This window comes from Alexandromys fortis, unplaced genomic scaffold (genome assembly GCF_014885135.2).
Source record: "Alexandromys fortis isolate MF-2015 unplaced genomic scaffold, M_Fortis_MF-2015_v1.1 scaffold_37, whole genome shotgun sequence".
Classification (NCBI taxonomy): Eukaryota; Metazoa; Chordata; class Mammalia; order Rodentia; family Cricetidae; genus Alexandromys; species Alexandromys fortis.
The window spans coordinates 6,069,003-6,136,901 of record NW_026067914.1 but is presented as its reverse complement, the minus strand read 5'-3'; the positions used below and the strand labels follow the sequence as shown (position 1 = coordinate 6,136,901).

The following is a 67,899-nucleotide window of genomic DNA, read 5'->3' as shown; positions in this document are numbered from 1 at the left end:
GGGGGGGGGGGGGGGGGGGGGGGGGGGGGAAGCCTGCGAGAGAGGAAAGGGGGAAGAACAAAAAGGGGAGGTGGACAGGAAAGGAGGGAGAAGGAAGGGGAAGGAATCTCCGCTTAAGTATCATATATCACACTAAAAAGAATTGGAGGGAATACTGAACTTAATGTAAACATCAAAGGGCACATGGGAGGGTTGGGAGGAGGAGGGCAAAGGGGGACTGACTTAATAAGGCAGGAAAAATGGTTGCAGCTACAAGGGACTGAGGGAATTCTTATGATGGACATGCTTGACATGTTGACTGCACCAATGTCAAAATTCTGGTTGTTATCATACAGTGATTCTGCAAGACTGTGGCCATTAGAGGAAAATGGGAAAAGGGTACATGGCGGTTTTCCCCTGTATTCTTGCAACTACAAAGGATCTACAACTAACTCGATATTAAAATTTTGACTGAAAAAAAAAGACTAGGAAAATAATGGATTCCAATTTTAGTACACATTTGAATCTAAACGGGAAAGCAACTCCCAGTGTTCCTAAAGAGAAAAGAAAGCAGAAGGCCAGAACCAAATGGAAGTCACGGCTGGGTGGCCCTAAGTAGACCCACAATCATCTCTTCCTCAGCAAGGGCTGGTATCCAGGTAAGAGTTGGCAAGCCAAGACCAGCATTCATTTTAAAAAGACAGTGTGTAAGAAAGCCTGGGACCAAGAAAAAAAAAAGTGTTTACTGACCAGGATACTCAGTAAAGAAGGTGACTAAACAAAGGTATTGGTAGAAGTAGAGTACCCATAAAATCACAAGCCTGGCTCTGTGAGGGGTGGGAGTATGGAGTCTAACTTTTGTACTACCCGTCCAGTGCATAAATATAAACTGAAATACAACAGACTCACTTGGAACCAATCCCTTAAGGCCTCTACCAGTAGCAAACCCCAGACCATACCCACTGGGATTCTAACTCTTTCTGAGGCTGCAACCAGAATGTAACTCATTGAAGGCTTCGCTATCTCCATCAGACAGCTTAGATGAGAACAAATCCACGAGGCTTTCAAACGAAACAAACTCCACCATTTCAAATGTATGAACATCTTGTGGAGATGGGATGATGAGCATGCTAGACAGGTACTACGCAGCGGAGGATGGGGTTACCCAGTCTGGAGGGAGCTCCATGGTGATGCGGACCTGAGCTATGCGAGAGGGTGTTAATTGAAGAAAGCTGTTCCACAGCTTTGTAGTAGCCGTTTCCCATGGATCTTCACTTTGAAACTATTTAGCCCTGCTCCAGAGCAGATTAGGAAACCTCATAGACAACTTTTAAGAAGAAGAAGAAAAGACCAGAAAAAACCACATCTGAGCAAAGAATACATGATCACTGAGCCCTGGAAGTGAGAAGTAGATGTTCCGGTTTCCGCATTCAGTTTCCGTTACTATGATAAAACAATGACAGAAATCAACTTGGAGAAGAAATGGTTTCCCACATCACCGGCTGTCATCAGGGGAAGCCAGGACAGTAATCAAGATCCTGAAGGCATGCTTCAGTAACAGACACAGAGACCATGGTAAAACAATACTTAATGGATTGCTCTGACTTCCTATCCAGAGGTGACATCACCAGCAGTGAACCGGACCTGCCTGCCCTCCAGTAATCAACAATCAAGAAAATGCCCTCACAGAAATTCCCATAGGCCAGTCTGATGGGAGCAATTCTGTCATTGAGGTTCTGCCTTCCCTTGGACCCTTAGTTTGTGTCAAGTTGAAGAAAACTAACCAGCACACCATGAAAGTGTGTGTGCCATTCCTCCAAAAGGCTTCCCAAATGCTCTCGGGGTGAGGTCATGCCTGAGTGAAAGAGAGCATAAACGTTCCAAAGGTCAGATTCCAGGCATGTGGTCAAGCAAAGTCAGATGCAAGTCCATCCACCAACTTCTGACCAGGACCACTCTAAGTAGACATTGACCATTTTGGTACACTAGCTAACAAACTTAACAGCAGGCAGCTATGAGCTTACCAAATGGAAAAACTTATTTGGCTTTTGGTACCATTTTATGTCACCTGGAATTGCTAAATCATATGTGAGAACACATACACACACAATGCCATTGAAGTATTTCTAACAAAATGATCCAGATGACTTGGCTCTAAGAGTTAAAATTTTTGTTATCTTGACTACCCCTGTGGCTTCCTGTATTTAGTATGACTCTGAAATCTGATTCTGAAAATGCCTGGTGGTAGTATTTATTCGCTGCTCCTTGAACGCTTGGAAGGTGAAGAGATCCTAGCATTCTATCCCTAAGGCAAAAAAAGTAAGGCTCCTAAGCAATTTCCCTTGAAAAGAGAACTTCCTGGCCGGGGGCTGCCTGTTAGGATCCCCAGAGAGAACACCTGCTGTGTTGCTGGCCAGTCGCTAATTAGACCCCTCTTCCTGGTAACATTGATTGGCTACATTCACCTGGGAAGCTTAAGGAAGAGAGGTGCCTGGCTCCACTCTCAGACCAATTAAATCTCAGCACCTCAGACATAAGATACCAGGCAACGGACACACACTTCATTAATATTTGGTTAGCACACAAAGAAATGGGGTGTGTTGTGACATTTTCATTCAGATCATAAGACCTCTCAGGCGATCCTAATGCGGATCCAGGGCTCAGAACAAATATTCCAGGCCAGGCTTCTCAGACGTCCCAGAGACCAGGTTTGTGATACATCTCAAGCAAGCAAATCTGTGGTGTATTGGTTAGTTGGCATGTTGCTTGGCCAAACCATGCAGATAGAGCATTCTAAGCCATGCAGATTGGGAATTCTCAGGGAAGGACAGTGAGGGAAGACAATACAAATGCTTTCTGCAAGAATGGTGATGTCCGAGTGACTTTGTCTGGCAAGCCTCAGAGCAACCATAACCCTCAGGTTTCTGAAACATCTTCCTTTATGAAGAAGCTTCAGGACATAGCAGGTCACGACAGTGTGCCATTCTCTGCTCTGAACCTGGTTTATCATCATCTCCAAAAGAAGAGGAGGGGGGAAAGAGGGGGGAGAGGAGGGGCAGGAGGATCTACCGACAGCCCAGGTTCTGATGACCAGCACAGGTAGTCAGCCAGGCTTATACTGTGAGGGCAGGTGGCCCCTCCTTTCAACTTGAGCGGAACCTCAGCAAACCTCAGCCTAGCTCCTAAGCCTTTTCCCATGCAGTAGCTGAAGAGCTGTCCCTGTGGAGTCTACTAGAAGTAAAGGGTGGAGGAATCAATCTTTTACTTTCTCGCTTTTGTCTACCACTGTTAGAGACTGAACTAGAGTCTTCAAAGACGCTAGTCAAGTATTCCACCATGCAACCCACAGCTTCACCAATGCATAAACATGGGTGAAAACTTTGAAAAGCAAATGTTGTTACACTTTGAGAGGCGGTGTATAGTAGTGGAAATGTACACTGACATTAACCAGTACAAGAAAACTAGTCATGTCTAAGCTTCCTCACGTGTTTGCTGAAAAAGAAAAAAGAAAGAAAGAAAGAAAGAAAGAAAGAAAGAAAGAAAGAAAGAAAGAAAGGAAAAGAAAAAAGAAAGGAAAAGAAAGGTGGGAGGGAGAAGGACTTCACACAAGCCACATCAAGGGCCATACATTTTAGAAATGTTAAAAGAAAAGAGGAGGGAGATGACATTCATTAAATATGGTTATGTACTAAACACCCCCTGAGGCTTAGCTGTGGATTAATGCCCTTAATCCCTAGCACACATCACAGCAACAGTCAGGGGACTTCTTCCATGGAAGCCTGAGAGCGTTTTCAGATTTCAGAGCCATAAGCAGACTCCATCTGAGCCGCTCAGTTCTGCTGTGCCGCCTGTATACAAATGTGTTTCAGTAAAACTTTATTCAAACAACAGATGGCCACATTGTATTCAACCCTTCTCTGAGCCTATTTTCTCATTGCCTCTGTTTTACAGATGGAAAAAGAAAAGGAAACAAAAGAAACACAAGACCAACAAAATCTCCTGACAGTTCAGGGTCCTCCAGGAAGACTGAGGACCAAGTGCAAATCCTCAACTGTTACAACCTAACAGCCACAGTCAGTATTGGCAACATTCTTCCTCAGTCCAAATCAGAGTTTCCTAATTCAAGGCAAAACAGAAAGTCAATCAGCAGGTGACCTTTAGGGCTGCCCCAGGGAGGAAAGAGGGACTCAAACTCCCCTGCAGATTTTCCAGCTTTGTTCCAAGCTGTTCTCTCTCTGCCTTCTTAGAATCACTATCCCTCCTACCTTTATTCTTTGCTCCTCAAAATTGATTATATTTAATCACTGTCTACATTCTTTCAATTCCTTTGGAAGCCAGGATTGCCCGGACCACAGGGCACAATTGGCGTATGACCAGTCCCCTGTGAACCTGTTAATATAGGGTTTACAGGCTAAGATATAGAGCAGAAAGGGGACATAACGGGGGGGGGGGGTACTCACCAGTCCTTGGCAGGCACTGAGGGCTGCTGTCCCGATGGTGGTGCCCTGCTGCAGAACTGTGCCCCTGAGATGGCAGGGTGAGCCCGAGGAAGTCACCGTCATAACCTGAGAAAGGTTCCCGTATCGCCTCTCCACAACGTAGCCATTGGACATAAACTCCCTGTTGACTGTCAAATTGAAAAACAGGTCCTTTTCTTCGTGTGAAATTCTATAGTACACCTGGTCCTCAGAGCCACCCGCGGCTCTCTTTCTCCTGCCGCTGGTGACGGGATGGTGCAGTCCATAAGACAGAAAATGCCCGCTGGCGTCTACTTGGACTGGTCCCACCATGTGGTATTCTGGCAGGGCCTTGATAAAATGTTCTGTAGGAGACGAAAACAGAATAAAATTCAGAGATCCAAACTGAGTACGACAAGCAAGGCAAACCCACTCCCATTTGGGACTGAGATTGCTGCCGCTTGCTGATTGCAAAACTACCACTGACTTAAAGCTCAGAGAATGTTTTCCCCCACATTAACACTGTCCCCGTGCAGCCCTCTGAGCAATGAACATGTGCACAGCATCTGTCTTCAATGGTGTGCAGCAGTCTGTCTGAGCTGGCCTACAGTAGACCTCTGGGTACCAGCTATTCTATCACAGTCCACTGAAGATGAGATTTAATTCATGAGGAATACTGCAAGGAAAGAAGCGGGATCAGTATGCCAAAGAGGACATTGCCAGGGTGGGATCCACTAATATGAACTACAGATCTCCAGTTTATGGCATGGTGCTTCAGTCCTCAAGAATGTCTTCCTATATCAGGCTATAAGGGGAAAAAAGTCTAACCACACGGCGAACTCAACATACATGGTCCGTGTTTACCTCAACAAAACCTCACACCTATGACAGCATCAGAGTGACCCACAATGTAGCAGGGTACTTAAGTGGGCTTGGGATTTGAAATACACTCATTAAAAATGATGAGGACACATTTTTGAAACTAAGGCATTGGCTCAAACGATGAAAACTGCTGCTCTGGAAATGCATTTTGCTGAGTCATTGGAGGTTTGGTTTACTTACTCTAAAACCCAGAAGGACAATTCGTTACTAATTAGATCCATTGTTAGTTAAGAACATAAAGTACCAAGATGTACAGGGATTCTAATGGGGACAGGTGGTCCTGCAATGCACCAGAATACTCATTTTGACTCACCCAAATTTGACCTTCTGCAAAAGAAGGAGGGGAAGAAAGAGAGGAGATGGAGAGGGCAAGAAAATAGGAACCAGGGAATCATTGAAAGAAGGGGAGGGGGGAAAGGGAAAAGAAGGGGAGGGGAGGAAAGGGGGAGAGAAGGGGGGGTATCTACCAGATACTTTCTAGTATGCACTACATTGCTCACAGAATTCTCACAATTAGAGTCTTTGCATTCTGTCAGAATCTCACCTATGCTTCAAGATAAAAGGGTAAAATTCAAAGTACTAGGCATGGTGGCACTGCAGAGGCTACAACAAAAGATCAAGAATTTGAGTCCAATCTGAATTAAACAGTGAGACCTCCCCCTCAAAAGACAGCAGAAAACCAGAGTTCCATTCTCCTAACATCCCCAGACAACTGAAGTTCTAGCTCTTTCTACTGAGGGCTCATGTTTGTACTTCCCAGGATGGCTTTACTTCACAATGCCTTTTCTTTACAATATTACATATTCCTGATACTTTCAGTGGCAGAATCTCAGCATCACAGGCTGTATGCCATCACCACAGGCTGAATGCCATCATGGGCTGTATGTTCTCATAGGTTGTGTGTCATTACAGGTTGTATGTCATCATGATTGTATGTCACCATAGGCTTTATGTTGTCACAGGATGTATGTCATCATTGGCTGTATGCCATCATGGCCTGTATGTCATCCTGGGTTGTATGTCATTACAGGCTGTATATAATCATTGGCTGTATGCCATCATGGGCTGTATGTCATCCTAAATTGTATGTTCTCATAGGTTGTGTGTCATTACAGGCTGTATGTCATCATGACTATATGTCATCGTAGGATTTATGTCGTCACAAGATGTATGTCGTCATGGGCTGTATGTCATCACAGGCTGTAAGTTGTCATGGGTTGTATGTAGTCACAGGCTGTATGTCATATATATATATGTATATGTCATAAATCAGTAAAAATTCATGATGATGGTCTTTGAAGGAACTGGACTTAAGGGAAGACAAGAAGGTGCTTTTCCTCGTAAGCAACTTCCTTCAATCCTAATTTTTTTTGACCCATTCTTCTCAGGCTTCAGTGAAATATGGGGCAGAGGACAGTGTCCACTCTCAGGCACTAACAAAGAATCTTATTAAACATAAAATATCCATGCCTGTTATAACTGCAACATTTAGGCACAAACCACAAAGGGATAAATCTTATAAAGAGTGTTTAATGAGAAGAATTTAATAATAATCTAATAAGCAATGTTTAATGAAAAATAAGAAGAAAAATGCAAACAGGACTACTGGTATTACTGGAAAACATACACACCTACACACACACACATACATACAATTAAGTTTTCCAAAACACATGCAAACAAAAAACTACATATGGAACTCATTTGAAAGGGTTTCCATGGGGAATTATGACAAAAAAACATCAATAACTAAAAAAAACAAAAGTTATCAATGAACTGAAGACAATGGTGTTCTGTGAACTGGGGAGTATAAGCAACTAGCCCCTCACACATTTCCTTCCCATTCACTCCTCCAGAAATGTCTGGACCAACCCCAGGATGGGCACTTCCTGCCCCTCCACACTCAGACCCGAGTTAAGAGCAGAGCAGTCAGCTACAGCGGTGGAGCCATAGTTTCCTTCTGCAGCCTTCCCGCCCTGCCCTTAATTAAGGTTACTTCAACAGAGGCTGGAGCACCGGAGGAACAACACGGGCAATAAAGGTCTTATTCTGCGGGGTGAGTGCTCAGACATGGTTACTCTAAAGACTCGGACTAATTTTCTCAAGAGAAGTTCTCTTGAGGAGGGACGCTACGGAGATAGCTCAGTAAAGTGTGTGAAAATCCGAGTTCAGACTCCAGCAGCTGAGTAAAGCCGCAGGGGTGGGGATGTCCACTACCAATCCGAGCACTGGGGAGGAAGAGACCTGCAATCCTGTGGGTTTCTCTGTAAACCTTAAGTGACTTTGCTAGAGTTAGATAAACTCTTTTCCGCATATGTCAGCCGCCTCAGGTGTACGCGATATAAACAGAAAATAAACCAACTCATTTTTCTTGGCTTCTATTCTGATCTCAGACAGAAAGAGAGGTTTCAGTCACACCTGGGAAAACTGAACTCAGAGCTCACTTCTGTGTTCTGTCCTGACTGCCTCCGGAGGTTCCACTACAGACAACCCAATGTCCACTTGGCATCCTTAAGCCTGGGAGAAGGACAAGGGGCTGAGACAGGAAAACTATACAAAAGGCTACCTCGGCATTTGTGGAAACAAATGAGAAGCCTGGATGGAAACTATATTTGAAAACCTAAACCACAGGTTTTAATTACTTGAAACCTGTAGAAAAGAAACTTCATGAGAAGTTCTAGGAGCAACTGTGGGTACACAGCATTTTGAAAGGACAAAACACCAGGCCATCATTGGCCTTTGTCTTAAGAAGAAGAGCGGAGGATGAGAGACTGGTGATCTGTTCCCATGCTCCAGTAAGATCTCTATGTTATGGTTGCAGGACTAACCCATGAGTCAGGTCATTGACTCTGCTCAGCAGCCATGCTCACCTTTTCTGTATAACTCTAATTTTGGCGTGACTTCTGCCAAAGAGGGAGCATCTATATTTGTTATTAATTATTTCTAGTAGTAGTAGTTAAATTTTGTAGACTTTTTATTTAAGAGTTGTTAAGTTGTTACTAACATAGAGGTTTATTTCCATAATAATCTGCCACAGGTTGTTCTCACTGTGCAACCATTTTATTATAGAAGTCAATAAAATTGGCTTTTTTTCTAAAAAAAAAAAAGTTTGGCTTTGCTTCCTAACCATTTAATAATTATCTACTGACCAGATAATTTATTATAAATACCACAAAATGACATAATTGTGAAATCTCTTCTTACAATAAAAAAATGCTAGAATAATTTTCTTCTAATAGATTTGTTTCCAATTAGGAGAAATGGAAGATTAGACTTCCCTCATGATCTTCTATGAGCCTGTGTAGCCAGAGCCCATCTCTGAAATGAGATAAAGTGCTTGTCCTATAGCTATCACAGAGTCACCAAGTGCAAAACGGAACACAGAAGTTTACCAGTGCCTTGTAGACAGCATAGGTGGCTTTGGAACTACAGTGGCCTGAGTTCTGGTCTCACTCTATAATGTCCCAAGAGCAGCGATTAACTTTGCATTCTGCTCTTTTCTTGGATTAGAGGTGTTGGGTGTGTTACTCTTGCAATGCCGGGAAGCAGAAGTGAGATGAAGAAGGCATTGGGCCACACAGCCACAAAAGTGACCACCGGGCTCTGCAGAACAGTGCACTAAGATGTGGTGTGGTGTAAGCTGAGTGTGTTAGGGGGTATCTCCGACAACAGTGTTTGCAGCTGCTGATGGGCTTTTAGCAAGTAACCACATCACTTGTCAGGAAGCATCTGTACAGGGAAAGCTAAATCCAGAGACCAATGCTGGCTATAGAGGAGAGGAAGCATGTTGTATGCAAAGCCAGGAATCTTATTCTTTTCGCTGTTTGGTTGTAAATCAAGATAGACCTGGATGGAGGTGGGTGGTCCTTGGACTTCCCACAGGGCAGGGAACCCTGATTGCTCTTTGGGCTAACGAGGGAGGGGGACTTGATTGGGGGAGGGGGAGGGAAATGGGAGGCAGTGGCGGGGAAGAGTCAGAAATCTTTAATAAATAAATAAAAATTAAAAAAAAGAAAGTCTAGAGAGGTGTAACACATCCTTTCACCAACTACCTGATGTAGGAAGGGGTTCTACAGAATTAGCCTGATCTGTCCTGGGAAGGATTAGATTCATCACCATACTTTTTCTGCGGACCAAAACCTTCACATATTTACATCTTTGTGGTGCTGGAGATGGGACTTAGGGTCTGGCGCTAAGCAAGTGCCCTGGGACCCAACTATAGCCCAGCCCAGAACTGAAACTGGGATTCTGTGCAAACCTGAGAACTAGAAAGAACAAGCAAGGTTAACTAGTGTGTAGACCCCTTTCCAGCTGCTCCATGACTCTCTTCAATGCCCTAGCTAAAGAGTATTTCATCAGTGTTCACTACCTACATGCAAACACAATCACTTTGTAAAAGTAAGGATGGGTGGGATGATCTCTGGGTTTGCAGCTTTGAATATTTGGAATTTGGGTGCAACTCAAAAATCCTGACAGAGTAGAAATAGAAGGTCATCTGGGGTCAAATCCAGGTCTAGTCCCAGGAAGCTTTAGAATGTCTTGTCCTTACTCCTCTCTTGCTCTCACCCCTCCTCTCTCTCCTCTCTACTTTTCTCCTTTCCTCTCCTCTTCCCCTCCTCTCCTCTCCCTTCCCCTCCCCTCCTCTCCTCTCCTTTTTTGCCCTCCTATATTACTATCCTCCCCTCCTCTTTCCCTCTGCTCTCACCTCCTCTCCTCTCCCCTTTCTTCCCTCCTCTATTGCTCTCCTCCCTTCCCCTCCCTTCCTTTTCTCTTCTTTCTTGCTCTCCTCTCTCCTCCCCTTCCCCTCCCTCCCCTCCCCTCCTCTTTCTCCTCTTCTCTCTTGCTCTCCTCCCTCTCCCCCTCAGTTCTAATAAAAATCCACTAGGAAATTTCTTCTTAGCCCAAAGAATTAATTACTTATCAATGCATTAATGAAGACTGATGAAAAGATCAACGCTCTTAAAAACTGAAAGCATTCTTAAAATCTAAATATATTTGCATCATTAATACACATAGTGAACTTTAGAGCTACTTCTGAACATCAAATATTCTCAGCATACCCCAAAGGTCACCAAGGGAAAAGAGTCATATCCCACTTTCCAGAGAACAAGACAGGCCCAGCAGTGTCTGCTGTACACCAAGATGAATTTTCCCTTACAAACATGCGAAGCAAGCAGAGTTGGACGCTAACCCAGGAGAATGTCTTTGAAGGAAATCATCTCCGCATGCCCTGGGAAGTGCTGGCGGGCTGTGTTTGGGCTCCCCCAGAACAGGGACCTTTCACAAAGGCCCTGGTTTTCAAAGAACAACAAAAGCTGCTATTTTAAACTTGGGGGCTTGAGATGGTATCTGGACGGTTTACACAAGCAAGTGTGGGCTGATTGACATCTAACCCCAGTGTTTGCCCACTCCGGCTTCCAAGTAAAGCAAAGGGAGGGAGTGATTTGCATCTGGCCGCTCTCTAAGCCCGCCACAGAGGAATTCTCCAGCAGCATTTGACTTTGCAACGTGGGCAGAAAACACTGGCTAGCAATACCTTAAACACGGACAAGTGCGTGCGTGTGTGCGTGCGTGCGTGCGTGCGTGTGCCTGTTATCCCTGCTATTGCCGTCATCATGGTTACGTGACTTTAAGTCAGGATACCTGCTTCAAAACCGTGTTCCACTCTTACGAAGCTCATAAAGTCTTCAAGTTCCAGTTTCCCCATTTGCAAACCAGGCATGGTAGCACCCGAACTCCAGAAGAGCATCGTGAGTAATAGGAGGGGCTTACAGGCAATCTCTGTGCTCGGACACTGCCCGCCCCCCAATTCCCTGCCGTTCCGCAGAACCCACCGTAGAAGCCCTCTCTCGATAGCAAACTCTTCTAAGTTCAATAAAAAACAGAAGCAACAACACCACTTTTCCCCGGGCATTAGGCTTAAAATAACAACAACAATAATAACAATAATCTGCAAATTATCTTCAGAGTGATCACAAAATTTAGAAAGAGAAAAGCTTTCAAAGCAGGAGAGAGAACCACGAGGCCCCAGGACATAATTTTGTCCCCAATAGAGGTGTCATTTGAAAAAACAACACCCTAAATCTTTCCAGGAAACCCAAAACACAGCCAACTGTGCTCGCTCAGCAGGGGACCGGAATAAAATTTCTACCTTCCAGATCCGGAGTTTTAAATCGAGGAAACACTGCCATGACTGCCTGTGACCAGCTGGATCTTTTTAATAAAAATAAATGTCCATGTCAGAATCTGCAGGGGGGGGGGGCTGAAAATGGGAGATAGGGGATAGGTTGGGCGTAGGGGGGGACTGGTCGGGGAGCTCGCTTGCTCTCGGGTCTCTGGTGTCTGTCATCTCTCAGTGGGTAGGGAAATATCCAAATATCCATAAGTCCTAGGTCAGAAGAAAGCCGGAGAGTGAACCTACAGCCCAGTTTTCCTTAGATGGGACAGAAGACAGAGTTCAGCTCTGCCTGGCGGGGGAAGGGGTAGAGGACAGACCAAGTTCCACTGTCCTGCCAGCACCGCTTGAAAAACAAATAAAGAAAAGCCACTAACCTTGCCTCGGGTCTGGGAAGCGAACGGGGCCTGGCAGAGCTTGTCTCCCATGGCCAAAAGCCCCAAAGTTAAGAAGCTGAGCCACCATCGAGAGCTTTGCCAGCCAGCTCCTCTGAGCACATGGCATGGTTCAGTTGTTGGGGAGAAGGAAAGTCAAAAAAGTTTTAGCTCTCAGCTGCAGATAGCAAGTCCTCGCCTGTGGCCGCGCCGGAGGACGCAGCGGGGCATGGTCCAGGCGTGGGAAGGGAGCGGCCAGCAGGCTGCCCGCGAGCTCTAGGGGCTTTTTTTGAAGCAGAAGAGGGTCAGAGAGCTTTTATTCTCTGCCTTTCCTGAAGGGCAGTGAATGAGCTGGGAGCTTCTGCTCTCCGCAGGCCAGAGCGTGGACTGGGTCAGAGCCAAGGGGCGCAGCCCACCGCAGGTCCCCACCCCTCTGCTTTCCCCACCCGCCAGGCCTTCAGCCAGCTCACACATCTTCCTTAGGGACGCCCTCCTCCCCCAAGCTCCTCCCTCCAGGCTCAGAGCCTGGGCTCGCGGGCCAAATAGGGGAGACCCCAGACAGCTGGCCAGGAAGGCCCTGGAATAAGAGCCAGCCAGAGGCTCCTAGGAAACCCCCCCCCCCCGAGAGAGGGGAGAGAGGAGAGAGAGAGAGAGAGAGAGAGAGAGAGAGAGAGAGAGAGAGAGAGAGAGAGAGAATGAAATGTATGCATAAATAATGAGTTATGGGCCAGAGGGGACCCCACTTCACAGACCCTGAATTTACCCCATTCTGTCAAGACTCCCACCCACTACCAACCCTCTGGGATTTTTCTTCCAGTACAGGCTAAGTTTTCCACTTAACAATTAATAGGCAATTTTTCTCTTTGCCAAGTCACACAGGAAATGATCCAGGCGAATCTGCTACCTTGACCCTGGACAACTCTGTTCATCTGCAGGATGGGGTGACTGGAACAAACTCCTGGGAGGTGGTCTGAGGCTGCAGGCCAGTGCCTGCTTTTCCATTTCCAGAACCCATCCCTCTTCCTTCACCTGCACCAGCAGACAACCATGCACAGAGAGAGGAGTCAGCCCTAGCAGACCTTGAGGGATTATGCAGTTTACCAACAAAGGCTCCCCAGTGTGTGTGTGTGTGTGTGTGTGTGTGTGTGTGTGTGTGTGTGTGTGGTGTAGTGTGGAGTATATGGTCTGTGGGTATGTGTGGTGGTATGGTGTGTGGTATGTGGTGTGTGTGGTGTGGTGTGGAGTGTATGGTCTGTGGGTACATGTGGTGTGTGGTATGTGTGTGCGATATGTGAGGGGTCTGTGGTGTGTGTGGTGTGCATGTGTGTATGCTGTGTGTGGTGTATGTGTGTGGTGTGTGTGTGGTATGTATATGATATGCATGCATGAATGCTGTGTGGTGTGTGTGTGGTGTGGTGTATGTCTTTGTGTGTGGTGTGGTGTGTGTGTGTGTGTGTGTAGGGGTGGTGTCCATTCAGATACCCAGACTTTCTCATCAGTGAGAGAATGCCCCAAAGCAGGAGCTGCCAGGCATCTTGAGAATTTACTAGGATAACCCAGCCAAAATTCTTTACCTCTGGGTTAAAACAGACCTCCTTACTCCATTCAGAAGGAATTTGGCCTCCTATATGGAGGCTCTTTGGCTGACAGCCAATCACATGCTTTCAGCAAGATGTCTGGGATGTCAGCTCACCCTGGCCTTGCACTGGGACAGGACAGCCAAGAGGTCCCTAGGGCCCAGAATGCAAGGCCTGAGCTGGGAGGTCCAAAGGACCTCATTCTGGGAAGCAGAGCTATGGAGACTTCCTGAGAAAGTCAGCTTTCTCCTTTTCGCTCATGCAAATTTTCAAATGCCTTGTCTTAAAACAACACAGATTTCTTGTCTTCATTTCTGGAGCTCTGAAACAGAATTCACTGGGCTAAAACCAAGGTGTAACATTCCTGTCTGGAAGTCTTAGAGGGAGTCTATTTTCTGACCTCCTTCAGCTTCCAGCTCCTGAAATTCTCTAGCGCCTAGCTCTCCTCCCTCCCTCTTCATCCTCAGTGGCGGTCTGAGTCTTGCTCATGCAGTGTTTCTCTGACTCTCTTCTGTTTTTCCACTCATTACCCTTTCTGAGTATACATTGGGTGTCACCGTCATCGTCATCTCCTTGAGCTGACTGGTGTGCTAATTCCACCTGCAACCTCAAGTTCCCCTTGCCATGTAGTAAAGCATGCTATGGCATGATAAGGGGGCAGGGGGACGGTGTCGCCGGGTCTCTGCTCACGTATGCAGGAGGCAACAAGGTCACATCCTGAGTCAAAATAGATGGAATGTAGTAGGCACCCAGGCCTGCCAGATAAGCATTTACAAGGGCACTAAAAAAATACTTTGAGCTGAACTTTTATGCATATTCTTTTAATTCTTTACTCCCCACCCCTGGCCTTGTACTCCTCCTTCTCTTCCTCCTTCTTTTAAGAGCAAGCAGATGTTTTTTGAAGACCCAGATCTCCTCTGGCTCCCATGCCCTGGAAGGAGATCTGTTTCTTAAACAAGAAGTCAAAGAACTCTGTGGTGCTTCCCCCCTCCCCCCGTTCCCTTCCCCGTCAAGGATGAGCCGCTGAACTCTCTGGCTTTGCAGATTAATTTCCTCAGCTCTGATACTATCCTCCTGACCCTCTTCCTCACCTACTTTCATGCTAAGTTTGAGTGTTCACAGTGTCCCCCAAAGGTCCATGGGTTAAAATAAACCTTCTCCCCAATTTCTAGGGTAGTAGTCTTGGAAGGTACTGTGAACATTCATGAGATGGAGCCTTGTGTAAGATCTTCAGTCATTGGGGGTAGGGTATCAAAGAAAATCATTTGACCCTCCTAGTCTCCGAGTCTCTGTGTCCTAACTTGGAACATGACGCCTTTGTTCAGACATCTGCTTTTTACTCTGTCACCTGGCGACCTCACCACAGGTCTAGAGCCACGAACTGTGCTCCATAGCGTGAAGGCTTGGACTGAAATCTCAAATAAACCTTTCTCTTGATAATTTTAATTGCCCCAGGGAGTTCACTGAAGCAAGACAACAAATGCAGACCCTAAGTAGGAATATCATTCATTTAGAAGCCATCCAAGACTAAAAACTTCAAACACAAAATCCCACTAAAGCCTTTTATTCCATCAGCCTGTTCAACCCTGTGTAGTCGGTGCCCTGGTCCTTAAGGCCGTATAGACTTTCTCATCTTCATCTCTCCATCCTAAGTTTTCCAACACTTGTAAGCTATGTCTGGCTCATTTCCCTTTTGTCCATTGACAACTCTATGACCTATTTCTTTAAACAAGTACCTTTAAGAGTTCACATTTTCCTTATCAAGATGCACCCTTGTTCCACCAACTGCTGATTTTCTCTGCCCTTTGTTGAAAAGACCCTCATGGATGCCCCCAATGGTGCAATCAGCAGTTTATTTCTCCAGGCCTCACAATGTGGCTCAGAACAAGCATGGATTCTGTTACTTTTCTATCAGCAAATCCCTTCCACTCTTTCAGAATTTATAAAATTCCTCTGACGTTTCAAGTTTTCTCAGAGAAAACCTAATCCTTCTCAACTTCTCCTCTGCTCAGGGGTGACTTGTGTTCAAGTTTGTTTGTTTGTTTGTTTTTCCAGACAGGTTCTTTCTGTGTACCTCTGACTGTCCTGGAACTCACACTGTAAACCAGGCTTGCCTCAAATTCATAGAGATCCACCTGTCTCTGCCTCCCTGGGATCTTTGCTGGGATCAAAGGTGTGCGCCACTACTATCTGTTGTATTCAAGTTTTTAATTGCCGTAGACTGCTTTCAAAAGCCAACTGTCTTTCATAGCCATTAGAGAGAACAGAGCTGTGGATCACCGCATAATCTCTAAAGCATCCTTTGACATGATATAAGTATTTGACCTTGAGGGCAAACTACAAAAACATGCATAGCCCCAGAGTGGAAGGACCGCTAAGAGCAGAGAGCCCCCACAGATGCTGACCGTACATGGTGTTGTGCTAACAACTCTACCTACATCGCTTCCTTCAATCACTACAAGAAGCCCTACTAGGTGGGTACTATTGGTATCCTCACGCCGCAGGGAAACTAAAAGCCCTATTAGGTGAATACTATTAGCATCCTCACGCAGCAGGGAAACTAAAAGCCCTACTAGGTGGATACTATTGGTATCCCCACGCTGCAGGGAAACTAAAAGCCCTACTAGGTGGGTACTATTAGCATCCTCATGCCACAGGAAAACTAAAAGCTCCACCAGGTGGGTACTATTGGCATCCTGATGCTGAAGGTAAACAAAAAGCCCTACTAGGTGGGTACTATTGGCATCCTCACGCTGCAGGTGAGCAGACACTGAAACGTTAAGCACCTTGCCTCTATGACCAGGAAATGAATATGCAGGCTGAAACAGTACAGTCAAGACATTTAGAGACTTAATCATGTCGCTACCTGGATACAAAGGCAGTCCATTTTTACCCAGGGAAATGACCTCTTGGAATGACCCTACTCAAAAGGCAAAGAGGTTAAAACTAGTAAGACATGCTTTGATATCGTCAGAGTGCCTTGGGTGGTGTCCTGGCTTGCTTTCTGTTGCTATGACAAAGACCATTATTAAAATCAATTTGAGGGGAAAAAAACTTTTTTTTTTTTTTTTTTTTTTTTTTTTTTTTTTTTTACACTTCCTGACTACAGTTCAGCAGGAATACAACAATGAGGAAAGAAGAACTAAAGCAGAGCCCAGGATGCTTACTGATTTTATCTCATGGCTCACTGGACTTGCTTTTTTTTTTAAACACACCCAGGATTATGTCCTGAGAAGCAGCACCACCTGCAGTGAGCTGGGCCCTCTCACATACATTATTATTTAATAAAATGCCCCATACTCTTATCAGCGGACCATCCTCACCATTGAGGGTCTCTCTTCTCAGGTGACTCCAGCTGAGTCAATTTAACAAAAGCTAACCACACGGGTAGTAGTTTAAGTCATCACATTAAAGCGGTTTCCACATAAACACATAAATTATGACTAAAGATTTAGGATACCTTTCAAAAATCCCCTATGTTCACAGTTTTCTAATAGTACAAGATAGGGTTGAAGGGCAAGAAAAATTAGCTCACTGTATCTTTCATATTTGTTATTGTCCTTGACATTGGTAAGATAAAAAAACTGATATGTAGGCATAGGCGTGCACACGGACACATACACACACACACACACACACACACACATGCACGCACACCATGACTTATCCCCAAGAACTTAAAATGATTACTGCCACAAAAAGACATTTCCCATTTGCTGACTCTGTTTAAACACCGCAAACACTATCTCAATTACTATTTTTTTTAAACATCTCTGTAGCCCTTGGAACAAGATAGAAATTGATCTGTGTGGCCTTCAGGAGTGTCAATTCACTTTTATTCTTCCAACCAATTGTTTTAAAAGGTGGGTCAATAACCAACAGAAACCTCTTTGCACATTCCCAGTCGCAAGGATTTTCTCTTCCCAAACCAGCTTAAAGAGCCTGTTTTCTATCTGTTACAGGGTATACAAAGTTTCCTGGCTTTGCAGTTAAGTGGTGTCACTCTGGCCGATCATTCTTCTGACGCTCTAATTAAACAGCTTAGTTACTGAAGCAATGCCATAGCAATGCCTTCGAAAGCCACGGCTAAAAGGTCTTTGGAACCCTGATTAAATAAAACATACTGTTGGATTCGGGAAACAGCACACCTCAAGTGGAATGTGTAGCACTAGGTAACAATGCTGCTGTATACTGAAACCTGTGCCTTCTTGCACCTTAGTTAAGCCTTAAGAAAAGGAAATGTAGCCAGACTTGCCAGATGATAACACACAGGGGAAACTGATTATTTAATCAAGGTTACTGTTGCTGTGATGAAACACCATGCCCACAGCAACTTGGGGAGGGAACGGCTTATTTGAATTACGCTCCCAATAACACTGTTCATCATTGAAGGAAAAAGCCAATGAAACTTAAAGATCTGAAGATGTCAGCAGGGCAGAGGGACCAGTGTGAAAGGGATGCCATTTGTCAAGTATCAGCCAAAAACTTCTCACAGCAATTAAGAGTTAACTGTATCATAAAAAGGTAACTCACAGTCTATACTGATCCAAGTACACAAGTAAATAGGAGAGCTGTTGAAGATTAGAAACTTCATATAATATTAAATATATCCTCTCAGACATTTATTAATTATAAAAGCTAAGAGCATACTGTGGGGTGATGTATGCTCGAGCAGACATCACCTCGAGCATATTAATAACACAAGCAGTAATGCAGGCAGTTGAAGCCATGTGATATCTGCTGGGTTGCAGTGATCAACATCGCTTACACAGCATCACTGCCAAAGATACATGACCGAAATCTAACAAGGCAGAAACACTAAATGTGTCAAAATTGCAGGAGATTGCACAAAATCACTGGCCTTTTACTTTATAGGCCATAAAAGCCAAAGAGAAATGGAAAAAATCAAAGGGAATTTTCCAGGTGGAAGGAGATAAAAGAGATTCAGCAGCCTAATATCCCACATAACTCTGAAGTAGGTGCTCTTGTCAAAAAGACCATTGTTGGAACAGTTGGAGAAACTCGTAAGGGGGCTGAGGCGCCGAGGGCTGCATGATGGTTTTATCGCCATTAATTTCCTGCTTGTGACAATGGGGATCATGGAGGGAGAGCCATGTTGATTTCTGACCTGCACAAAGGCATTTGGGAAGTGATGAAGTGTGTAGGTGACAGCTTACACTTAGGACTGACTTGTGACCGAGCAATGCCATCTCCAACTTCCTACAATCTGGGGACAGTTTCTAAACTAGAAGGTACCAGACTTCTCATTGTCTCTAACTATTTAACACTGGATAGGGATGGCACAGCAAAGTGAGAGAAAACTATGAATGTGATGTGTATGTTCTGGAAGGCAGTTGCCAAGAGCAGGTCAATGTATGATAGTCTCTTGACATGTAAGAGAAAGGAAGGATACAGGCTGGTAACCATGAACTTACCATTACCAGACTGTTCCTATGCTTTCTTAAACCTAATAGAAATGGCCCCCTTTCTTTTATTCTGCCATAAACACTAAGCATTAAGAAAAGATTATATATATATATGTATATATATGTGTGTGTATATATATGTACACACACACACACACACACACTGTTGCAAGGAGAGGAAGAAATAAGGGATGAAATGTGTCAGGGAGCTTTTGATATTTTCATAGCAATCAGTTATTCATTCAATGCATTGTATTGACTACTTACTGTGTCCAGACATCAAGAATACAGCAATAAATAAAACAGAAACTTTTTAATTATGCTTGCATATGCTCTAGTTTGGAGATGTGGGAGACTGAGGATAGAAAATAAGCAGATCAAAGTATGTAATGTGTAACGCATTGGTTAACAGCCAATGGATACCAATAAGTAGGCTAAATATTATAGGGCAAAGAATGTTGGGAAGCATAGGATCTTATTTTATTTAAGAGGGCCAAGAATGTCCATGCTAATAAGATATTACCCAAAACCTAAAGGAAATAAGAATCTGGGTAAAACAGGTTTCCTAGGCTGAGGAAACAGTAACATCCAAGTAGGAAAAAAGTCCGGATAGTGTAAGGAAACGCAGCAAGGTGATGTGTCTGGAGAGTCTGGGCAGGGAAGCAAGGGAGGAGGGCATCAAGGAGATTCCAGAGGCTTTAGGTTTTACCCTGAACAAGTCTGAAGACCACTGGGGATTTGTAACAGATGGTTGACAAGGACTGACTTCAAATGTAGAGGAATCTCTTTGGCTGCTGGGTTGGGAATGGCTGAGGGAAGCAAAACCATTAAAAATAAACAACACATTTGACAGGTAATTAAAGTAACCTAGGTAGGAAACAATGTTGCGTTAGACAAGGATTTTTGGAAAAGGCATAGTGAGAGCTGGATAGATTCTAGAATGTGTTTAAAGACATAACCACTAAGATTTTTAATAAATTGGGATGTGTGGTAGAAGGGAAACAAAGAAATCGTGGGTGATTGTAAGGTTTCGAGTTCTCAGTTACAGAGGCAGGGAAGACAGGAGATGTGAGGTGTTTGATATAGTGGGGAACAGAAGAAGCTCAATAAGAGTCTCAGCTATCTGAAAAGAAACTGCAAGTAGGCTGGTGGATATTCATAACAGACTTTTCAGTAAGTTCTGGATTTGAGGACTATATTTGAAAACCATCAGGGGTACATGGATCATATTGATATCCATGAACATTAGTGAAATTTCCAACTGAGTGGAGCTAGCAGATAATAAAGATACATGATGACTGAACCCTGAGGTACTTCTGTACTCTCTAAATTATTTGATTTTTTTTCAAGCTTTCATATGTGTATATGCTGTATGGTGAACATGTTTCCCATCATACTTTCTATATATAATTTCATATATCTATATACAACCTAGGAAGCACAAATGAGAAAAAGCATACAGTATTGTCATTCTGCAATTGGTTTAAGTTTGCTTAACGTGATTTTTTTCCAGTAGCACCCATTTTCCTGCACTTTGTTCTTGTTTGAAGTGTTGAGGAAAAACGGAAGAACACTCAAGAAGACTGCAGATTGGCTGACGAGATCAGTGGAGAATTACAAAAAAATGTACTCGTCAAAAGTAAAAGAGAAGAGTCTAAGAATGTAGACCCCCCTCAATGGCTCCAACAATCCGTCAATATAGAAGAAACATGCCCCCTAAGACTCAGAAACAAGACAGACAAAAATGGAAACGACACCACAGATCTTTGTCTAGTTAAGAAACGGCAAGTCCACCCACCAGTAAATGTGGTGCACTCAATGTCCTTGAAATCCATAAAGATGAGAAATTCCGTCATAGAGGGGTGTCAGGAAGAGAGGGAAATGCCGCAGAATGCCTAAGTCTTGGTTTACAGCATTCTTTCCACTCACTTAACACAATGCACTGAACCAGGAGCCTAGCGGTAGCATGGGAGTGTGGGGAGGGCTCGCATCCTCAGAACAGGGACCAGCTGAGCATCAGCACACCTTGTTCTGGTCCTGGAGAACCACTCCCTGGCATTACTGGATTTGGGTATCCCCCACCCCCGGGACTACTGAAAACAGAATGTTCATGGTGTCCCCAAGAATATCAGAAGTGAAAAGATGAGATCAGTTTGGGAAGTTTGTAAATAGTTATCATTAGAGTATAATTTCAGCATAAGAAACACTAAATCTTAAAGTACACAACTTTATATATGTTGAAAATACGCGTATAGATCTCTGAGACCATCACTACAACATTAATCTAATTCACATAACAATAAACATATATGCATCAAACCAGCTATTTCCTATATAACTGCTTTGAAAGATTTCTCCTCTTAGGTCGATTTAAATAATCCCTAACTACACGTAGCTACTGCCCTGCTTCCTGACACTAATATTTGGGGATTGTTTGGGGCCTATCTGTAGAATTTTGTATGAATGAGTGAGGCACAATTAATAAAAACTCAGAGTCAGAAATTGGGGTTCAACCTGAAGATTTAAAAAGCAAAACAGCCAGCCACTGGCTCTTACCTCTACCTCAGTATGAAATGGCAATCCTGCCTCCAGGAATCTCAGGATGAGACTGTGTGTTGAGAGCTGTGTTCTCCTATTTTATAATCCTCCCTGGGGCTGGGACTCAAGGTGTGTACCACCGTCATTAAAGGCATGCACCGCCCAGTTTCTATGGCGATTAGTGTTGGCCACTGGGATTAAAGGTGTGTGTTACCATAACCTAGTCTGTAAGGCTGACCAGCAGGACTGTTATACTCTCAGATCTTCAGGCCATCCTTATTTATTGAAATACAATTGAAATGCCTCTACAAATGGGTTACTCAGAAGTTCTAATTTCCATTGGTCTTTTCTCATCGGGCACTATTTTTGAGAGGTGTGAATGTTGTGTGTTTCGACTGTTCTTTCTGATTCTCAAGTTGTATTCCACTGTATGGCTGTATCACAATTAGTCAACTGAGTCTCCTCATCACTAAATATAGAAATGATAGAACATGGGGCCTAAAACCAGGTAGAGACGTTCTGCTGCTGATGCAGGTCGGAGGAGATCTTTCCCTGGACCTGAGGAGACAACTGTCCCATATACTGAGATGATGAGTTTCCACGGACACTCTGTTTCTTCTCAGAATACTATAGGGAAAAAATTGACCTTGAGATTAATCTTAGATTAAGACTAAAGATTTTTTTATAATTTTTGCTGAATTTCGACATTGCTCGCCCACATTGCTGGAGAGACACGTGAGTCATCTCCATGGCCACAAGACAAGCATGGTGTCATCCTGATTTTTTACAGCACAGAAAGTCAGACTGTGTTCTTTAGCATCCTTTCCTGAGGCCCATGAGACAGCTGTAGAGGGCTAAGATCCATCTTGAAGCCTGACAGCCTCCATGGCAGCAGGGGAGGGGGGACTCCGTTGTTGCTTTATAATCCCCATCTGTGGCAGATAACACTGACCCACACTCTCCGTTATTTGTTTGGCTGTCACACAAAATCCTGACCGGGCCACCTGAGAGGCCTCCAGATCAAAGAGTGGTGTTGATTCAGCCACCGTTTCCTAGCGTAAAGCTGTATCTATGACCAGATGAATGTGCCGCGATTCATCTTTAAAGGTGAGAGCGTTGATCTGCCTGTAAACAGACTGGGCGTGTCTTTGAAACCAAGTGTGAGAAAATCAGAAGTGCAGGCTATGCAGACTCAACACACAGACTGATATGGAAGAGCAGGGGAAGTCTGCGAACACAGAGAGGTGATGACTCACTTGGTAGTGAGTTGGGATGTGGGCAACTGAACCGCGTCTCATGCAGAAAGACTCGTGTTAATTGGGTGGTTTGGATTGGCTTCTCACTTGATTCTGAGCAGTGGGCGTGGGGACCATGTTTTATTCATTTCTGCAGAGCTCTCAGAGATGAACCTGCTAAATATTTGATCAGAGGATGGATATATGGATGAATAACTTAGTGAGTAACAGTATGAGAAATTATTGAGACTGATAGACACACTCTTTTGCTGAAAAGATTTGGATTTTTCTCCTAACTCCCACCTGACCTTGGAAGACAAGCCCTGGCTTAAGTATTCCACTCTTCCCACCTTCCTTCGCTCACAGGAATAAGTATTCTCCTTCGGAGATCCACTGAAAGCAGAAGAGGCTGCCTCCATGGTCACATGCACATGCATGTACTACATTCCTACGGGATACGTAGTATATACTCAAGCAGCAGATGGAGCATTGGTCTGTTCAAAGGGCCACCATAGTATCATTTCTACACATGGTCTAACCTCTAATCTTGGGGCCCACGCAAGAAAGAGAAACCAGGAGTTGCTGTTCTGCTGGTGAGGTTTGGAAACTGAGGCCCATCACATGTCCCCCGAAGTTTTCTTGGGGGGGATAGGGTGGTGTTTACTATTTGTTTCCCAATATTTTATTATCGGTACTGGTATATATTATTTACACTCTTAGAAATGAGCACTAATCTTGAGAAGACTGGATAACACGTTGTCAAAATCTCACACTGCGGCAGCAACTTGAAGTACCTCAGCAATCTTTCTCTCTAGCAGCACCAGATGTTTTTTATTTAGATGGCTGGTGACACGTGGCTTGATGAAAATATTGTGAAGACACTCGCCAACCTTGTATAGACAGAATATAAATATCTAGCAAAAGGGATGTGCATCTTGAACACCGACAGAGTTACCAGAAGTACAATCCTGTCTTCCTTTGTAAACAAGTAAGGTGAAGGGGATGGCGACATTAAGAAAATAAATGAAAAGAGAGATACTGTGGCCATCTTAAGGTCAAGAGAGACTTTCTGGATACTATGCAGATGATTGGATGGGCTTCTGACAGTTCACTGATCTGTCACTGGGGTGAGAGTCAAGAACCGGAGCTGGCCAAAATGGCAAGGAGGTTTAGAGGAAAGGCTGCAGGAGAGGAGGACCTACTAGGAGGAAAAAGAGGTAAGGTAGAAAGCTCTAGAAATTAATAGAGGATTCATCCTCACCCTCTTTATCAAATTATAATTGTCCCATGAATGTAATAAAATTACCTAAAGCAAGACAAGAAAGAAAATGTTCACATGAACAGTGCCAGCAATTTTATGTAGCTGAGAATTCTAAGTGTTACAGCTCTGAGGGGGAAGGAGAGGGAGAAGGATGAGAGGATAATAAGAGTGAAATGACTAAAATTCATTATATATATAATGAATACATACATATGTATATATATATAGTCAAACAATAAAAAATATATTCAAAGGAATATCAAAGGAGTATTTCTTATAAGGTAAAGTTTCTCATATGTATTATCTAATTAAAAATATTATTTCAGAAGTTGGGGGTTTAGTTCAGTGCTAGAGCACTTGCCTAGCAAGCACAAGGCCTCAGCTTTTCTGGGTTTGGTCCTCAGCTCTGGAAAAAAAAAAAAAACAGACAAAACAATAACACCAAAACTTACTTCAAAGGAGCAACTAAGGACCTGGGTTCAGTCCTCAGCTCTGAAAAAAAGAGACAAAACAATAACAACATCAATTACTTCAAAGAAATGAGGAGAAACAGACCCAGAAATGATATTGTTGATAATTATTAGTAAAGAAGGATAATTTTGGATTTAAGTGACTAGATTATTTAGGAAAAAGGCATAGAAAGTATAGGCATGATAAAGAAAGACTTGAGAGATGAAAAGAGCAAGTCAAACTTCTAGAGATTAAGAAAACAATGTCTGTATTACATTGATGTGAGATCCCCCTCTGTATGCTATGAATATGTTTTATTGCCAATGGTTTATAAAGAAGCTGCTTTGGCCTATGGCAGGGCAGAATAGAGCAAGGCAGGAAATCCAAGCAGAGATAGAGGAGGAAAGAAGGTAGAGTGAGAAAGACACCATGTAGTTGACAAAGCAGAAAGACACCAGAACCTCACCGGTAGGTCAGAGTCTCATGGTGATATACAGATTAATAAAAATGGGTTAATTTAAGATGTAAGAGCTAGCTAGGAATACATCCAAGTTACTGGCCAAACAGTATTATAATTGTTTGGGAATAACTATAATTGTGTGATTATTTGGGAATGGGCAGTGGGAAAATGAACAAGCAGTCTCCTCTTACATTACACGGTATTGTTAGTCAATTAGACACTGCAGATCAAACCCCATATGCTGAAAACAAATACAAAATATGAAATCTAGTTTGTAACCAGAAAAATAAGGTAAGGCATTCCACATGTGAGCACAAAGGAGAATGAGACGAATTTTCATCCAAAGCAAAGCAAGCCAGAAGACATTGAGCAACGTCTCTAAAATCCTGAAAGACAAGGGGAAAACTACCAATCAACAGAAAGCATCCTCAGCATCCCGCAGGCTGGGAGTGTGAAATCGGGGCCTCAGAAGATCTGCTGTCTGCTGAGTATCTGCTTTCTACTCTATTAGGACAGTGTAATTCTGTTTCCTCACATAGTGAGTCAGGCTCTAGGGTCTCCATACCCTTTCAGAAGATTGAAATTCCAAAGACTTCATCTACTGACAACATCCATTTGGAATTTCAATTTATAATGTAGAAGGGTAGAAACATTTAAGCATCTTGAAAATAGCTTACCAGTTTCTTAAAATTATAAGTACTCTACCATGACTTAATCCATTCCATTTTTTGGCACTAGCCCAATAAAAATGAAAGCAATTACGTATCCACCCAAAGATATAAGCACCATCATTGTCTTAGTTAGGGTTTCAGTTGCTGTAAAGAGACACCATGACCACAGTAACTTTTAGAAAGGAAAACTTTTAATTGGGGTGGCTTATAGTTTCAGAGGTTTAGTCCATATCATCATGGTGTGTCATCATGGTGAGACATGGTGGCATGTAGGCAGACATGGTGCTGGAGAAGCAGTCAAGTATTCTATGTCTTGACTACAGGCAATAGGAAGTAATCTTAGACACTAGGCATGGCTTGATCATATATGAGTTTTCAAAGCCCGCCTCCACAGTGACACTCTTCCTCCAACAAGACCACACCTCCTAATAGTACCACTCCCTTTGGGAACCACTTTCTTTCAAACCAACAGATTTCACTCCCTGGCCCCCAAAAGCTTGTAACAGTATGATAATGCGAAATGTATTTAGTCCAACATCAACAATCCCCATAGTCTATCACAGTCTCAACAATGTTTAAAAGTCCAAAGTTCAAAATCTCTTTTGAGATTCATGCAATCTCTTAACTATAATCTCCTACAAAATTAAAATAAAATACAGATCACATATTTCCAACATATAATGCCACAGCATATACATTACCATCCCAAAAAATAGGGAAGGGATCATAGTGAGGAAATATGAGCCAATAGAGTCATTCCCTATGAGCTTATGGGAGTCATTATATTTGAACTACCACAATCATCTATAGCAGTGATTCTCATGAAAGCCCCAACTGGAAATAATCCAAATCTGTCATAAGTAAACTTTATACACATCTTGTAGAATAATACTCAGCTATAAAAAGAGCAAACTACACTTGGAAGTGCAAATAAAACCATTCAGAGCTAACAAGCCAGACATGCTCCTCCTCACGTATCAACAAGCAGGATGCAGTGTGAGCTCGCACTGATAAACACTTCTAGAAAAAAAAAAAAAACTACTTTGTATAGTGACAGAGGCACACCAGAGTGAGTAAAAAAAAAAAAAGGGATCAATTACAAAGGGGATGAGAGGAAGCTTTTGGATGTGTTAGATTCTGATGCCATAAGTGTCGACTACATCAGTTTTAAACATGCTTCTGTAATAAACTCTAATAAGTCCTTCCTTTTTTCTCTATTGTTAAATGGATGTTGGTGGTCAGGAAAGAACTGGAATTCATGACTCATCCGTGGGTTCAAGCTTCATACAGCTTTCCAGGCCCCTTGAGCTGAGGATACAAAAATGGATGAGACATGACTACAGTGCTCAAGAGGCATTCGCATCAGAGGACTGTATTGTTGTGGTTTAGGGAGAATAAGCACACTAGCAGATGTTCACACAGAGTCCTATGGGAACATAGAAAGAGTGATCGCTTCTCCTTTGGGAGCACTGACAATTACAATATCCCCCAAAGAAGAAATAACGTAGGAGTTGAATCTTCAAGACAAATTATTAGTTCAAAGTCAAAGTGTTGAGAATACCTGACTATGGAGTGTTCAATCCTACATGAGACATCTCTATCAATTCCCCACCCCCAACCCCGGCTCGGGGGAACATCAAGGAAGATGAGCAGAAAGAACGCAAGAGCCAGAAGATGTGCAAGAGTGTTGGGAAACACCAGATGCCATGGTCTTGGCTGTTTTTACTTGCGAAAGACTGGGCCAATCACCATTTCATTTTGCATAGGGAAGGAATTCAAAGCATTCTCCAATACCCACTGAGGGACTTTGGGCAGCTAATGGTTACTAGTCCCTCAGCCCTTCTTCAGTGGAAGTGTCACGGAGAAGTTGCCAGTGTTCTGGGAAACAGCACCCAAGTCATGCTCACACAAGTAACTGCAGCTAAACTCAGTGGGGGTAGGAGGCTGGAAGTAGGAGCAAGGGAAGGAGAGAGACAGGGATGAAAGAAGGGAATAGGGATAGAAAAGATAAAAAGTCCTTATACATATGTATATAGTTTTCAAAAGAAATTTAAAGCTGACAGTGACAACAATATCTCTAAGAAAGAGAACTTACGGTTCGGACAACAGAGACGAGCTAGAAATCCCCATCTGAGTGAAGAGAATGTACGTGGTGGACAAAGCAAAGGAGCAAGGTTGCTGTGCCATGTGGTGAATGACTGCTGAGCTGACATTCCTGTAGGCCAGGGCCTGGGAGCTCTAACAAAGATAATGCACAACACTGTGAAGATCCATGTCTGCGTCGAAGTGAGGTGTGCCATGATGGACATCAGAGGCTTCCAAGAAGCACACATATTCCTACCTACCGATCAGCTATCCTCTTTCCCAAGACCGGAGCAACTTTATTTCCAGATGCTCTGGCTTCCTCCTGAGACCTCTCTACAAATACCTTTACTACATAGCAGTAAGAAAGTCAATCCCTAATGCAACCGAGGCTCTGCCCGTGTTTCTCTGTTCCTAACTTCTGAATATAATTTATTGGTCTTCTTCTAGTATCTTGAGTTGGAAGCTTAGATCATTAATGTTAAACCTTTCTTTTTAAAACATATTTTGTGCTTATGAACTTCAGGAATGGTCACATACATCTTCTCTGCTGGAAAAAAATTGTATAGAAAACCACAGAATGTGTTATGTGGGATGTATGCCCGAAGAGAAGTACTGACGAGGTCAGAAAGATGCCTGCTTTTCAGTGAGTTAGGGAACCTTTCTCAAAATGGTAGCATTTTTTTCCTGTGCTTGAAGCGTACATGAGACTGAAATATTTTGACAAGGAAAAAGAGAAGAAACATTTGCAAGGCCGTCTTTAACAAAGGCAGTGCCAGCCAAAGAAAACAATTTGACATGTGAACGCCCACGGTGGCAAAACTTAATAATCAAAATAATGGCCTGGAAGTGAAGAAGGGGCCATGGCTGGCTTAAAACCAAACTGCTGGAAAAAGCAGCCTCTCTTTTCATTTTTTTGCAAGGTTTATGCTCTTGAACAATATCAACAAATTATATATTGTTCAATGTTCATTGGGAGGTTTCCATTTTCAAGGGAGGGATTCAGAGGGCAAATCATATGATTGGTGTTGTTTTTAGCAGCACACCTAACGACATTCCACCCTGACAGGCTTTTCTCACCCGAGCCTGTATGTGCTGGCTGAGCAAAATAGGCTCAACACTGTTCAGAGAAATGGTCGAAAGTTGAGCTTTCTCTGACCGTGAATTTCTTTGAAAAGGGAATTTACCCTTCCATAATTCAAACCTAGTCAAACACAACTGAAAATTTGTAGACATTATCTGTGATTCATTTGGAAAAATAGAGTAAGAAATGAAGAGGTTTCTAGGCATGCTGGCACTTTGGCAACACTCTGTGGAAGTGCACGTGGGGACAGCCATCTCTGAGGGTTCAGGCTGAGTCCTGTGTTAACTAGTTCTCGTAGCTACTCTGCAGCACGTGACCCTTTCAGACCGACAGGGGCTTAACTGTGACATTAAGAGAATGTGACAAAGCCTTTTCCATATCTCTGTCACCTCCCACCAAGCCAAGTGGCATGATCTGCCTCGAGGTTGAAAGCTTGCCTCCAAGTTAGTAGAGAGGTACAAACTTGGGAAAAATTAGAGTTGCCTGACAGAATGTCAAATTGTAAACCTCTGGGCTTTTTTCGAACCCCTTTGAGAGTAAGAATCTCTGGGGTTGGCGTGGGATGTGGAAAGATCTGTAGTCTGATTTTTAACAAGCTCCCCAGTAACTTTCATCTGCATGCCCAGCATCCACCGCAGGCTATTCCCAAGTGCCAGTTACTTCCTTACACGGGAGCCTGCGACTAGAAGCATTCCTTGACTGTAGAATGGAAGCATTAGCTGATTGCTTGGGGTCAGCCCCAACATCACTCATTTCCAAGCAAGAGCAGCAGAGCTGTAGACTTCTCTTCCATATTCAAATATTTACTAACTTGGAATGCCTGTTCCGAGGAAGAGGCTAACCTGAAACTTCATTGGGAAGCATCTAAGAATAAGATTACAAAGACAAACATTTGCCTTGTGTTCTTTCCTTTGCTTCCAAAATGGGCTGTGCATATCCAGCACCAGGGTATCCCCAGCTTTGTTTACAACCCCTGGGTGACCTGAAAGAGCTCTCAGCTCAACAATAATGGAAATAGAATCAGGGGAATCGACTGCCTCACTACAGATGGAGCCCAGTTTTCCCAAACTTTTCTTGTATTCAGATAAGGCCCGGAGTTTCAGCTATCATGTATGAACCAGAGCTTCTGGCTTCCTGGGAAAATCTCCCAGTTTAATCAACAATCTGATAGAATGCCTTTAATAGGATTATCAACTCTATTTAGTTAAGTTGAGGAGCATTAAGAAGAGAGACAAGGCTCTCTAGTTGGATAGGATATATTCCATCAATGCTGAGACTGGTACATATGTAGCCTAAGAGAGTATACCATGGTATTTTTCTGTATACAGTCTTTCACCTGAAGGCAAGGCCCTGTGAATTATTTTCCTAGCAATGGGAATGGGGTCCCAAGGACTTTTCTGTACGCTGTACACTGCTCTTCTACCATAATCTGTCCTGAGATTCACAGTTTCTTAAACATAGAGGAGAAGGGAATGCTTGCTCCAGGTAACACGTGGCCACGTACACAGGCATTTCAGGAGGAAGAGATGTTACTGCTATCTAGTGGGGACAGTTCAGGAGTGCTGGTCACCCTTTCACAACAAAGAGTTACCAGTCTCAGAATGTCCACGTTTTCCAGAGTTGAGACATTGTAACTGAGTGACACAAACTGAGGACCAGAAGCCCAAACTCGTGACTTCTTTCTTTCTTTTTGGCCGTTGTTTAGGTGAATCTTTGAGTCTATACCATAGATCTCCAAAGAGCAAAATACTAGTCAACATCTCTGAATTCTCTCTAGTTCCCTTGGCTCCACTTCTTTCGTGGCCAGAAGTCAATGCGACTCTCTTCTTAGTAACATTAGTAGCCCCGTTGCCCAGCATCTGCATCATTAGACACAGCCTCTTCTTTCCTCTTACATTTATGTTTCTTGCCTTCCATGTCACATCGTCTCAACCTTCTCCCTTATTCTACCTGTTACCATCAAATCCAGACCTACTGTCTTCTTTGGTTATTTTTTTTTTTCTCAAGCTTCCAACAGACAACGTGAAACCTGTGATTTCCAGCTCTGCCATTGACTCACAAAGTTTTATCTTAGATCTAGAGTTCAGAGTTATGGACTCACATCCCTAACTATCCCCCAGTTTCTCATTGATAGTGTTGTAATCATCTGCAGTCTCATTTGTGCAATCTGAATTTGTCATATTCCCATCAATTCTTCTCCTCAGTATCGCTCCCTACCCAGGGGCAGAGTAGATTCCCACGGGCTTTTGTCTCCTGCTCACTTGCCCCTTGCAGGCTGCCCATCAAGGGCCCAGAAGTCAGTTTTCAAAGCATCTGTGTAAACTTCATTTGGTTCTTCTCCATCACGGGTTGCTTTGCCACCTCTGTCATGCGTCTTGCTTTAGCTTTTTAATTGGTTAAATGTCCCTCTGTGTTCCTTCCGTCCAACTCGACCACACAGCTAAAGGGATGGGTTGGATGCAAAGCTGATCTTGCTGCTTCCTTTCTGATTTTTCCTCTCATTGTGCTGATGTTGAGGACCACAGTTCTTTGGCTAGACATTACCTGACTCAGCAGATCTCGCCAGTCCCACTTGCTGTGCTTGTGTCCAGGAGTTTAGTCCACTTTCTGGCCAACAAAAGCCACCTATTCACCACCAGCTGCTGTCTTCACCCACAACATCCCTTCTGCCCAAATGATCTTTCTTTTCCTGTGGAAAGGGAGGAGCCCTTTCCATAGCTTCTGAATTTTCTTTCCTTAAGACATAGTTTCCCATGCATACCATTTATTAATTTATTCATAGTTTTCCAGAGAGGAAAAACCCTTATCTCATTAGATAATCATACAGTGATTGGAAATTATTATTGATTTTAAAACATTTAATTTGAAGAGTTGCTAAATAGATAGGCTCAGAAAGTTCAAAAGTCCTTGTAGATGGTTTATAATTCATTTTACTTTGTTTTCCTTCCTGAAATTGCAATCACATAACTTCTGAATATGTGTATCAGCTCTCTGAATATGCACTTTAACAGACTTATTTACCACAAAGTCTTCTAGCCCTGGACTAATACCTGACACAAAGCAATATTAAATAAGTATTTGTTGAATGAGTGAAAAATAATAATGATGAACATTATTAAAATAATAGTAAAATAAAATAATGAAACGAAATGATATGCAGCTTAATTGTCCTAGCAATTGTGCCACAACAAACTGTCACAAATGTGCTGCAAAACAAAGCCAACCCAGTCTCTCCTAGGACTCAGAATTCCCGAATCATTGTCCAGAGACAATCAAGGCGCTGGGGGTGCTACTGCATTCTGGAGGCCCCGGGAGAGTGTCCACCACCTGCCTCTTTCCACCTTTCAGTGGCCCAGCTTGTGCCCCTTTTCTCCCTCAAAGCAGAGCCCCTTGCTTCTGCTTCACTGTCACACTGACTTCTCTGATCTCCACATTTCATGATGCCCTTCATAAGGGCTTTTTAAAAAAATATTTATTTATTATGTATACAATGTTCTGTCTGTGTGTATGCCTGCAGGCCAGAAGAGGGCACCAGACCTCATTCCAGATGGTTGTGAGCCACCATGTGGTTGCTGGGAATTGAACTCAGGACCTTTGGAAGAGCAGGCAATGCTCTTAACCGCTGAGCCATCTCTCCAGCCCCTCACAAGGGCTTTTGTGAGTGTCTCAGGTCTGTCTTGATAGTCAACGAACATCTCTCTCATCTCACGACCTTCAGTCACTTCCATCTGATCCTTTTGACTGCATAAGATAATATCCAAGGGCCCAGAGATGCATATATTTTGGAGAAAATATTACTCAGTCTGCCACCTACTCTGTCGTTGAAAGCTATGGGGCAGTTAGATTCAACTTACGAAGAAAAGAATGATACAAAACTGTACCACACAAAAGTCGGGAGAGTTACGGCTTAACCCTGGCAGAGCAACTTATGAAAATGAGCTCTTAGTAAATCCCTTCACCTCTTCAGGCCTCCCTTGCACAGCATCATGGCTACACTCCATGATTCTAGGTGTGCAGAGCTACATACTCCAGTTTGTGTGGTGCCTCTGTCCTCACTCAGGATGTTGCGTGGCACATGTAAGTTCAGATATACAACCCAGTTTTTAAAAAATCACATATACAGCCTCCCTGGAGGAAAATGAGCTTCTTGATGCTGTGTTTCTCTGTAGGCTTTCCCCTTATGTGGTTTATCCAAATTTAAACCCCCAAATAACCTCCAGCCCAAATCTAAGCAACTGCCCATAATAGTACAGCAAGCTACTTATTACCTACCCACTTCCTAAAGTCCGGGAAAGAGCTGAAATTATTGTCCAGGCATCTGTTGCAAGTCCATTGTATTCCGGATAACTTAGTCACACGTAAGCCTAAACAAAAACTTCAGCCACCGTGCTCCCAAACTACACATTCATTTAGACTGAGTTCCAGAGGAGACCAAAAATAAAGGACTTACGTCATGGCTGTGTTTCTCTCAACGTTGCTCAGAGCCCAGCAGAATGTGACATGGCATGAATCTCCTGCATAAGCTTCATCAAGCGTGTGACTGCTTTATGGTACTTGGGGCATATCAAAAAATCATGGATGAGACTGGAAGCCTGAAGACAACGAAGCTATTTGTGTGGCTTAGGGAGTATTGATATGAACACATTAAAAACTTAACTACAGACGGCTTTTGGTATTGCCACAGGCTTTCTTGTTTTTCAATAGCTTTTGAAATATGAACAAAGCAAAAGAGAAAATTGATAGAGAAGGGGAAAGCTTTTAAAAAATGAAAAAGTGATCTTGAAGACAGCTATAAAGCAGGGATGCCAAGAGACACGAGCGTCCACAGTTGCACACAATTACCAAAGCGTCATCAGATGAGAACGCAGCAACTGCCGTTCGGTTTGATTTTTACCAAAGCTCTGGCGGCCTCTATTGGTAAAATAGAGAATTGCAGCGTCTGCGGCGAAGTGCCCTTTTCAGGTGCGCTTTGGAATTAAGACGTTAAACTTCCTAAGGCTGTTGAGTATCTCTTGCCTTTCTTGTTGTTTCTTTGTTTGGTTAAATGTCTTTACCTCTTCCATTCCATCTGATGCTACACACCTTAATTGCTGTTTTTTAAAGTCAGGGACCCTTTATTATCCCAGAAATTAGGCCAATTTCTGCATACTTAGCATACTCGGATTTCAGCTTAATTCTTCAGTAAAACAAACACTCCAAATTCATTAGGCCCTTCTTTAAAAGTGTAGTTTCCACCAGAGCGGCTAGTCTGGCATTTAAATATACTGAAATTCTGAGATGTATCTCCCACAGTACCCCCACGGTTTTGGTTTTCAAAATACACCCAATTCCAGGCAAACACCAACCCTTGAAATTCTGCCACAGGTAAACACCAATCCTTGGAATTCTGCCAACCTGCTAATTTAAGGGGAGATGGAGCTCAGCTTTGAGTATTCGGAAAGGATTGAATGTCATTTAGTTTAAAGGAAAAAGGTGTCACTATTGTGTTGACTGAATGATTTCAATATCAAAGTGAAAGGGAGAATGGCGGGGGGAGGGGAGCCAGAATAAGAACGGAAGAAAGCATATTCACTCCAGCCATAAGAGAAAATAAAAGGTCAAGACCGCTCCTTCTGCAACTGGGGAGAAGAAAAGAGGGAGTTACCCTTGGAAGCTGCCTCCCCCCCCCCCGTGGCGCGCGGGGTTCAGCACCTCGGAAAGCACCCCCTTCTACGGGGATTACGCATGCTCTTTGGGGCTCTCCGCAGAGGCTCTGTGGGTGCGAACGCAACTCCAGTAACTCTGTTAAGTCACTTGCGGGTGACAATATCGGACAAATAGAAAACACCAACGGAGCTCCAGGCAGTGACGGTGTGAATCCACCTCCAGGCAGTCAGAGTGAGACACGGATGTTCCCGATCTCTGTTTTCCTCTAAAAGGAGAGAATTTCGTCCGGGCAACAGCAGAAGCCGACAAAGGTACTGGGAAGAGAAGCAGAAGGAGACCTGTGCTCTTGAGCAGGGGGGGTGTGTCTAAGTGACAACGGGGGGCGGGGAAAGGAAGACCCTTGATCCGGGCCACTTTCCTGACTGCCCTCCGTTAAGACCTGATGCTGAGCTCAGCCAACCCTTGAGCCCAAGGCGGTTCTGGGTGCGAGGATTCGGCTCAGCATCCTCTTTCCAGGTGTTGTCTTCAGTGGCTTCTTAGAAAGCTCCTTGGACCCCTTGGGTACCACACCCGGAGCTAGCAGTGCCTCTCGGATAGTTGGCCCGCAGAACATGACCCAGGGGCACTTGCGCGCGCAGGTGGCTCCTGCAACCACAGCCGCCACCATGAGTAAGGTGGCTGCGGGTGATGAGCTCTCAGAATTCTTCAGCCTCATCCCAGACTCGCTGGAGGTTACCAACACGAGCAATAACGCGTCGCCGCAGCTTCCCGACTTGTGGTGGGAGCTGGGGCTGGAGTTGCCTGATGGTGCGGCACCCGGGCATCCCCCGGGCAGCGGCGGGGCAGAGAGCGCAGACACTGAGGCCCGGGTACGGATTCTCATCAGTGCGGTTTACTGGGTAGTTTGTGCCCTGGGACTGGCCGGCAACCTACTGGTTCTCTACCTGATGAAGAGCAAGCAGGGTTGGCGCAAATCTTCAATCAACCTCTTCGTCACTAACCTGGCGCTCACTGACTTTCAATTCGTGCTCACTTTGCCCTTCTGGGCAGTGGAGAACGCTCTAGATTTCAAGTGGCCCTTTGGCAAGGCCATGTGTAAGATAGTGTCCATGGTGACGTCCATGAACATGTACGCTAGCGTCTTCTTTCTCACTGCTATGAGCGTGGCACGCTACCACTCTGTGGCCTCCGCTCTGAAGAGCCATCGGACCCGAGGGCTTGGCCGTGGCGACTGCTGCGGCCAGAGCTTAAGGGACAGTTGCTGTTTCTCAGCCAAGGTGTTGTGTGGATTGATATGGGCTTCTGCCATGTTAGCCTCGCTGCCCAATGTCATCTTTTCTATCACCATCAGGGTGATGGGCGAGGAGCTGTGCCTCATGCATTTCCCCGACAAGCTGCTAGGCTGGGACAGGCAGTTCTGGCTGGGTTTGTACCACCTGCAGAAGGTGTTGCTGGGCTTCCTGCTACCGCTGAGTATCATCAGTCTGTGTTACCTGTTGCTAGTGCGCTTCATCTCGGACCGTCGCGTAGTGGGGACGACGGATGGAGCCGGAGTCGCAGCGGCTGGGGGAGGCCTGAGTGCAGCCAGCGCTCGGAGGCGGTCCAAGGTCACCAAGTCAGTGACCATCGTAGTCCTGTCCTTTTTCCTGTGTTGGCTGCCCAACCAGGCGCTCACCACCTGGAGTATCCTCATCAAGTTCAACGCGGTGCCCTTCAGCCAGGAGTACTTTCTGTGCCAGGTGTACGCGTTCCCAGTCAGCGTGTGCCTAGCGCACTCCAACAGCTGCCTCAACCCGATCCTCTACTGCTTAGTGCGCCGCGAGTTCCGAAAGGCGCTCAAGAACCTGCTGTGGCGCATCGCGTCGCCTTCGCTCACCAGCATGCGCCCCTTCACCGCCACCACCAAGCCAGAGCCGGAGGACCACGGGCTGCAGGCCCTGGCGCCGCTTAACGCTGCCGTTGCAGAACCTGACCTGCTCTACTATCCACCAGGTGTAGTGGTCTACAGTGGGGGACGCTACGACCTGCTGCCTAGCAGTTCGGCCTACTGAGACGTGCCAAGGCTCGAGAGGTCCTTCCACCGACAAGGAGAGGGGAGAGCAGTTTGGGGGTTGGAAGAGCGGGATTGAAGAAAAAAAAGTAGGAAAGGAATGTTGCTGGGAAGAGCAGACTGTGAAAAGGCCAGAGGATGTTCTCAGCAGAAATCAGGTTAAGGGAGAAACATCCGCACCCGGTAAAGCCAGCAGCCTCGGCTCAGGCTCCCCACTCCCCTGTCCCTTACTCCAGCTCCCACTCCCCTACCCGGCCCGTTGAATGCTGTGGGACACCTAGGAGCCATGGGAAGTGGGAACTGCACTGGGAAGCAGAGAGACTGGGTTGCTCAGGAGCTGGGCTTAGCTAAATTATGTCCAGACCAGGGATCATTTGGCCCAGAGACTTTTATGGAGAACTTTATGGGGCCTCAAGCAAAATCCCACAGGGTAAGTTGCCCATAAAGCCCGCCTAAATGCCCTTTGATCTGCTAGACTGTCCCAAGCAAAGATCTAACTTGTCGTGACTGTCTGGAAAAAGGAAAATGAGAACTAGAATCTTTTATCCTTTATCATCCTGGACAGGGCTAACATGCACAAGCTGACCCTCATCTCTCTGCTGTGCCTCTGAGCACAAATGTCACCCGTGCACCAGAAGTGACGAGAAGTACAAGAGAGAGTGCTGTGGTTAGAAGGAATGATATAAAGAAGCTTTTTCATGATGCAGCCCCTAAAAAAGGGGGGGGACTAGATACAGAGTGGGAAATGTAGTGTCTCCTCTGAAAGCCTGGGTACCCAGAATCTGTTGAGGACAGCATGGATACCTGGCGCTTTGGTCTATTGCTGCAGGTGAGGCAGCATGCACCCTGAACGCTCTTCTGAGAGTTGGGGTGCTTTAGCAACGCCCCCTCCCCACTCTTTGGGAACGGGCTGACAGATGAGAAACTACCTAAGTAGCAGATAGAGGGATGGCTCGGTGCTGTTTGGGACTTAGAAGAGCAGGAAATGTTGTCCAGTTGTCTTCTAGAAATTGGGGTTTGATCTTTCCAAGGGGAGGGAGGATTCAAGTAAAATCTATCCTAAAGAGAAAGAAGGGACCGTTCCCAACAGCCAAATGTACGAGTGAAGCTATGTAGCTGACAGAAGGAAAGACTTGGAATTTGAGTAGAAGACTGGCTAACCAAGTTCCAGGTACTCTTGTGTGTTTTGTTCATTGTGCATGCAGGCCAGCCAGAGGGCTGTCTCGAAGGAGTGAGTAGACTCCTCAGTTCTAGTCACAGGGTAAGAGACTTCTCTGAGAACTGAGATCAACCCCTTCCTCAACCAGGGTCAATAGAGAGGCTCCTTTTCTACTTGCCTTGGTCTGGGGTTAAGGGGCCAGTAGAGCAGGCACCTCACACTGTGGTGTGGTCACTTTCTGAAGTCTCACTAGAAGACCACATCTGCTTAAATGGCCTCCTGAATGATAAGACTGCTTGGTAATTTTGTCAACATTGTACTCTTATATGTGAGACTTAAAGCTTGGTCTATGGGATCTGCGTGCCTGCCATCAAAATCACATTTTCTGCAACACAGCTCCAGGCACTCAGATACCTTCCCGCAAAAAAAGAACAAAAGAAAAGCAAGCCCTGGGGCCTTGTTCTGAAGCAGTCACACCAGGCCTCCTTTGCTTGGTGGCATTATTAATGCTGGCATTATTGACCAGCAACCAGGCTGGTACCTGTTGGAATGTGAGCCCCCAGGGCTCTGTGCTGGCTAATTTTATGTCAGTTTGACACAAATTAAATCTGACTGAAAGGGGAGGATGCAATTGAGAAAAATGATGGTGTAAGATCCAGCTGTAAGACATCTTCTTAATTAGCCATTGATAGGGGAGGTCCCAACCCATTGTTGACTGATGCTATCCCTAGACGGGTGGTCCTGGGCTCTTTAAGAGAGCAGGCTGAGCAAACCATGTGAAGCAAGCCAGGAAGCTGCACCACTCCATGGCCTCTACATCAGCCCCTGCCTCCAGAATTCTGCCCTCTTTGAATTCCTATTTTGGCTTCCTTTAATGATGAACTGCAATGGCAAATAAACCCTTTTCTCTCCAACTTGCTTTTTGGAGTTTTTCGTTGCAGCAATAGAAACCCTAACTAACACATGTTCCAGTTTGCAAAATAAATAACAGGGCCAACATAAGAGGAAACAGACAATACCACGTCCATGTACAGCATCGGTATTAGACTGTTCCTGGAAGATTAACGTCACTTGCTGTTCTAATTTTGAGAGTGCTATTGTTTGTGGATAGCTCGGAATTCTTAAGCAAAAGTACTGATGTGATTGTTTCTGCTGTGGGCATTACAGAAAGAGAAGATACTGAGCTGGGGCTAGGACTTCATGCAAATCTCTGTAAAAGGAGCCACTCTGTCCAAATCCAAGGCTGAGGGCTTCAGAGAACACCACAGGGAGAGTGAAAGATTATGAATTCTGTCCACTCAAAGACAGAACAGCAGGAGGTGGCTGGGCAGCCCCTCTGTGTGCCTGTGGTTAGGGCAAAACCCAGCACAGCCCAGACTTCACAGTTAGAACAGACAGCCAGAGAGTCAAGCAAGACAATGCTTAGAACAATGATTTGGACATTACATTGAGGCTACAATAAAAGAAAGGGGTATGAGAATCCAGGAAGAAAAGACAGATTTTGCTCAAAATAATATTTGAGCAGGGTCTAGGTAATGTGGATGCAATGTTGACAAAGATGCTGAGGGTGGTGGGGGAAGGGGAAGCAGAAAGCAAACAGTGGACCTTCCCTTTATCTGTTAGGAGTTCCCTGGATTACTACTGAAAATGTTTACACTCATATTAATTTTATCTAAAGTTAAGATGCTTTTTGGTCAGAATGAATTTCATTTGTCAAAGAAAATAAAAATCGGGGTTTTCAGAGGTGGTTAAAGGCTTTTAAAAATGGGATTATGTCCACTCATGCAAACTTAATGGAACTGAGTTCGATGGGTAAAGTATATGTGTGTGTAGGTGTGTGTGTGTGTGTGTGTGTGTGTGTGGAGAGAGAGAGAGAGAGAGAGAGAGAGAGAGAGAGAGAGAGAGAGAGATTGCTGATTGCTCTAGGTCCTTACCCTAGCTCAGTACTCTATCAAATGTTGCCAAATCAATATTGTACATTGATATAGTAATATTTATTGCTTCTTGTGTTAGCCTTTTTTTCTCCAAACAATGATTCACTGATGTTTGGTCACTTGTAATAAAGTCCATGTTTTGTGACTGATCAGTGGTGACTATGTTTGACTTCTTTAAGGTCCAAGCAGCATGGCCCTCAGATGAAGGACATTCCCAGCTGACCCATTCATTCATTCCCAAGCCTTCACAGACCAAAACATGTCCCTGGAATGACACTTAAGGATGACAAGGAACTCTCCAGGTTCCATATAAACCTTGTAGAGGTAAGCATATGTAGTCTGAGTTTTCCTGTCTCAACCCCCTGTTCCCAAACAACCAGCAGCCACTTTTCAAATAACTGACTCAGAGACTTAATATAATTTATAAATGCTCGGTTGATAGCTCATGCTTGCTGCCACCTAACTCCTACATTTAAATTAACCAATAATTCTTAACTGTGTTTTGCCACGTGGCTCATGGCTTGCTACCTCACTTTCTATACATCTGGCTTCCTCGGTGGCTGTCTGGGGTCCCCTCTGACTCTGTGCTTCCTTATCCCAACATTCTCAGTTTGGCTTTCTTGCCTAACTTTATCCTGTTCAGCTATTGACCAGTCAGCTTGTTTAGTAAGCTAATCACAGTGACATATGTTTATACGGTGTACAGGAGGATTATTCCACAGCAAGTATAAGTAGGAAGAGTGGTAGAAGTAGCTTGGCCTGCTTCTTTTATCAGGATAACGGACACAGGACCTCGTAGAAGCTGCTCGTCACTGCCTCACGCTACGGAGTTCAGAGGAGGTGCTGCTTTCCAGGGTCACATGTCTAGTCTGTCAAGTTTTCAGTTCTCCGGCATAGATCATGGTGGTTGGGATAAAAGCTAGGACAACTGGGGTGACTTTATGTACGCCCCCTAAGAAGATGAGACGATTTCCAGGAACATTTGGAGCTGTACAGATGATACCTAACAAGGGCCGCAGAAAACCTAAGAAGGGGCGTGGTGACGAGGGCTTGCCATCAGTGGCCAGGGCATTCCTTGAGCACTGATCACAGGCCAGCCGTCTGCCTGCGCTTGCTCTTCCCAGGAAGCAGGAGAGTTAAGGCCCTGGATCCAAAGCCCAGCTTTGCCACTTGTGAGTTGGGTGGCTTCAGATGAGCTACCTCATGGCTTTTTGCCTCTGTTTCCTCATCTAAAAGTGAAGAACAGCCAAAGTACCCATGGTCAAAAGTGCTGTATCAGCTAAGTTTAAATCTTTGCAACCCTGGGAAGGACTCCCCAAGTGTTAGGTGCCAGTTGTTACAAGGCTTTGTGGATGGAATTCATCATACCAAATGCATGCACGAGCATGCGTGGTTTGGGGATGTTAACTACGTGGCCACTGAGTATTAAAGAAAGGATCAAAACTAGGCAGGCTCTAAAGTTCATGATTAGTTTCCCTATTAAATAATGTGGTCTCTCAGTATGGTATCAATGCAATCTCTTCAGGCTGCTAAAAATTCCCCACATGGGAGCCCACTGAGGAGTTTAACTAAAGAAAAGGTGCTTAGTTGGGGTGGGACAGAATATCTTAGGAGGAACCCAGAAATTGTTTGTTGAAAGTGTCAATTCCAGAGGCTGAAATGACAATAAAAGACTCAAGAAAAATATGTTTACTGCATCAATGAGACAGATGAACACTCTTAAGTTGCACAGCTTCCAGAAGGAAACACGCCAAGCAGATCTGATAAGAGTGTCATACATTAACCGGAACTAATTTTGAGCAAATTAAATGTGAATAAATCAACACCATAAAACAATCAGCAATATTTAAGTATTTCTGAATTTGTTGAAGTATGTGAGTTCCAGCGATATATGGACTGACTGCTTTTTTAAAATGAGATTATAACACCACAGGTAGAATTGATTTGCTCCTCAGATGTTATCCAGGCCAGAAATGACCTTGAGAAGCAGAAGCTGACTTTCCCCATCCCTACATCTAGGAGCAGGTGGTAAGGAAGATGCAGTGAGGCAGGCAATCCCACAATGTGTGCATGCAAAGTGAGATTCCAGCATGGAATATACAGTTCCCCAAGCCAAAGAGTCCAAGAACATACTGGTTTCTTGCCACGAGCCTCACCTCCTTGTTCGTCCGAAGTTTGAGCTGATGTCTCTTTTTAAACCTAATCTACATATCTAACAAAGAGAGCCACAAAGCAACAGCCTATCAGTGCCACTGCAGAGGCTGTGATCACCACCACAATGACACTCCCAGCCATGTTGACCAGGAAGCCCAGACCAACTCCAACCAAGATCTGAGCCAGCTGCACCATGGAGGTGAGGGCCGCACAGTCCACACCTTTGCCTCTTCCACTGTTGTCAGGGGCTCCCCGCTGCTTCTGCAAGAGAAACACAGGGACAGATGTTGATCTACAAGGCAGTGTCACAGGGGGGTCAAGGATCAGCTTACTTTTCCTGGGAAGAGTCCAATGGTAAGTACCTTTGTGTCTCATGGGATCTTGGTTGGAACTGACTCTGAGCTCACAAATCAAGAACAAGTTCACGTAAGAACACACTACATTCCAATGCAACCTTATTAGATTCCATGCCATTTTTATGCATCACAAAACAGCATCCTTCTTTGAATTTATTTCAATCTTTTAAAAACTTAAAAGGGATTATCATCTTATAAACTATTTGAAAACAAACAGTAGGCTGTGTTTGACCAGCAGGCCATAGTTTTCAAATTCCTGATTGAGGGACTCCAAGGACTCCATTGTTGTTGTATTCGTTATTTACAAGGAAGCCTTTTCCTCCAACTTTAATGAGCACACGGCTCAAACATGAACGTGGTCAGGATTCTCTTTGTAAGAAGTACATGAATACAATGTTGCAGAAACTCAACAAAGTGTCCATTCAAATATTTTTGTCTACCTTGGTGTTAAAAAGGCAAGTGGTTTCAAAAGAATTCTAAATTACTTTTAAACATAGGAGAAACAAGTTTCAACCACTTCTTAGCATGGTTATTTGGTTAATATGTTAACATTTAGTAGATATTTGATATTTGGCACCTGCTCATTCATATTGCCATTTGGTGTCTCTTACATACATGAAGGCCTTGCGCAAGGCTGTGTTGCAGTTGGGACCTTATTTTATTAGCATTCACCTAGAGCAGATGTTGCTGTCACTGTCTCCAGGACAATAACTCTATCTGTCATTTTTGGAGTTCTGTTGGGTATTAACTAGGTATTATGCTGAGCACAGTACACACACACACACACACACACACACACACACACAAATATATGTATATACATCTTTAGTTTCTCACTCACTTTAGGTAGTGAATGTTACTAATCTCTCTTGACTGATAAGGGTACCTGTTGTCTGAATGATTGTTCACTCTACTTGTGAGCAAAATAAGCCTTGGTAATCGGATAGTTAGGAGTCACAATCATGGTCCTAAAACTCAAAAAGTGCTCCACGGTTCACAGCAAGGAGGAGGGAAGAACTCAGCTAGGCTGGTCGTCATGTCTGCGTGATGATAATAGTTTATGCAGTCTTCTTCCAAATTCTCCCCTCCCCCGCCCCATTCCTCAGGTAAATTCCCTTTGCTACCCACCTCCTTCTCCTCCTCACGGTGGTACTCGGCAATGAGGTTAAAGGGCACAGTGTACAATGTGCTGGACATCACACCAAACATAGAACAGAGGACCAGGGTAGAGTAGACATTAGGGAAGAGTCCTATGAATCCTGTTCCCAGGCCAAAGAGCAAATATCCAATGAAATAAAGGCCCTTTAATCCAATGTAGGAAACCAAAGCTTTATGAAAGTCTGTTGAGAGAATAAATAGGAAAAATTACAGCTGGCAGGTGCCTCACAATATCTAATAATTTCAGATAATCCTTTCTTTTGAAGATGCATTTTTTTAGACAGTTTCCTTTGATAATAAGTCAGGAACAAAACACTTCCTTATCTGTGTGCAAGAAACAGCTGGGTTTGGCAATCAATTTTAAAGCCTTTGCATAAAAGGCAGCATAAAATTGCCTTGCTGGTTTATTGTCCATAGAAGAGAACTAGGTACTTTTTAGCAGTCAGCCAAATATCAAAAGAATATGAAAAAGAAGAGGCACAAAAGCAGACCTTGGTGGTGGGACCCAGAGGACATGACAGAGGAAGAGTCATGTCCATTCTGGTGAGAGGGTTCCGATCCCAGTGGACCCAATGGACCATCTGTGCCTGTTCTGACCCTACCGCCCAAAGTCAGGTTGAGAAAACAAGCAGGTTTTGCAGAACCATTCAAATCATTCTTAGTTTCTTAATCCCAACCTGAAGGCAGTCTGCACAGGTAAGAAAGCTGTGAGGTTCTCTGCAGACATTTTCCCCACCCTGTCAATCACGCAAAGGCTGTGAAAGGGTTCCTACAGTTCCCCCATGGCTGACTCCGTGATGGAAACAAGTTTCTTATCTGCTCATCATCTCATCTTTCTACCTAAAAAAAAAAAATGGAAGTAAAATGTAGTTCTTCATGATAGGGGTTGTTAGTTAGAATCAAATGAGCTGAAATATATGAAAAATCACCCAGTCCACTATAGGACACATAGAAGATATTCAGTTCATGTGATCAACTGCAGGGTGGGCCAAAGATAGCTAACTTTAGACTTGGTCCTTCTCTTAGCATACACTTTGCACATACAAATATAAAAAAATACAGAGGCTGGGCTATCCCTCTTCTACTTTAGTCTATTGGTCCACATTAGCCAGAGAATAAATATTAGATGCTTAAGATGTGCCTATTAAGAATAAAATGTTGCTCAGCCACTGGAATTATTATTGAACTTACGCTTCACAGACAGGAAACAAATCTGTATCATATTTGAATCAATTACAAAACAAAACACTGTCTTGGGTCACTGGTTGAAAGAGAAGCTGCAGAAACGGCAAGCAGACAACATTACTTCCCCTATCAAATGTATTCCATGTCTGGAGCGCTGTTGCTAAGGCTTGAGAATGGAGGCAGTGCAAAGCTAGGTCAATTTCAGAACAACCCCTGACAAGCCTGTTTGTTTAATGGTTTATATTTATGCAGAAAATGTAGTCTAAGGTGTCTCAGTGCTCAGAAGATATCAGCAATGCATAGCTCTTGTCAAGGTGTGTACAGCAAGTCAAAGAGAAGCAAAGAAAGATAAAGAAATACTTGAACATATCTATAACAACAGCTAAAAGGTTGAAAGCCTGGCTAACAGTGCTTTATTCATGAAAAGAAGTCAATACATCTCAGGGACAAAATTCCCTTGCCTCTGCTGCCTATGATACCAGGGTGGGCCACATCCTCAACAGTACTGTCTTTGTAGTGGGAAGAAATAACTGAGTTTAACATTAGTCATGAGCACTAGTATAGGATAGGGCAGGCAGCTATGTCTCCACACTCAGTTCCTGCAGTAACTGCTAGAAGGCTGTCTCTTGGCTGTGTGGATGGAGATGAGAACAAGTCCTGTTCTCTGTCACCACCCCACCCAGGGATCCAGGTTGACCTGTGGAGCTCTGTGGAGCTGGAGACACTGGAGAGCTACAGATTTGCTAAATCACCTATGAAATCCACAAAACATCTATGGAATCACGAGGGGTCTTGCTTCAGCAGAACACGGAGCTGCTGGAATTCACATTTCACCTGTCCAGTATCTCACCATCTTACTCACAGAATCCCCTTTTGTTTTCTTAAAAAATATTTCCCAGAAACCCACTGATTAGAAGCACAATTCAAGGGCAATGACTCCTAGAACTGACTGGAAAATGACACTGTATATGATCCTCTCTATAGGAATAGCTTTTTCTCATTTCCTAAACATTATCAAGAGTCTAATAAAGAGAAGAAAATAGATTCTGAAGGATAAAATCCGGGTCCTGCTGCCAGCCTGTGGAAGGATTTCTTAGGAAAAGAACACTTACACGAATAAAGTGAAGAGAACAGGGAGTTGATGCACAAGCCCCAGCATCCAACCTCAACTCCTCTCTCATAGATGAGGAACTCTGTGGAGTTGTGGGAACTGTAGGGATCCCCATGGTACACAATCTGAAAGAGAGGGGCCAGCGGTTGAGTATCGAGTGCAGGGTGGCGCAGCTCTTCTCTTGCTTCTCAACCCTTGGGGAAAGGGGCCCTTCATCAGGTGCAGAATCCAATCAGACATCACCAGGTCACTGTATTCATCTAGTATGCCTCCTTCAAGGACCTTCATGATATATAGTTATGCATCAAATACAAATAATATTTCTCTGGGGTGATCTTTAATGGTCCTCCCTCTCATCCTAACTCCTGGCCCCACATGACTTAATCCCATTCTCTAGTACAGCTAACAGACTTCCTACTCACCTCTGCCTATAGTATGGAGTCCACTTCTTTGTTCCCAGCTGCTCAGCCCCAAAATAACCACACAGAAACTGTACTAATTAAATCACTGCTTGGCCTATTAGCTTATGCATATTTATAGATCACTCTTATATCTTAAATTAACCCATTTCTATTATTTTATATTTTACCACAAGGCTCATGGCCTACCAGCAAGCTTCCAGCTAGCAGCTCGCGTCTTTCCCCTCTGGTGGCTACATGGCATCTCTTGACTCTGCCTTCTTTCTCCCAACATTCAGTTTAGTTTCCCCCACCTAGCTCTCCTCTGCCCTATCACAGGCCAAGCCAGATTCTTTATTCATTAACCAATAAAAGCAACACATATACAGAAGAACCTCCCACACCATCTGCCCACACCCTTCCTATTCTCACTTAGAATTCTTTCTGTCCTGTTTTATTTCTGAAACTCTGAGCTATCCCTCAAGGCCGGGATCATGCCATATATCTCTTTTATGAAGCTTGACATGAGCTCTGAAGATCATACTTACTCTTGTCTAGTAGTTGTATTTGATCACACAGTGGTAGATCTCAGGATATTTAGTTTTACGGGGTGTAGAAGCCTACTTCTAGAACATATCTGTAAACCAGTTCCTCGAAGGCACCCTTGGCTGTATCTATTCTAAAGGCCCGACAGAAGAAGCTCCCAATGAGTGTGTAAACATAAGGCACAAGCTTACCTGTCCCATGAAATCTGTGAAGAAGAGCATGTTTGACAGGAAGGCCGTCCATCCAATGAGGTGGCTGATGCAAAGGCAGCGATAATGGGAAGGCATGTTCACTAACGTCCTCAGAAGTGACTTCATCGACATTGACCTCTGATTCTGGAAAAAAGCATGGGTCTTCAGCGCAGGTGCCCAGGCAGCAGAAGGAGTCAGAGCAAGAGCCATGTGACACCGCTGTCACTTGTCTATCATATGACATCTCATGTAGGTTTCCACAGGACAAACTTATTGATAATGTGCTGTAAAAATGAATGACTGCTTAGCAGTTACAGGTCCATAAATAACGTTTAAAACCTAAGGCTGGAGAGTTCAGGGATGGAGCTACACTCAGTGCAAGGCATAAGTGACAGCTGACACTCTGTCTTTAAATGGTATTCCTGCAAGAGGACAAAGCCCATGGGCCTAAACTGTCCCTTAGATAATTATTGTTATTAGAGCATGGTAGGCTAATTCAAGGTGAAGTTCATGATCTCTTGTCTGGATGGTAGCCACAATTATGTTTTGTTACATGTAAAAATGGATCTGGAAAATATGCTTAAGGTTACTAGTTAGTGGACCCTGAGAGTATTAACAGACAGTTACCTGGTTAATACTAGCTGGATCATACAAGTCCTTAGAAAACAAAGGGTTGTTTTTGTCTCAGCTGGGAACAGAAGCAGAATTCTGAGCAACTTCAAGCATGAGGGTTGAAAACAGAAAGGGTCACATGGAAAGAAGCTTGAGAGGAGCCCTTCACAGCTTAGAGAAGTTCCTGGCCAATGATTCACAAAAAATAGGGAAGTTACTCTCACACCACAAGGAACAGGGTTCTGCCAATGACCTGAATGAGCTCGAAGACAGGTTCTGTGCAGCTGAAGCTCCAGATGAGAACACTGCACTGCTGACATCATGACTGCAGGGATGTAGGACACTGAGCAGAAAACTTGCAGGAGCCCACCAACACTTCTGACCTACGGAACTGTGAGATGGTTGATGAATGCTGTTCTAAGCTGCTACATGCAGCGATGTAAACTAGGAAGTTAACAGAGAGCCAGTCAGTTCCCTTTGCTAGGTAGGTTCCCGCTCTCAGGTCACTTCTCTGCCTCTTGCCAGTGATGGGCAGGTGTAAGTGAGCTTTACGGTGCGTTAAAATGTGAACAGTATAAACACACACACACACACACACACATATAAAACATGAGTACTCATGCCCCAGATTCCTCACTTTAGGTTTATGCATTAACAGCAGGGGCTATAATTATTATTATTATTTGGTTCCCACAAGCTTGAGAGAGCTGGGATTGACACCATTGATGATGTAAAAAGTCTTTAACATCTTGTCATAGAAGAGAAGAAAGAAGTCAGCCTCTCTGAGGACGTCAAACGAGGTGGGTTGGTGGCTCTTCTTGATTTTTTAAAATTCTGGGTCTTGACATAATGAAATTGAGACCTAATTAGTAGAGTTATCAGTCTCCTGAGATTGTCTATTTTCATTATAATAACATATTGTCCTAAAGCTCCTTTTATCATCTATTGTCATGTAGTACTATATCATGGAATATATGAAAAAAATAATTTTTTACATAATTGGAAATGTGAGGAAAGGATCAATTTATGATAAGACAACCATTCACTCTGTTATGTTAAATGTCACATTCTTGGTTATTTTCTGCACATGAGACTTCTTTCTTGTCCTTGTTATGTTCTAGAACTCTTCGAAAAAATAATTTATTATTTTTCATTTTATGTGCATAAATATTGGTATTCGGCCTGTATGCATGTCTATATGAAGATGTCTGATACCCAAGAACTGGAGTTACTGAGGGTTGTGAGCTGCCAAGTGGGTGCTGGGAATTGAACCCATGTCCTCTGGAAGAGCAGGCAGCGCTCTTACCCACCGAGCCATCTCTTCAGCCCCCTGTTTTATAACTCTTAAAATTATCTGATACCTCTTTCTATTTCTATGTTGAAAATATTAGATTTAACAATTCTAGGCTCATCATATGGTTGATACTTTCAGTTTCCTCACCCTTGTTTGCATTTTGTATGTTGAGACAGACAGGATCTCACATAGCTTAGGCTGGCCTTGAATTTTCCAGGTCCCCAAGGGTGAGAGAATGACCTCGAACTCCCAGTCTTAAATTCCCCTCCTAAGTGCTGGGATTACAGGTGTGCACTATCACACCTAGCTAACTCCATTCATCTTGTAGTATTTAACCCACTGGTGGGGACTATGCTAATGTTCTTATACACACACACACACACACACACACACACACACACACACACAAAGCACTCTCTTACATACAAGAATATAGAACCTAAAATAAAAGGCTACTGTAACAGACGTGTAGAATTACTTATTCTTCTTCCTAGGGAAAGGTGGCTATTGTCCCGGGAATGGCAGCTGACCTTCACGCTTTTAACCAAGCACTTTCTCTTCATTTTGTTTCTCCTTTCACCCAAAAAGCACACGCTCGGGAAAATCAGTCTGGCAAGCAAGCATTCTGCCTCAATCCAAATATTAATGGATCTTTCTTCTTTCCACATAATTTTCAGCCTTCTCCATTGTTAACCTAATCTCTCCTTCCTTCCAAAAATAAATGTGAGCCTTCAAATTGAGCTTAGCATTTCTGTAAAAGCTGGAAATATAAATATTCAGTTTTTAACTCAGAATAAAAAAAAATCTAGCTGGCATCTTACTTCTGACTGACCCATTGGTTCCCTGAGAAAAGCCCTTCAACGGCTTGGAGGCCCTAGGAGTTGTCTTTGAGAGGCCCAGGGAGCCAGGCAAGGGCCACACGACTGGCCCTGCTAGTAGCCCTCCAAGACCAGGCCTTAGTTTCAGTTTACTGGAACCAGCTGGAGCTGAGAAAGCAGTTCTCTGGGTAAACCACATCACAGGGGCAACCAATCAGCAGGCAACCCATAGCCTTCTGCTAGCTCAGCAGAGAACTATAGCCTCCTGCTAGCTAAAGGTAGCGTTCCCTTCCCTGCTGCTGCAAAGTTCCTAACCATCAGGGCCGCCCATAGATCAACCCCAGGACGAATATCTCCTCTCTGGAAACCCCAACCCATCTTAAAAGGGGCCCTGCAAGCCTCTCCAGCTGTCGCTGTTTGCCAGCCCAACATGCTGGCAGGTTTTTACTATTATTATTAATAAACGTTTTTGCTGAATGTATATGTGACTGGCGGTCTTTTATGGAACTTCTTGTGGATCTTAACAGTTTTATTGTGCAGACTCTACACCATCCATAGGCTGGTGACTGGAGGGAGGTGGATTTGCAAGTGAACTCGCTTCAGGGTCCTCAGGAGGAAGACACACCAAAGCCTTCCCTGATGGAGGAAACGCAAATGTTGAGAAGATAAACAGTTTTGGCATGCAGGGATGGGAGATGGGTTTTTATAGGATCTAGTTTGAACTCCAAAACAGGTCAGGACTCTTTCTATTCAGAATTATAGTTCTAAATTGTGCAGCCACCCTTGGTTTGGAATCAAGGACTGTGAGAAAGCTCGCTAACTTTGACCTTGGATTTGACCCAGGCCCTGATGTGCACAGCTGGAGCATCCCTAGAAGAGCAAGGAGAAGGGAAATGCATGGAGAAGGGAGAAGGAAGGCTTCCCTAGGAGCCCACGATGCCTTCTCTGCTACTTCTTTGTTAGTTTCTTTTACAATACTTTTTTTTTTATTTTTTTTTTTTAGCTTTGACCACTTTGGTGTATTTTTTTATTTATTTGTCTTGGAACAGGTCTTATTTACAGAGCCCTGCCTGGCCTGGAACGGATACATAGACCTGTGTAGATCTGATCTCACAGCAATCCAGCTTCTTCTGCCTCCTGAGCACTGGGGTTAAAGACACGGGTCCCCACACCTGGTCTAGCTTGTCTCTTAAGCCAAACAACAAAACCCATTCAGATTCTGAAGCTTGTATGTGAACACACTGCTGTTTGCCTCATTTTTCTTCTTGTTATTCAACTGAAAAACATTGTTTGACGTGTGCTGCACGATGATTGGAAATATGGATACACCATGGAATAACTGGAGAGGATTAAGTGACCATGCCTCGTTGATCTTTTGTTTTCCCTCTCCCTCTTGCTTCCTCCCCTTTCCATGTTTCTGCTTCTTTCTCTCTCTCTCTTTCTTTCTCTCTCTCAGAATGAAAACAAAACAAAAAAATGAAAATCAAAACCAACATTCAAACAATAGGATAAAAAATAACAAAGCAAAACAAAACAAAAAAAAAAAAAACCTTGCACACACACTAACCCCAACCAAAACAGCAACAAAAACCATGGAGCCCCTCATTTGATGAGTTCCTTTTGGATGGTAACCGATTATCAGAGTATATAGTTTACAATTTTTTTTCTCATCTGGCACCTTGCCTGCTCATGCTGTTGATTGTATCCTTTGCTGCGCAGAGATCTTTTAGCATCATGCAGGCCCATGTTTCTCTCCTAATTTTGTACTTTGGGATGATAACTAATGAAGAGTCTCTGTTCCCAGATGCAGGTCCCATAGTTTTCCCTGCTGTCTTCTTCTAATTGTTTTACAGTTTGGGGCTTATGTTTAAGTCTTTGATCCATTCTCGTTGGCTTTCAACATAGGATGTTATTGTGATCTCGCTTCATTCTTTCATGTGTGCATATACAGATTTTCCAGCACTTTTTATTGAAAACTATCTTTTTTTCCTATTGGTTATTTTGGCTAGTTTTTGTCATAGATCAAATATGAGGATTAATTCTTGGTTGTCTGCTCTATTCCATTGATCTGTACATTGGTTTTCATGCCTTATCATGCTTTGTTAATTATATAGCTTCACAGTAAAGTACTTAATGCCTCTAGCTTTGTTCTTTTTGTTCAAGCTTTGGATACCTGTGGTCTTCATGATTTTATATAGTACTAGAGATTTTTTCTATTTCTGTGAAAAAAAGTTACTAGAATTTTGATAGTGAGGATATTGAATATTTAGATTGCTTTGACTAATATGGATATTTAATAATGTTAATTATCTTCATTTCCAATTAATTGTGTTTTCAATATTTTTCACCATTGCTTCATAGTTTTTAATTACAGATATTTTTAAGTATTTTTGTAGCTGCTGTATATTGTTTTTAGCGTATTGATTTTAGTTCTAGATAGTATCCTGGTTTACTTTCTATTGTTGTGATAAAACACCATGACCAAAAGTTACTAGGTGTGTTGGCAACTTTTGTGTCAAGTTGACACAAGCTGGAGTCATCCGAAAGGAGGAGACCTCAGTGAGAAAATGAGTCTTTAAGATCCAGCTATAGGACATTTTCTTGATTAGTGGTTGATGCAGGAGGACTCAACCCATAATGGGTGGTGCTACCCTTGGGCTAGAGTGGGCCTGGGTTCTAAAAGAGAAGAGGCTGAGTAAGCTATGACGAGCAAGTCAATAAGCAGCACCCCTCCATGGCCTCTGCAGCAGCTCCTGCCTCCAGGTTCCTGCCCTATTGGAGTCTGGTCCTGACTTCCTTCCGTGATAGATCATGAAATGGAAGTGGAAGTCAAATAAACCCTTTCTTCCCCAACTTGCTTTTGGCCATGGTGTTTCATCATAGCGATGGCACCCTCACTAGAAACACTTGTGGAGGAGAGGGTTCATCTGACTTTCACATCCCAGTCACACACCATCATGAAGGGAAGTCAGGGCAGTCACTCAAGGCCACACCTAGAGGAAAGAATGAAGTAGAAACAATGGAACAAGGCCGCTTCCTGGCTTGTTCCCCTACTTGCTTATACAATCCAGGCCCATCTACTGTCCCACATTAACCGTTGCTCCAGAAAATGTCTTCCACAGACTTGCTCACAGGCCAATGTGATGGAACCTCAGTTAGGGTTCCTCTTCCCAGATGACCCTAGCTTGGGAGAAGTCGCACGGATAGCCGCTGAAAATATTTGTCAGTGTACTGACTTTCGAATATCCTCACCTCTACTTAATTCACGGTCTGGTTCTAACAGACTTTGAGTTGTGTTCCGAGTCTTATGAATATAACAATCTACCCTCCACCAACAGAGACAATTTATGCTCTTTGTCTCCACGTGAACACTTTCTTTTTTTTTGACCCTTTCTATTTCCTTCTCTTCACGGCTTGCCCCACTACTATGTTTCATGGAACTGACGGCGGGTATCCTTAGCACAACTTATTAGGAGTTTTTAATCATTAAACGATGTCAAATGTTGCCTAATCACAGTGTTAGCCCTTTGTTATATTAATGTGATACACTATGCCACATTTATAAGGAAAAAATTCTGCTTGATCATAGTAAATAACTATTTGGGTGTGTTGCTGTATTTGGGTGTGCTAGTATTTTGTTGAGGCTCTCATCATCAGAGTTTATTAAGACAACATCGGCCTGTGAATCTTCTCTCGTTTCTCTCTCTGCCAGTGTCTGTCTTTGGTATCAGCATAGTAATGATTTCACAGCAGCGTTCAGAAGTTTCCGCTCCTTTGGATTCCTTTAAAAGACTCTAAGAAGAATGGGCACTAGCTGTTTACACGCTTGGCAGACTCCAATAGGAGCTCATTCGGCTGTAAACACGGCACTGGATATTGTCACGGTTCTCTTGAAACCTCTCCTGGGACCCACGGGCTGCTACAAGAATGTTGCTTCATTTCCATATGTCTGTGAATAATCTTGTGTTATTCACTCCTAGTTTTACATACTCTAGATGTGAAAGGCCCTCAGTCGGGGGGAGGGATTCTAATTATTTTTTTAATTATAGGTTTTATTTAAATTTGTAATAAAAATTTAATTTTCCTCTTTTTTCTTTCTTTTTTAATTGTTTTTATTGAGCTATACATTTTTCCTGCTCTCCTTCCTTCCTTCCGTCCTTCCTTCCTTCCTTCCTTCCTTCCTTCCTTCCTTCCTTCCGTCCTTCCTTCCATCTCCTGTTCGAGCTTCCCTCTGCACCCATCCCCCATGCTTTCAATTTACCCAGGAGATCTTGTCTTTCTCTCTTTCCTAAGAGGATTCATGTATGTCTCTCTTAGGGTCCTTTTTGTTGTAGACTGCAGGCTGGTTATCCTTTGCTTTAGGTCATTAAATCCACTTCTGAGTGAGTACATACTATATTTATCTTTCTGGGTCTGGGTTACCTCACTCAGTATGTTTTTTTTTTCTAGTTCCATCCATTTACTTGTCTATTTCAAGATGTCATTTTTTTTTACCACTAAGTAGTATTCCATTGCATAAACGTACCACATTTTCCTTATCCATTGTTTGGTTGAGGAGCATCTAAGTTGTTTCCAGATTCTGGTTATTATGAATAATGCTGCTATGAACATATTTGAGCACATGTCCTTGTGGTATGATTGAGCATCCTTTGAGTATATGCCCAAAAGTGGTATTTCTGGGTCTTGAGGTATATCGATTCCTAATTTTCTGTGAAATCATCATACTGATTTGCTAAGTGGCTGGACAAAGTTGCTCTCCCACCAACTTGTGGGGCTCAGCCCACATGCCAGGCTCACCCTTGCCCCTCAGTATAATTTTAATATTCTTAAATTCCTAGGGAATATTCTATGTTCTGTTCAATTGAGAAAAACGGATATTCTAATGCTACTGTTTAGGTTCACAAGGTATAAAGTGTAGTTCTAAGCCCATGTGTCCTTGTTGGTTTTGTCTGGATGATCTGTCTACTGCGGCAGAATTTACACTGTGTGGCTAGATGTTGCTGAGGTGGTTCAATAAAGAAGCTGAATGGTCAATAGATGGGCAGGATAGGGTTATGCAGGAGAGTCAGACTATGAGAACAGTGGGAGAAGGAAGGGTGGACTCTGGAGTCACCAGCCAGATAGAGAATGAGTGAGACACACCAAATGGGATAGAGGTAAGAGCAGCACACAGATTAATAGAAATGGATTAAATAGTCATTCATTTAAAAACAAGCCTGAGCTATTGATCAAGCATTAATAAGTAACCTTAAGTCTCTGGTTATTTGGGAGCAGGCGGTTAGGACATGAAAACTCTGCCTACAACCTACCACTGTGGGTATTGCCTGTGGTCTCTACTGCATTGTACCTCCCTCCAGATCTGTCAGTCATGGATGCTAAAGCTGATGGAGTCCTGCATATTTGTAAAGTTTATCTTTCTGCAAATTGATCTGTTTATCACTAATACCCTTCGACATCTTTTAAAATTTGTTTTTGTGGAGCTGGGGACCAACCCGAGTCTTGCGCATGCTAGACACATTCTCTACCAGGAAGTCCTACCCTTGGCTCTGGTTTTATAGATTTGACCGAAACTCTGCTTTATCTAAGATTGGCCAATGTGCATTCCTTCCCCCATACACACTAAGGGGATTTTTGATTTGTTTGATTTGTTTGAACTCTATAGATTTCTACTCTTCTTTTCTCTACCATAAGCATTCTCCCCAAATCTCTACCTCAAATCCTGACCATCATGCAAAGCACCACTCTGGGGTGATCTTGTTTTCTTCATCCATGATGCCTTACTCTATTCGCTTAAGATCAATCTCAACTTTTTGCAAAATCAATTGTACTTGAACGCATGGATGAGTGACAGGCTAAGTGCTGTCTCTCTAGATTAACCACACATTCTTGACCATGGCCACACGAGATGTACGGTCTAGTACCAGCCTCTTCTGGGTTTGGCTGGGCTGAGGGGGAAGCCCTCAGAAGTACAGCACGTGGGAGAGACATCCTGCTCTGCCCATGTCCTGCGCTGCCCACGTCCCTTCCCTTTCACAGGTGTTTGTCTTTTATCTTGACAGGAAGATACCACTTCCTGCTTCTTCTTCCCTTTGTCTTTGTGGCATCACCCCTGAGAATCTCTTGAATATGTAATTCTACCCAAACACCTGCTGTTTAGAAAATCTTAGAGGATACATTGCTTTTTATAGCGTTTTCCACTTTGTGCCTTATTGTGAAGGCATAAATGGCTCATACTCATTTATAATTTCCCAGGCATAGAGGCTGGCTTATAGATTCCTCAGCACAGGGTCTGGGCATCAGTCAATGTAATAGTCTCCAAATACCTAGTACAGTGCCGTACACATGCTCAGTTTCCAAAGCAGTTTGTTAAATGAATAATAATAATGATAAACAATAGGCTTAGATACTTAATGTCAAGTCTAAGAAACACCTTTATATCTCTATATTAGTTGCAAAATACAATAATTCTGGCAAATCAGCTAAGTCAACAGGAGAAGCCAACCTCACAGAGAGCGGTGACTCACTGGGTTGGTTATATATCGTTCACTTAGATAGCATCCCCTGATTGTCTCAGAGCACTCAGCAGTCTCACAGATTGATTAGAACAATGCCTAAAGCTGTCGCCTAGTTCTCCAGTGGGGACCATCCTGAGTGACTTACACAGATCATTCCATGTGAACTGCACAATGCCCTTGCTGGTAGATAGAATTACTTTCCCATTTCATAGAAATGGAAATGCCCAAGGTCACACATCTTCAAAGTTGGCAGTGCCAGAATTTGGCCATGCTCTAAACGTTGAGGCTATCCTAAAGCCACCCTGTCTGCCGGTGAATAATGAAGGTCAGTTATGTATAAGGCTTCGATGTCTGTGCTAATAAGAAGATCCTTTATACTAGAGCCCCAAGGAATGGCTATTTAAGGGCAGCTGATGGGAGAATGCTGTTCCTGCACCAATGTTGTCCAATCTGACTTTTTATAATAATAAAGAAGCTCTACACTTGCCATGCTTGGGTCAGCAGTACTGGTCCCATGTGGCTTTGAACTTTCAAAACATGGTTAAGGCATTAATTAATTGTAATTTAAGTAGTTATGTGGGGTTAGTGGCTTCTATATTGGTCAACATGGTTCTAATTTCTTCTCTGATCTGACCATTTCCTCTCAAACTTGATCCATTTCTCTGGCATGCAATTGAGGGTTTTGCTGTTGCTATTGTGGTTGTTGGGGTTTGTTGTTTTGGTTGTTGGTGTTGTTATTGTTTGTTTTTATTTTAAAGTTGAAGCTAATGAACCTGTTGCCCAGCAAAATCACGCTATGCAAATTCTGTGTGTCCAGTCCAGTCATCAACTCCATGACATTCTCATTCAGAGAAACAAAGTTATAGATGATAATTCTTATAACATAGACTGCTTTCTGAGACCAGAGGATGGCTGGAGAGCTCTCATATGGTCTAACCTTTGACAGTGCCATCACCTTCCCTGGTTTGATGTTTTGAAAGGAGTAAGAGGCAAGAGAACCACGGAGGCACAAAATTCTCATTGCGAAGGCTAATGGCTGATTGAGATTTTGATTCAAATAGCATTCACAAAAGTCTTCACATCAGACCAGCGAACAAAACAAGTTCTCACAAAGAAGACTGTGAAGACTATTTCCCCCATTGAAGAAAAAGAAAAAGATTACACATCTGTACCTGTTCAGAGGCTTTTTTGTTTGTCCCTTCCTTTGCCAGCTCTGTGTCTGCATCATCGGGGTTAACTTTCTCAATAGAACCATATTCGTGAATCGCATCTGCCGACAACGACGGGGTCTGAGGGACCTGGCAAGAGGGAGAGTCTTCGGCAGCGTCTCTGAGCGGGGCTTCAGGGATACTGCACAGGTGGACGAGAAAGCACAAAGTGAGCACCAGGCCAGAGAAGAAGAACATGACCTGGAACTCAGTGCCCAGCAGCCTTCCCAGTTCCAGATGCATCCAGTCTATGGCACCCAAAAGGTAGCCAAGGGCGCCACCAAAACCTGGAAAGCAAAGGAAAGAGCGAGAGATGAGTTGCTATGGTCAGCTAATCACGCTGGTTCCCCACCATGCACAGGCCCTCCTCTTCTGGGGTAAAACTTCCTGAGGAGACCAGAGACAGCCTGGTAATTATGAAGAGACAATGCAACAAGAAGCTAAGACATCCGTGGTGGAGTAGTGTGGGTTTAAGCTCCAGCTCTGATGTTTACTTGCTGTGACTATGGTCTTGCTCATTAGCTTTGCAGCAATAACTGAAGGTCATGATTTGAAAATGAGGGGTGCTCGGCACAGCAGGTGCTTGGTAAATTACCACTACAGATAACAGAGACCTGAAGTACCATGCTTAGCTACTCTGGGTCCCTTTAGATAACAAACTCTCCCATAGGGGGCACACAAGTGTGACGTACAAGGCACCAGGTATACCATTCAAAGATGTCTATTTATAAAACATGAGAATCAAAACAAGAATGCAGAATTTCACCTTATTTAAAGACACTATTCTTACTACATTCTATCTGTTACTCAAATGGCAATGTGTGAACTTCCTGACTCAAATATCTCCAACTCTGTAGAGGTCCTCCATGCAGATACTGGCTTTGGTATCACACATAAAAATCTGGTGTGGACAAACTGTGTGTGTGTGTGTGTGTGTGTGTGTGTGTGTGTGTGTGTGTGGACTGCAATGATAATATGCGTCTCGATTGTATTTTATCTTTCTGTTAGGATGCAAGGAAGCCCAGGTGTGGAAAGTTAGCAGCTCAGAGTTTATCCTACCATCACTGAAGAAGAGCAGATGGCCTGGGGGAAGCTGAGCATCTGTGTCCCTGTTCTGAAGGAGCCTTGTAAGGGGAGTGGTTCCTGTTCAACCTGACCACCCTTGTAAATGCGGCTGGGGGCAGATGTCACTCAACCTAAGTGCTTCCCCTCCCACACCTTTGCTTTCTATACCACTAACGTGTGGATGCAACCTCTGAGGAAAGAAATGGAAACCATTCCAATCTGATTGAAGCCACGTTCCCCAGTCCTGTGGCAAGGCCCTTATTGTAGAAGCAACTGAACTGTTGGCCTTTGCAGATTCACAACCATTTTAGACATAAGTTTTCATCCAATGTCACCCTTTGCTGGATGATCTCTATACCGCAGGCTAGAAATTTTTCAGCAAACCATTGTCAAAATCACAATGTTCTTATTCAACCAAATAAATTCTGATAGCATGCCAACTGCATTTGCCCAAAATTGCGTATTCTCTGAGATCAAATTTTTTTTCCATACTGAAAGTTTCTAATTTTAACATGCCTAATACAATAATGGTTCATGCAAAAACATCAACTGTAATTACCTCGCCATTTTTCTAGAAATGAATTTCTCAGTTTCAGCACAGAAAATGGCTCACCAGCCTAGTTCAGAAACTTCCCATTTTCTGATTGGACTCATAAAATCATACTTCTGTTTCTTTTCGTGACTAAGGATTAGGAATGAGTATATTTTCAGCTCGTTAATTGATCTGGTTCTTGAGCCACTTGTCACTACCTACAGTTAATTTTTCAAGTCTACAGAACTGATATTTATAACTCTTGCGTGTTTATGCATCAACTGGGTGAAGTCCTTTGAAAATGCACTAGCGCCATCTAGTGGCGACTAAGAAGAACGGAGTACAGATGTTAGAGATAAAGCGCTGAGGGGAAAACCCTTTTGAATCACACTGCAAATCTCAGCCTAATTCCCTCTTGCTCCAGCAGTGGCTGTGGAGAGTTTTGCAAAGCCAATCAGGTGCATCTGGACCTCCCTTCACCTCGGGGAACCACACACATCCTGGAACCGCCTTGGGTTAGCGGAGTGATTCTTCCATCCTTCATCCTCCGAGATAAAGAGTTCTGAGACACACTTTACTAGGCTTGTCAGGGAGCACGGAGAGATGGAAGGTAGAAGCCAACTCCATAATGCCTGGTCGGCATATTCAATAACAAGTCCCTCCTTCCCTATGGAATTAATTCCCAAATAAACTGTGTGTCCATATTCCCAGGTCTCCAAATGAAAACAGACACCACATCTTCAGTTAGGTGTTGGCTTTTACCCCTCCCCAACACCCAGTCAGGTGGCTTGGGCTAGTCACTTTAACTCCCAACAACAGAACACAACACAACCATTGTGAAAACTGAGGATGTTAAAATAGAATATTCATCAACAGTTTCTGAGGCCCTTCCGTATTCTATGCACTGTTGAAAGCACTGGTCATAAAGCAATGAAAAGACAGTTCCTGCTGGTGGGGGACGAGGAAGCAAACAAAAAAACCCACAAATGAATGAATGAATACTAAGAGATCACATGTGAGCATAGGATCTGGAAGGAGAACAAGGAGGCAAAGAGGGCTGTTGGTATCAAGGGGCATTGTGCTAAGTGGTAAAGCTCTCCCAGGGACATCGTGTTAAGTGACAAAGGCAAGCAGGAAAGTATACATAGTGGGTGGAAGCAGAAAGAGCTTGAGCACATAGAAGAAGAGCATAGAGGCAGAGCACAGAGGCACAGTACAGAGGCACAGCACAGGGGCAGAGCACAGGGGCAGAGCACAGGGGCAGAGCACAGAGGCACAGCACAGAGGCACAGCACAGAGGCACAGCACAGGGGCACAGCACAGAGGTAGAACATAGAAGAGTAGTCAGTTCATGGAAGCAACAACGGTGAAAGGGGCAAGAATGGCGGTGGCCCTGACTGCTGTGCACTGTACATAGGCATTGACGACATTATCACACAAATAGAGATGGTACATGCTGGAGTTTGAAACTAAGCTAATTAAAGCGAGGTGAGGGATGTCTATAGTTTTCACGCTGGCTGTGTCTCTGCCAGGGTGCCGGAGGAAGATGTGAAAGTCCCCCACAGGCACGAACTTCAAAAGCAATCCAGTTGATGAAACAAAACCACTCATCCCACAATTATTCACGAGTGAGAAAAAGTGAAGATAGCCCCAAACATGAAAGACAGTTCAAAAAAAAAAAAAAAAAAGAAAGAAAGAAAGACAGACAGTTCTTCCAAACCGAATCAAAAGTTTGGTTAAATGGGGCTCTATCTGAAATTTATTTTTAGCTCTCCTCTTGGTCTTTTATTTTCTAAGCAGAGCATCTTATTTTTACATGTTAGTATTTTGTGCCCACTTTAAAGTACTTTTTTGAAGTTAGGAGAAGCCAAGCCCACTGAGTTTCCCCCTCTTCTCCTACAGGAATACACAGGGTCAGTTTTTCCCTGCAGCATTCGTTCCTTTACAGATACGACTTTTTCAGACAGAAGCACAGAGAAGCCAAGTGAGCACACAGCTCTGGCCTTTGACCCTGGGCACGTCTCTTTATTCTGTGCATGGGTCCTTTCGCCAGTTTGTTTGCAACTAACATCATAGGCTCACAGGCTTGGGGACAGGGGACACAAAGTTCAGACCTCCTGAGCCTGCCCAGCAGCAAGTTTGCCACCCACAGATAGATCTCACTGCCCAGGACAGCGCAGTCTGCAGTTCAGTTTAGCACAGATACACTGGGTTAGGAACTCTCAACACAAAGCTACTTCCTCCCACTAAGCATGGGTTTAATGGCTCACTGGGCTGATCTCCACAGTGACTGGTGTGCATGCGGAGAGGCTGAGAGTTTGTCCACCAAACCCATCACAGTTCCTGCTGAGCCAGGGCTGGAGAGATGATGGCTACTTTCTAGTGGGAGAAACAAAAGGCCAAATAAAATAGCTTTCTAGGGGACAGTAGAAAAATTCCTCTAACACATCCCACACACACTCACATACTCACACATACACACACGCATGTGTGCACACACACTGTATGTGCCGGTTTACATACACAGAACAAGGAATGCTGCATTTTACGAATGGCCCAGCTGTCACTGTCATGAATTATGCAGAGTGCCATCATCAAGTAGTCTGAGACCTTCGAAACGAAGCTCTAAATTGGGTGGAGCTCCAGACTACTACTCTGGAAGGGGAGGAGCTTGATCCTGCTCTTCTCTTGAGGAATGGACTTGCTAGAAGCTAGCCACACACAGCGACCTCCCACAGGCCCTGGAGACACTGACTGACATCTGCAACTTGGTGCTTCCCATGAGACCAAACAAAGAAAAACCTAGAAATCAATGTTTCATAAGTACAGTTAGGTCTCTATTTTTAACTATTGGATTTCTTCTCTTTAGTAAAAAATGCCCCTTCTTCTGTGGTAATGGATCCCAGTTTGCTCCAGGGAAGTAAGTGGCACTGTCCCTAAAAATTAAAAGCTAAGTAAACCTTCACTTTTTAACTTCAAGTGCCTAGAAAATGATCTAATTGTGCTCATTGAGAAACAAATAAACGTCTGGGGGGAGTAGAAAGCTCTTGCTTTCCTCGTTTAAACAGATGATGCAGGTTCTTTCCCCAGCTTCCTCCCTGACTCTGCTCTCCATCCCTCCTGTCTAGAGAGAAGCATGATGGCACTATAGCAACCATCCCATATCCAAGAGTAACCAATGAAAGTTCAGTTGTGCTGACGTGGATGGCTGACCAAAAGCCACCATGTATTCACTCCCGGGCTTCTTTTTTTTTTTTTTTTTTTTTTTTTTTTTTTTTTTTTTTTTTTTTTTTAAGTACACCAATACAGGCGTTTAAGCGACTGTTGTGTGAGTGTTGTTAAGATCAAGTCCTTCCCTAAGCCATGCGTTCCTTGAACACCTGCCATGGGAGGGTGGGAGGCATCAGTAAAGCACAGTGACTCCAGCAGGATTGGAAGTGGCTCACTCATCTGCACAGAAGGCTGATAGCTCTGCCACATCTTCCTCACCTTCTCGCTCACTAACACACGCTTCTTCTGTGGATAGTTCCTTCTTTGGCAAAATGTGTGGTATAACTGCGGTGACTAGAAATGTCCTAAAATAGGATATAGAACAGTACCAAAGGCCATGAGGATTCTATGAAAATCTCCCGTTGAGGACAGCCTGGTCTTTTAAACTGAGAAGCACTGGATTGTCTCCTCACAGGTGGACCCAACTTTCCCGTCACCAACTACTCTTTCACCAGAACCAGGGGCTGCAGGTACGTTAGGAGACTTTAAAAGAAGCACCGTGTGGAAGGACCTGAGAACTGCTGGAATGAGACCTGGTAGTCGTGGTCTTTAGACCACGAGCATAAAAATGTAGAACATTAAAAACAAATCTCTTTATAAAGAACTTTTGTACTCTTATGGTTATTCAAAAAAAAAAGAGAGAGAGAGAGAGACTATCTCCCATATGCTGAAACGGAAAATGAAAGGGATTGGGGGAGGGAGCGAGAAAAATGGGTATGCTCAATCAATATGCCATCTTTTCTTAGAAGGGGAGTTGGGCTCAGGGTCAAAGGCCACTGTATGGCCTAGAGCGCACCTGTTCTCAAGTTCATGTGCTGATGTCTTAAACCCGAGTGTGACTGTGTTTGCATGGGGTGTTTAAGAGGTGCTGACAGTTAAAAGAGACCTGGAGTCACCCTAGTCTAGCAGACTGATTTTCCTGTATAAGAAACATCCCTGGGGGGGGGGGCAGTGAGAGTGAGGTGGGAGGCACTTGAACAGCAGCGAGGTCACCCGAGGACTCAAGAAGACAGATGTCTGCAAGCCAGGAAGAGGCTTTGGCAGAACCCACCTCCGCAGACGTGACCTTAGATTGCAGCCTCTATAAAACTGTGAGGATAGCCTTCCTGCTGTTCAAGCCAGTCAGGCAGCACAGTCCTGGGGCACAGCAGTCAGGCTGACCAGAGAACCCCCGGGGTACTGTACTGAAGGATGAATGCTGAAGTTCAGCCTGTCTCTCCACGCTGGAGCCAGCCACCAGATCCCCTTTGTATCCACTCAATAAACTCTGTGCTTTGATTATTTTCTGGATTAAAAACCAGTCAGATATTGTCTAATTGCAATTTAGAAGAGAGGAAGAGGTGGAAATTCCAGACCATTTTTGATTTCTAAAAAGATCTTCTGAGAGCCAAGACCTTGAACCTAGAGAAGAAAAGAGAGAGGGCCTGGGAGGAGTTGGGGGAAGGAAATAAATATGATCAAAATATATTGTTTGAAATTCTCAAAAAATACATAAAGGCATTATTAAAATAAAAAACGAAGAAGTGTTAGGTTGGTATTTATTTTGAGCATTGGCAATTTGACTGCTGGTGGCCAAAGAGCCCGGGGAAGTGTAAATGAAACAGACTTGATGTCTGTGCTGGAAACACGCTGAGAATTATTCAGGGCACAGAGAATATGGAGGGACCCGTAAGACATAAAGCTTGAGGTGCGGAAGAAAAATAGCATGTGGGCTTGGTTGGCGGGGTAGAGGGATGACTTAGCTAAGAGTGCCTGTTGCTCTTAACAACAAAGGAAAAATTTGATGGGACCAGACATCCAGGTGAGAGAGTGAGGATGCTGAGCAACAAAAGGAAAGATGAGGCAGGAGTTTTCCCAAACTCCAGCTGTGTTCTGCAGCATTTAGACCTCCAGAGACGTGGAGGTCAGGCGCCACTGACACACAGGACTGCCCCTCTGGCCTTGTCCTTTCACCCAGCATGGCAGGAACAGCTGACTGTACTGGGGCCGCCTCGTCCCTTCATAGATTCACTACTCAAATATTTGCCAAAACAACAAAACTAGACTTCAAGGATTCCACATGCAGGAACTAGTCTTGGCTCTGGAGGTAGGACACTTCATGGCTAGGGAAGGAGACATGGTGCTTCAAAAATTAACGTGCATTCGGCTTGACTATAAAGACAGTATAATAAAGCAGCCTGATAGAGTCTCCCTGCTAGATATAGAAATCCCTCTGGCTCAGGGTTTTGCCTTCACTTGACAGGCTAACAGGGACTAGATCAAGAATGCCTGATGTGCTACCAAGAACTGCTTGGGAAACAGCCCAGTGGCAACAGCCCCCTAGGAATGGCGAGAGCCCTCCCTGCCCAGCCAACATGGACATTTAAAGTGAGCAGGTTGATTTCTTTATATAATTAAGAGTTCTTGAAGATGGTGAGGGCTCACTTGCTTTCTCAATTCTAGTTTGAGATTTCAATGTATTTCTTACGACACCCACCACGCTCTCTGGGGTCCTTATTCAAATCAAAGGCAAATTCCTGAGCCCCACCTGGAATTCACTGAATCAGCATAACTGGAGAAAGAACCCAGAAACCTGCAGTTTCAACACACCCCTAGGCAAGCCTGATGCCGCATGCTGAACGCCTGAGGCTCTCTGCTTTAAAGAGAGGGGTCAGCACACAGGGCTCCTTTTCACTTCCGCTGCACGTGTTTCCACAGCATTCTGAAGAAACCTCTTGCGTGAACATCCTTTTCAAGAACTCTGAAGCCCCAGTCATGAGCTTACTTTGTTCAGGAAAACCAACGGAGACAGGGCAGAGCGCGTGATAGGCGCTTCCTGTCAACTGATCCATTCATTCAAAAGACGCCAAGTGCAGAGACCCCGGCTGCCTTCCATTGAAGTTTCTCCCCATCTGTGAAGCCGAAGGAGAAACTTTCCAGAATAGTCCCTACCTGTGAAGAGGGCGTGGTAGTGGAGACCCTTCTCCTTGTCCTTGTGGGAGCAGACGTCGAACAAGTAGGCTTTGATAGGCCCATCAATGAAGTCAGCCGAAAAATCGAAGAGAACCACACCTGTCATGGTGATGCTTACGGCCCAAACCAGCTTCCTCCTTGGGTTAGCAACCAAAGCTAAAACAGAAACAAACATCAGTCTTCTACAGTATGTCTATAACAACCCATATGTTTTTATTTCCCTTAAACTGCGGTCAAGTCATCCCTTTTCGGTTATGTAGTTTTATTTTTACATCTAAAAATGACTTTTTTTTTCATGTTTTAAAAAGTATGCAACTGGATGCCCAGGAAAGACAGATCTATGGATAGGAAGTAAATTGGTGATTGCCTGGTACCTGGTGCCTGGGAGAAAAAAGGGAGTGACTGCCAGTGGGGAGTGGCTTTCTTTGGGAAGGGACATGAAACTATCCCATATGGGCACAGAGGTGATGGTTGCTCAATCTCATGACTATTCTAAAAAGCTCTGGGTTATATACTTTATCTGAATACTCTGGGATTTTAATGACATCTCTTTACATCAAAAAATAATAACGGCCGGGCGATGGTGGCGCACGCCTTTAATCCCAGCACTCGGGAGGCAGAGGCAGGGGGATCTCTGTGAGTTCGAGACCAGCCTGGTCTACAGAGCTAGTGCCAGGACAGGCTCCAAAGCCACAGAGAAACCCTGTCTCGAAAAAACAAAAAATAAAATTAAAAAAATAATAACGATATGAAATAACCCAAAGGAAATCTCTTAAATCCTTGGTCCAGTAACAGCTTCGATATGGGGCTTCCCTTTTTGCGCGCGCAGACACGCAGTTCTACAGAGGGGCCAAACACAGGACTTCTCAGACTCTGGAGTGCCTGACTGCCATCGGAACCACTTTGTCAAAGCACAGATTGCTGGCGCCATTTCCTAAGGCTCTGATTGGGCAGGTGTAAGGGGGCGAGTACGACTGCTCGTAACTCTGCGGCCCCTTGATATGCAATTTTGGGCAACCCAGGCAAATGCGATCATGGAATATAAACGTATCTATCCTCAACCAACTCCCCGATCTTTCCATATTTAAAAAGCCACTGTATGCTTTTAGCACTTGAGTAGAGTCCATTCCACACGCTCTACTCATCCGCCAGATCTGCCGAGAGCCATATACTGTTGTGTCCTTTGCTTGTGGTTTGTTAACCTAAAGACAGTGTGCAATATGGAAACGTATTTGAAACATTCCAGTAGAAAAGTAAGTGAAAATGAGTCAACCTTCTGTTTCTCACCTCAAATTCCCTTGTTATATCCTCCATTTCCTTATCTATACATCCTTCTAAATCAGTGGTTCACAACCTGTGGGTCGCGACTCCTTTGGGGGGGTTACATATCAGATATCCTGCATATCAGATATTTACAATTCATAACCATAGCAAAATTACAGTGACTGAAATAGCAAGAAATAATTGTATGGTTGCGGTTCACCCCAACATGAGGAAATGTATTTAAGGATCACAGCATTAGGAAGGTTGGGAACCACTGTTATAAATATATACAAATATTACCTACTTATCTTGTATCATAATCACTTATTCTACTGGCATAAATGGTCTAAAACTATGTGCTTCCTCATGATTTCTTTTTCAATGTGTTGCCAATGAGTACTTAGGAATTGGTAGCTGGTTTCTAACTAGAAACAATGCTTTAACACCAATTTTTTTTTTTTTCAGAATTCACAATACAAAGATGTCTCAAGAGCTGGCAGGTCTGCACTCTGTTTCAATTAAAATGTCATAGACCCAGAATCAACTCATATTTGTATACAGCAGAAGGTGCTTTGTTACAAATGCTCAGAGCTGGACAATTTGACAAAGTATTCTACGAGACACGATATGCTACAAAGTCCTTCAACTGAAAAAAAAAAAAAGCAAGAATATTTAGTTTGGACAAATGGATAAACTTTCAATCCATTTGAAAACATTATAATAATAAAAACATTGTTGTAATGTTTCTAGAAGTAAAGGCTCCTCAGCCACAGGTTTGGAAATCATTCTACTGTAGAAGGAAGTTTACCCCATGCTAGGAGAGACCACTGATTGTAACCAGTTTCTGGCAGGCACTAAAAAGTATTTTACCTTAATAGTTAACTATTCGGCCCATGCACACCACTTACCTGATACAACGGCATCTCCATTGAGGTACAGGGCCATCCCCAAGAGCATCATGATGGCCAGTGTCAGGATGTAGGGTCTCCGGCGGCCCCACCTGGCCCTACAGTGATCACTGATGGATCCCACCACAGGCTGCAGAAGGAATCCCAAGATGGGGCTGAGGAGCCACACCATGCTGTACAAACTCTTAGGCAGGCCCACGCTGAGCAGAACCGGAGTCACGTAAGCGGCCTCCACGGCGTAGCAAAACTCTCGGCCAAACATGGCCATGCTGTGCATGATGAGTCTCCCTGTGGATCTCTTGGGCTGCTCCACAGATCCAAACGGGCAGTCCTCCGAGAGGGATTGATAGGTGTGGGTGTCAGTCTGTCCATGGCTGCCACTCATGACCGCAGAGGTAATAACTTTCCTGCGTGCTCCTCAGGTTTGGACTCCAAACCGGCTCTGACATGGAGCCTGTCTGAGCAGAGATGGGCAGGCTGGAGGAGGGGCTGGAATTCTTTCATTCCTCCAAGATCACAAGTTAGATGAGAAGCAAAGGGGGTGCTGGCACTTGGAAGCGTGACAAAGATTAGCTGTTGCGAGCCCTCTGGCTCCTTAGAATGCTGGTGTTTGTCTAAAGTCTCTCTCTCTCTCTCTCTCTCTCTCTCTCTCTCTCCACACACACACACACACACACACACACACACACACACAATTGTACACATTGCTTCCATAGTTTTCAAATCATAAAGACTCCTAAACAGAAACTAATAAAATTTAAATAAATCTAATAATTTCTATAAACTTCTTTCTATCGAGCTGGATATTCTCTTTCCCTGAATTCACATTTTCTACACACAGCTTAAAAGATAAATTAACTAGACTTAAAATGGTGGGTGGGGGTGTCACCCTTCACCCAACTCATTGTCACCTAAGTCCCTGA

At 43.9% G+C, this 67,899-nt stretch overlaps 3 protein-coding genes across 5 annotated transcripts in view; 1 reads left to right on the top strand and 2 right to left on the bottom strand.

The window, feature by feature from the left end:
* The window catches only part of Adamts12 (ADAM metallopeptidase with thrombospondin type 1 motif 12), a 220,100-nt gene extending 207,835 nt beyond the window's left edge, over positions 1-12,265 (bottom strand). For all 3 annotated transcript variants that reach the window (XR_007591168.1, XM_050139036.1, XM_050139037.1), the window contains exons 1-2: positions 11,871-12,265; positions 4,440-4,801 (exon numbers count right to left, since the gene is read on the bottom strand). Coding sequence is in view for 2 of the 3 variants with exons in the window: in XM_050139036.1 (XP_049994993.1) it covers positions 4,440-4,801; positions 11,871-11,997 (489 nt within the window). In the remaining variant the exon portion in view is untranslated. The remainder of the gene's footprint in view (positions 1-4,439; positions 4,802-11,870) is intronic.
* Positions 12,266-34,908: 22,643 nt separating this feature from the next.
* Positions 34,909-36,348, top strand: Rxfp3 (relaxin family peptide receptor 3). The gene has a single exon (XM_050139042.1). The coding sequence runs from the start codon at positions 34,909-34,911 to the stop codon at positions 36,346-36,348; it is 1,440 nt and encodes a 479-aa protein (XP_049994999.1).
* Positions 36,349-41,639: 5,291 nt separating this feature from the next.
* Positions 41,640-67,361, bottom strand: Slc45a2 (solute carrier family 45 member 2). The gene is made up of 7 exons (XM_050139041.1): positions 66,977-67,361; positions 64,785-64,961; positions 56,951-57,273; positions 46,540-46,683; positions 45,406-45,529; positions 43,079-43,290; positions 41,640-41,855 (listed from the first exon to the last, which is right to left on the bottom strand). The coding sequence occupies exons 1-7, from the start codon at positions 67,359-67,361 to the stop codon at positions 41,640-41,642; spliced, it is 1,581 nt and encodes a 526-aa protein (XP_049994998.1).
* Positions 67,362-67,899: the final 538 nt, after the last annotated feature.

Bases quoted from the DNA above. Each gene is read 5' to 3' on its own strand.
- Rxfp3 (XM_050139042.1), top strand. From the start codon at position 34,909: ATGACCCAGGGGCACTTGCGCGCGCAGGTGGCTCCTGCAACCACAGCC.
- Slc45a2 (XM_050139041.1), bottom strand. From the start codon at position 67,361: ATGAGTGGCAGCCATGGACAGACTGACACCCACACCTATCAATCCCTC. The intron at 46,684-56,950 runs GTACAGATGTGT...GCTTTTTTCCAG, and splicing joins ACAAAAAAGCCTCTGAACAG to AATCAGAGGTCAATGTCGAT. The intron at 43,291-45,405 runs GTAAGTGTTCTT...TTCTCTCAACAG, and splicing joins GTTCTCTTCACTTTATTCGT to ACTTTCATAAAGCTTTGGTT.